General features: G+C 59.5%; 2 protein-coding genes across 3 annotated transcripts in view; both read left to right on the forward strand.

The window, feature by feature from the left end:
* The first annotated feature begins 8,347 nt into the window (after window positions 1–8,347).
* Window positions 8,348–43,799, forward strand: LOC138808765 (neurogenic locus notch homolog protein 3). Its single transcript, XM_069994949.1, has 33 exons — window positions 8,348–8,522; window positions 11,417–11,495; window positions 14,576–14,718; window positions 14,811–15,149; window positions 15,237–15,359; window positions 15,465–15,698; window positions 18,175–18,330; window positions 18,427–18,612; window positions 20,263–20,376; window positions 20,828–20,941; window positions 21,460–21,693; window positions 22,124–22,234; window positions 23,150–23,342; window positions 23,427–23,578; window positions 24,403–24,516; window positions 25,256–25,411; window positions 26,539–26,764; window positions 27,024–27,225; window positions 27,727–27,874; window positions 28,269–28,453; window positions 29,194–29,326; window positions 29,417–29,674; window positions 29,763–29,881; window positions 30,332–30,927; window positions 31,591–31,923; window positions 33,804–33,958; window positions 34,469–34,691; window positions 35,647–35,731; window positions 36,320–36,482; window positions 37,093–37,397; window positions 38,788–38,935; window positions 40,330–40,427; window positions 41,068–43,799. The coding sequence occupies exons 1-33, from the start codon at window positions 8,435–8,437 to the stop codon at window positions 42,094–42,096; spliced, it is 6,942 nt and encodes a 2,313-aa protein (XP_069851050.1). The 5' UTR covers window positions 8,348–8,434; the 3' UTR covers window positions 42,097–43,799.
* Window positions 43,800–55,827: 12,028 nt separating this feature from the next.
* Window positions 55,828–67,466, forward strand: part of LOC138808767 (2-hydroxyacyl-CoA lyase 2-like) — an 11,963-nt gene continuing 324 nt past the window's right edge. Inside the window, exons 1-16 of one of the 2 annotated variants that reach the window (XM_069994952.1) lie at window positions 55,828–55,846; window positions 56,233–56,396; window positions 58,637–58,838; window positions 58,944–59,071; window positions 59,151–59,289; window positions 59,865–59,976; window positions 62,362–62,461; window positions 62,750–62,847; window positions 62,948–63,084; window positions 65,184–65,318; window positions 66,241–66,355; window positions 66,463–66,632; window positions 66,748–66,818; window positions 66,903–66,974; window positions 67,104–67,209; window positions 67,342–67,466. The exon at window positions 67,342–67,466 is cut by the window's right edge and continues 324 nt beyond it. In XM_069994952.1, coding sequence (XP_069851053.1) covers window positions 56,262–56,396; window positions 58,637–58,838; window positions 58,944–59,071; window positions 59,151–59,289; window positions 59,865–59,976; window positions 62,362–62,461; window positions 62,750–62,847; window positions 62,948–63,084; window positions 65,184–65,318; window positions 66,241–66,355; window positions 66,463–66,632; window positions 66,748–66,818; window positions 66,903–66,974; window positions 67,104–67,209; window positions 67,342–67,466 — 1,845 coding nt within the window. In that variant the 5' untranslated portion in view covers window positions 55,828–55,846; window positions 56,233–56,261. Of the gene's footprint in view, window positions 55,920–56,232; window positions 56,397–58,636; window positions 58,839–58,943; window positions 59,072–59,150; window positions 59,290–59,864; window positions 59,977–62,361; window positions 62,462–62,749; window positions 62,848–62,947; window positions 63,085–65,183; window positions 65,319–66,240; window positions 66,356–66,462; window positions 66,633–66,747; window positions 66,819–66,902; window positions 66,975–67,103; window positions 67,210–67,341 lie in introns of both variants that reach the window. The other variant, XM_069994951.1, reaches the window with a different exon arrangement.

Below are 67,466 nucleotides of genomic sequence, written 5' to 3' on the forward strand. Positions count from 1 at the left end.
GGCGGTAAAGCCTCGCGGGTCGGTCCTTCCTGCCCGGGGCTGGCTTCGAACCCTGCTCCTCCGACCCAGCCTGCGCGGTGGCTGGGAGGCGGGGCTGCGCCGCCGGCCCGAGCCCGCCCGGCCCGCGCCCGGCCTCCCTTCCCGGCGCCCCTGGGGGGGGGGGGGGTCCCGGGCTGCGGCGGGCGGCGCCCCGCCGGAAGCGGGGGTGGGGGGAGCGGCGATGGCGGGAACGCCGGGCCAGGCCGCCCGGCCCCGGCGCGCAGCGCGGACGCGGCCCGCATGCTGACGAGCCCCCGCGGCGGGAAGGCCAGCGCCGGCCGGCCGAGGCCGGGCCCGGGCGGGGGAGGGGTGCCGGCTTGGCGCGAGGACCCGTCTAGGGGGGCGGTGGCTCGGGCCGCGGTTGCCGGGGTGACGGAGAAGGGTTGATGTTCACCGGAACGGGGCGCGGTTGTCAGGGTGACCGCGGGCCCGGCGCAGGCTGACGGGAGGCCTCCGGCCGTTGCCGTGGCGACGCCGAGCCGCTGACGGTTGCCAGGGTAACTGGAGGGCGCCTTCAGGGGGAGGGGCGAGAGGGGAGGCGTCGGGGCGGGGGGGGGCGGCTCCTGAAGCGAGCCAACGCGTGGATTGGGCAGAGCTCAGGGATTGAACCAATAGAAACTTGTCACTAAGTATAGGCCCACCCTCCCTCCAAATGGAGCCAATCCGGATACGCCTTTCTTCTGCTCCACTTGACCATCTCCTTGGGCCAGCGTGGGGGTCGTAGTCTCAGGTTCGGTTCATTCATGGCCTCCCTGCCTCACCCACTCATTCATTCGCTCATTCCCCCTCGGTCACTCCGATCCTGCTCCCAGCTGGCCTCGCCGTCCGGGGACGGGACAGGCCCTGCCCGCAGAGTGGTCAGAGCCCCCCGGGAACGAGCACCTGCGGGCCCCGAGGCTGCCTGGAGGAGGCAGCGGGACCCAGACAGAAAGAAGCAAACTGGGTTGGGGTGTGCGTAGCAAGTACAGAGGTCCTGGGTTCCATCCCCCGTACCGGAAAGGAAGAGACCAAAAAAATACCGGTACACAGCAACAACAACTGTGCTCCACCCCAAGGAAGCAACAGGAAGAAACGCGCCAGCCGGGCTCCGTGGCCACATCTGCCATCCTAGCCACTCAGGAGGCTGAGGTCCGAGCCAGCCCAGGACTAAAAAGAGTCTCTGTGAGTCTCCAGTTAACAGCAAACGGGATGGAAGTGGAGCTGTGGCTCAAGTGGTAGAGTGCCAGCTTTGATGGAAAAAGCCAAAGCCAGAGCACCAGGCCCTGCGTCCGAGCCTCGATCCCGAAAATAAACAAATACATAAATGCACACACACACACACACACACACACGCACACACACACACACAAGGTCCCAGAGCTCCTGGAGGAGGCCGTGGGAGCCTCAAGGGGGCCATGTGAACTCTTTGGGGATGTGGCTCCCGGGAGACAAGAAGACAGGACTTTTATTCCAAGGGAAGGCTGACAAACTAATCCAGTCGGGTCCCCTGCTAGAATCCTCCCAGGACTTCCACTGACCTTGGTTTAGAATCCCAGACCCTTTGGCCCTGTGGGACTCAGCCTGACCTCTCCCTCCTCCCCCACCCCATCCAGGCCACACCCCTCCCACAACCTCCTTGGTTTCCTTTTATCCATCTTCCCCTCTGGGTGTCCTCCATTGCTGTTCTCTGCCTGGACCTCCCTTCCACTGCCTCCCTGTCTTCCTGCTTCCTCTCCCAGTTTTAAGTCTCCGCTGTAATGCTCCTCACAGAGACAGGTTCGGGAAACTGCATCCTGAGGTTCCTCCCTCCTGCCCTGTCCTGTCTTGTCATTTCAACCCAGTACTGGGAACTGAAAGCCAGGGTTCAATTGCATTAAAAAGCGCTGTTTTTTTGGTATGTGTGTGCCAGTTCTGGGGCTTGAACTCAGGGCCTGGGCACTGTCTCTGAGGTTTGTTTGTTTGTTTGTTTGTCTGCTCAAGGCTGCTGCTCTACCACTTCAGCCACAGCTCCACTTCTGGCCTTTTTGCTGGTTAACTGGAGACAAGAGTCTCAATGACTTTCCTGACGGGGCTGTCTTTGCACAGTGATCCTCAGATCTCAGCCTCCTAAGTTGCTAAGATTATAGGCATGAGCCACCAGCACCTTGTCTTACTTCTTGTCTATCTCCCTTCAGAGGAAATGGCTTTGTCACCTCTATCTGCAAGTTAGGGTGCCAAGATAAGGGTTTTTTTGCTTGTTTTTATTTTCCTTGTCAATTGTGGTGCTTGAACTCAGGGCCTGGGCACTGTCCCTAAGATTCTTTGTGCTCAAGGCTAGCACTCTATCACTGGAGCCACAGTGCCACTGCCAATGTTTGAGTGGTTTATTGGAGATGAGAGTCTCACAGGAGCTTTTCTGCCCGAGCTGGCTTTGAACCGAAATCCTCAGCTCTCAGCCTCCTGAGTAGCTAGGATGACAGGCGTGAGCCACCAGCACCTTGCCTGCTTTGTTTGTTATTGTTGTTTTGTTCTGATGCCCACACTAAAGCTGTCTCCCGACCAGGCACTCACAGGAGAACTGCTCTACCAGTTGAGCTCTGACCCCATTTCCTAGCTACCAAGGTTGTTCAAAACATGCTTGCCAAATGGCTGAATGAAGGTGGGAAGAGCAGAGGAGTTTGAATGAGCCGCCAGGCAAATATAGCCCTTCCAGATGGGTGCCTGTGGCACATGTCTGTAATTCTAGCCCCTCAGGAGGCTGAGAGCTGAGCATCTCTGTTAGAAGCCAGCTGGGACAAGAAAGTCCATGAGACCTTTCTCTGTCTCTCTGTCTCTGTCTCTGTCTCTGTCTCTGTCTCTGTCTCTGTCTCCCTCTCTCTCTCTCTCTCTCTCTCTCTCTCTCTCTCTCTCTCTCTGTGGGGCCTGAACTCTGGGCCTGGGCGCTGTCCCTCAGCTCTTCAGCTCAAGGCTAGCGCTCTACCACTTGAGCCACAGCGCCACTTCTGGCTTTTATCTTTTTGCTTATGTGGTGCTGAGGAATGGAACCCAGGGCCTCATGCATGCAAGGCAAGCGCTCTACCACTGAGCCACCTTCCCAGCCCCCATGAGCTTCCTTTGCACAAGCTGAGCACTACCACATGAGCCACAGCTCCACTTTTGGCTTTTTCCGAGTAGTTTCTTGGAAATAAGAGTCTCAGACTTTCCTGCCTGGGCTGGCTTTGAACTGTGATCCTCAGATCTCAGCCTCCTGAGTAGCTAGGATGACAGGCGTGAGCCACCAGCGCCCGGCTTCAGGAGATGAGACTCATCTCCATTTAGCACCAAAAAGCTGGAGCTGGAGCTGTGGTTCAAGTGATAGAGTGCTAGCCTTGAGCAGAAATCTAAGGGAACAATGCTTAGGCCTGGACTTCAAGCCCCAGTATCACACACACACACACACACACACACACACACACACACACACACACACCCCTCTGGGTGTAGAAGCTGGATACTGACAATCAAAGAGGAGGAGCTGCACAAGTGGGCAGCAGACAGTGCCACTCTTCGTGGCAAAGAGCCACGGAGCCCACGGGGGGGTGGCCTTCACGCATCAGACACAGCAGCAGGCCTGGGGGTTCCCAGACCCCACGCCCCTCACTGGATCCCACGGAGCTCCTCAGCCCCTGCCTGGATGTGAGGATCTCATCCCAACTTCCGCTCCCCGCTGTCTGCCCGGGGCAGGGGCTCAGGTTCCCTGTCAGCACGCAGGCAGCTGCATCTTGGCCTGGCCCCAGGCCCCGCGTCCCCGGGGGACTGAGCTCATGGAAGAGAAATGTAGGCCTGGGCCAAGTGTGGAGCCGGAGCAGGGGAAGGGGCGCACGTCCAAACCCATCACGTCGGAGATGCGAAACCGTGGGAACCGCTACCCGGATGGTTCCGCCCTGGGGCCGGGAGGGAGAGGGGGGCATCGGGGTCCTTTGGGCCGGTCCCTCCTTGGAAGCTGGAGGTCGGGGAGGACAGCAGAGGCTTGGAGCAGGAGGAGCCCCGCCTTCCGCTGAGCACCAAGCTCTGTAGCTGTGTCCTATAGTTTCTACCACTCATGCCACCCACAGTCTGCTTTTTGAGCTTGAACCAAACTACTGTGTTTGTGTGTGTGTGTGTGTGTGTGTGTGTGTGTGTGTGCGTGCACGTGCACACACGCCAGTCCTGGGCTTGAACTCTGAGTTTTTTTATTTACTTTTGCTCAAGGCTAGCGCTCTGCCACTTGGGCCACGGCTCCATTGCTGGCTTTTGGGGTGGTTCACTGCAGGTGAGGGTCTCACAAACTCTTCTGCCCGGGCTGGGCTTACCTCTGGAATCCCCAGATCTCAGCCTTCTGAGGAGCTGGGATTACAGGCATGAGCTACAGTCCCCTTCCCCACCCCTCCCCCTGCCTGCCACTGGGCCCCTTTGCTCTTCTTAATTTCAACAGGTTCCAGGACTCACCACTGGGCACGCACAGAAAGTCCTCTCCCCGCATTCACCGCCATTCAACTTCTCCACCCTCCCATATCCCACAGCCCAGGGATGACTGGCTGTGGACGCAGGCACAGACCCCATTTGGACTGGTGCCTAGGAAAACGGATGTCCAAGTTCCTTGGTCGCTTATCCTTGAGGAGGAGCTCAGCGCCCCTTCAGCAGCCTCTCAGGGAGAACTCTGGAAAAATCTGGTCTTCCCCAGTGGGTTCCAGCCACAGATTCTTCTCAGGATGCCGCGGCCCCAGGGGCTGGCACTGAAGAAGGTGGCTTAGGCCAATGCCAGTGGCTCGTTCCTGGCCTCCTAGCTACTCAGGAGGCGGAGGTCTGAGGAGTGTGGTTCAAAGCCAGCCCGGGCAGGAAAGTCCGGGAGACTCTTCTCGCCAATTAATCACCAACAAGCAAAAAAAAAAAAAAAAAAGTGGCGCTGTGGCTCGAGTGGTAGCAGTGCTAGCCTTGAACAAAAGAAGTTCAGGGACAGCGCCAGGCCTTGAGTTCAAGCCCAGGACTCTCTCTCTCTCTCCTCTCTCTCTTTCTCTCTCTCTCTTCTCTCTCTCTCTCTCTCTCTCTCTCTCTCTCACACACACACACACACACACTGGTTTGGTTCATGTCTCTCCCAGCATTTCTTATTTATTTTCTAGTGCTCTACCACTAAACCACAGTGCCACTTCCTCCTTGCATTCTTCTCCCCGCCCCCCTCCTTCTTCTTTGGTCAGTTGTAGGGCTTGAACTTGGGGCCTGGGCGCTGTCCCTGAGCTTTTCTGCTCAAAGCTAGCACTCTGCCACTTTGAGCCACAGTGCCATTTCTGGCTTTTTAGTGGGTAATTGGAGATAAGAGTCTCACGGGGACTTTTCTACCTGAGCTGGCCTCAAACTAAAGTCCTCATGTCTCAGCCTCCTGAGTAGCTTGGATTACAGGGGCCCAGAATAGCATTTCTGCCGGGTGCGGGTGGCTCACGCCTGTAATCCTAGCTACTCAGGAGACTGAGATCTGAAGATCGTGGTTCAAAGCCAGCCCAGGAAGGAACATCTGTGAGACTCTTATCTCCAATAAACCACTAGAAAACCGGAAGTGGTGCTGTGGCTCAAGCAGTAGAGCACTCGCCTTGAGCTGAAGAGCACAGGGACAGCGCCCAAGCCCAGAGTTCAAGCCCCATGACTGACAAAAAAATAAAAACAATAGCATTTCTTCTTAGCCTGGCCTCACATTCTAGTTACTCTCTGCGTTACCAAGCCCCATTGCATTCTGGGGATGCAGGGCCCCTCTGTCCCGAACCCTCTAGCTTCCTGGGGTGGGTGGAGGGGAACAGAAGGATGCAGATTCTGGGCACTGTCAGCTTTTCCGCTCAAGGCCAGTGCTCTACCGCTCGAAGGAACAGCTCCACTTCTGGCTTTGGTGGTGATTCCTTGGAGATGAGTCTGACAGCCCTTCCTCCCTGGACGGTCTTCAATCCAGGATCCTCACATCTCAGGCTCCTGAGTAGCTAGGACTACGGGTTCCGACCTGGTTCCGACCATGTATCTTTGAAAGTAACCTTTCTTTTCAGTTCCTGCTCCAGGAGGAAGCCAAAGGGCCCTTTTGTTCCAGGCAGAGAGAGGAGCTTGGGCCAAGGCTTGGGAATCACAGGGGTTTGACCGAGGGGGATGGCGGGGTGAGGAGGGGGCTGGAGGGGGGAGGCCTGGAAGCCCGGGGCCTGGGGTTCCTTTCAGCCTGATAGCACGGGCTGCGCCCCGCGCCTCGCCCTCCTCACGGCCCATTGTCCCAGCAGCACACTCAGAGTGAGTAAGTGTGTGTGCAGCTTCTTACGCAACCTTTTTGCCTCTGCTGGAACTTCACACTCCTTCCGTCCCACTCCCTGCACTCCCTGAGGTGGGTTGGAGTCATGCAAATCCAGGTTGAATCCTCAGTTCTGGGCTGGGGGTGTGGCTTATGGTAGGGGCGTGGCCCCACGCTAGGGGCGTGGCTTGTGCTGAGGGCGGAGCTCAGTGAAGGACGGGGCTCAGCAGCAGGAGTTAATTGCTTAGTGGTGTGGCTGGCCCCTGCCTCAGAGGCAGGGGGCGTGGCTCAGAGTGGAGGGAGGGGCTTAGCAATGGAAGGCGTGGTTTAGCGGTGGCAGGCGTGGCTTAGTGATGGGGCGCGGCGGCTCTGGGTTGTGGGCATGTCTGGGGGTGTGTGTGACAGTCGTGGGGCGTGGCTTAGCTGTTGGGCGTGGCTAGGTGGGCGTGGCTCTGTGATTGAGTACTTGCCTAGGATGCCCAAGGCCCTGGGTTCCATCTCCGCACTGTCAAAACTAAGAAGCCAGAGGCTCACCCCTGTAATCCTAACTGCTCAGGAGGTGGAGATCTGAGGATCTTGGTTCGAAGGTAGACTGGGCAGAAAAATCTGTGAGTCCCTTGTCAGCCACCAAAAAGCTGGAAGTGGAGATGTGGTTCAAGTGGTAGAGTGCTAGCCTTGAGCGAAAAAAGCCAAGTGAGGGCTTAAGACGATCCCTGATAGGAGCACCAGGAAAAAAAAGTGAAAGCTGGTCGTCTTGCTCAAGCTGTAGCAGGTATGTCCTAATACCCTGGAGAGAGACCACTAGTGATTCTGCCAGGAATAAATAGCCTGAGATTAACCACAGGAACCAGCAGGCCCTGAGCTGAGGGGATGGATAGCTTTTGAAATAATTGGCCTCACCTCTCAAAAAAAAATAGTCAAAATTATGAAAGACAAAGTTGTTGAACTGAGATTGAATGAGATCAGGAGATCTGACAATTTAATTGCAACACATGATCCGAGATCAGACCCTGGATCCGTGAAGAAGCATACTATATACGATTATATTGCTGGAACCAAGGGGGTGAACTTTGCATATGAACGGAGAGAGAGAAGCTGTAGGATATTTCTGCACATAAGTACCATGATGTGGGGTGTTCTTACGAAACGCAGTGATGTGCCTGGAAGGAAAGAAATATTACTACTGGGGCTGGGAAGGTGGCTGGCTCAGTTACCACTTGCCTAGCATGAGGTCCTGGGTTTGATTCCTCAGCACCACAGACACAGAAAAGGCTGGAAGTGGTGGTGTGGCTCAAGAGTGCTAGCCCTGAGCAAAAGAAGCTCAGGGGCAGTGCCTAGGCCCTGAGTTCAAACCCCAGGACTTGGCGGGCCCTGTTGGCTTTGAACCGCTATCCTCAGATCTCAGCCTCCTGAGTAGCTAGGAGCACAGGCCTGAGCCACGGGTGCAGGGGCTTTCTTCCTGGTTTTGCATCTGGGAGGCCGGGGGGAGTCTCTTGGACGCGCCCGATGCCTTCTTAGCTAGACAGCTCTCTGTGCAGGTACGACCGAGTGCTCGGAAAAGCACTGGGCAGCTGGAGTGTGGCTGGGGCCTGGCCGAGTCTGTGAGGTCCTCAGGGTAGAGAGGAGCGGGCTGCTCGGGGGAGCACGGTGCACGCGGGCTTCCTGCAACCCCGGCCTCAGTGCCAGGACTGGGAGCCGCTTTATTTAGTTATTTCTTATGTTCTTTATTTTAGATTTTTCCCTGGGTTTTCTCGGGTGACTTGGTGGCTGCAGTTGTGCTGTTGTTGTGGTTGTTTTGGGGGGTGGGGTGAGGGCGGCGACCCGGCCCTGGGGCTGCAGGGTGGGGTGCGCGGGCCGGGCCCCGCGGCTCCCCGCACCGGGCTGGCCCGGCTTTCCCAGGGTCCCCCGCAGGGTCCCGGGCCGGGCGGGCGGAGGGTGGGCCGGGACCCCGGGAGGCCGGGCGAGGGCGGGGCGCGCGGGGCCGCCGGCCCCGGGGCGGGGCGAGCGGCCGGGGCGGGGGCGGGGCGGCCCGGGCCGGCTCACTCGGGCGAAGTTGGCGGCACGGAGGCTGGCCCGGGACTCGCCCGGAGCCCGCAGCCCGAGGGAGCGGGAGGAGGGAGGGTCGCGGGCGGCCGCCGTGGGCCGGGGGCCCGGGGCCCGATGTCCCCGCCGCCGCCGCCCGTGCGGGCGCTGCCGCCGCCGCTGCTGCTGCTGCCGCTGCTGCTGCTGGCGGGGCCGGGGGCTGCAGGTGAGGGGCCGGGGTCCCCGGGGGCGGGGGGCGCGGGGTCGCCACGTCCGGGGCTGGCGGGGGGCCTGGAAACCACCGATCCGAGCGGAGGGGGCGCGCAGGTCCCGGGGTGCAGAGCGGGGCCCCTGAGGTTGCAGAGCGGGGTGCCGGGGCCCGCGATCCCGGGGCTGGGGCGGCGCGGGGGGCGCGAACTTTCTCTTCTTTTTTGGGGGGAGCAGCGTGTGCCCCAAGATCCCGGAGACCGGCGTCCGCGCGCCCGGGCCGCAGCCGGGAAGGGCGGTGGTCGGGGTCCCGGCGGCGCCGCGCCCCCCCCCGGCCCCGGCACAAAGCCCCCTCCCCCGCGGCGGGCGGGGCGCGGGGCGTGGGGGGCGCGGGGGGGCGCGGGGGGCGCGAACCGCTCCCAGCGCCGGACTGGGGAAAACTTCCCAGGCCCGGGAGCCGCAAGACCCGGGGCGGAGCGGAGCGGAGCGGAGGGGAGGGGAGCGGAGGGGAGCGGAGGGGAGGGGAGCGGAGGGGAGGGGAGCGGAGGGGAGGGGAGCGGAGGGGAGCGGAGGGGAGGGGAGGGGAGGGGCGGGGAGGGGAGCGGAGGGGAGGGGAGCGGAGCGGAGGGGAGGAGCGGGGAGGGGAGGGGAGCGGAGGGGAGCGGAGGGGAGGGGAGGGGCGGGGAGGGGAGCGGAGGGGAGGGGAGCGGAGGGGAGGGGGCGGGGCGGGAAGGGGGCGGGGAGGGGGAGCTGCGCCGGCCCCCGCCCCGCGCCCCCGCCCCGCGCCCCCTCCCCGCGCCCCCGCCCGCGCCCCCTCCCGGCCGCTGCCCCGGACCCCGCCACCCCTGTGCGGGGACCGGAAGGGGCGAGGGCCGCGCGCCCTCCCCCGCCCCCTCCCCGCCCCCCTCCCCCGCCCGGGACAATGGCCGCCGTCTAGACGCCCCCTCCCCCCGCCGCCCGCCTCGCGCTTTTCTTCGCCAGACAAAGCGGACCCGCGCGGCCGGCCGGGCCCGAGTGGGGGCCGCAGGGGCGCCGCGACCCCCGACCCCGGACCGCGCGGGGCGGGGCGGCGGCCCGGGCCGGGGTGCGGGGGGGGGGGGCGCGCACTGTCACACCCGCGTGCGCACACCACACACGTGCGCCACGCCAAGGCCGTGCACGCGCAGCCTGCACACGCACACGTGGAGCTAGACTCCAGGACTGCCCGACACACACGTGTGCATGCACACAGCTAGACTCCAGGACTGCCCGACACACACGTGTGCATGCACACAGCTAGACTCCAGGACTGCCCGACACACACGTGTGCATGCACACGCAGCTACACTCCAGGACATGCTTGACACTCACATGTGCATGCACACAGCTGGACTTCAGGATGTGCCTGACATACATGTGTGCATGCACACAGCTGGACTTCAGGATGTGCCTGACACACATGTGTGCATGCACACACAGCTAGACTCCAGGACACGCCTGACACAAATGTGCACACAGCCCTATTTTCAGGTAACACTGTTGCAGAGGACATGACAGACACACGCGGATGCACACATGTGTGGGTCCCATGGCCCACGGTTGATGGGGCTCACTCCTCATCCTCAGTGTGTTCACAAACACCCAGGTTGTAGTGTCCACACTTGCCTCAAGAGGAAGGGACACAAGCTATGCTGGATCTCTCTGTCTCCGTCTCTCTCTGTCTCTGTCGAGTCTTTTATGTCGTTCTGCCTCTTCTCTCTGTCTCGTGTCTGCTTGTCTGTCTCTGACAGACGGCAGCCTCACACCCACCCACAGCCCTTCACCGGCTCAGCCGTGGCCGCACCCCTCCCGCCTGGCAGGACAGTTAGACTGCACTAGCCCTCCCCCCGGGGGGGATGGGCAAGCTCAGGGCTCGGCGGGCTGCCCCTCCCTCCCAGCGCTGCACCCCAAGATGGAGCTCCTAGCTGCTCTCCCTCCCCTGGGGGCACGGCTCTCCCAGAAGTTGGCACTGAGGCTAGCCTGGATGGGGCATCTGCCCAGCACCCCAGCATTCCCCGTCCCAAGATGACCTCTCTTTATTTATATTTATTTATTTGTTTGTTTTTGTGCCCGCTCATCGCTCCTGAAGCTTGAATTCAGGGTCCAGGGAGCTGCCTCTCAGCCCCCCCCCCCCCAGTCCTGGGGCTTGACCTCATGGCCTGGCGCTGTCCCTGTCCCTGGGCTTCAAGGCTAGCGCTCTACCATGTGAGCCACAGCGCCACTTCTGACTTTTTCTGCGATTGTGGTACTGAGGAATCGAACCCAGGCCTTCGCTTTACCACGGAGCTCCTTCCCAGCCCCCCAGCTTTCATTTTAATTCCAGGCTAGCTCTCTACCTCTTGAGCCAAAGCTTCACTTCCAGCCTTTTTTTTTTTTTTCTTTTTTTTTGGCTGGTGAATTGGAGATAAGAGTTAGTTGGATGCAGTTTACTGCTCCTGCCTTCCCGGCCTCGATCTGCGATCCTCAAGATCGCAGCCTCCTGAGTGGCTGGGATGACAGGCGGGAGCCGCCAGGGATACCCACTGTGATGGCCCTCAGGTCCCCATCTCCTCCCTACCCTGTACTTCCTGGAGCCCCCACATCTGGGCCCAGCCGGCCCCTCCCTCTTCCCACCCCTGCCTTGTAGTTCCCAGGGCTCAGGCTGGCAGGGCCAGGGACAGCTGCAGCCCAGCAGCTGGAGCCGGGGTGGAGGAGCCGTGGGAACTGGAGATGGGGGGGTGGCCTCTGTGCACCCACAGAGACCCCCCTCCGCCCCCAGATCCGTGCAGCTGTCGCCTGGCAGAGAAGAGAGACAGACAGACAGAAGGAGGAAGGGCGGGCGGTCGCTTTGGTTTGGGGTGCCTCCGTGCTTTGGCTAACTCAGCTCCCCTTACCTTTCTCCACTCCCCCCCATAGCGCCCCCTTGCCTGGATGGAAGCCCGTGTGCCAATGGAGGTCGCTGCACCCAGCTGCCCTCGGGCGGAGCCGCCTGCCTGTGAGTGCCGGCCGCCTCCGTGGCTGTGCGTGGGGTGGGCATGTGTCTTCCTGTGTCTTCACCCACCGTGCAGGGTTTGCTTTTTCGCAGCCGCTTCCATGTGTGCGGCTTGGGTGGCTTGTCATGGTTCCCCACCAGGAATGAATTAGGGTGAAGAATGGGGGCGAGGGGGTGGGGGTGGTGTGCGTGTGTGTGTGTGTGTGTGTGTGTGTGTTCTGGAGTTGGTCTGGCCCCAGGTTCAAATCCCACACGGTGGCTAACCAGCTAGGAATAAGCCCTCTAAGTCGCAGTGTCCGCCTCGGGAAATGAAGACCACTTTTTGTTTTCTTTTCTTTTTTTTTCTTTTTCTTTTTTTGCCAGTCCTGCGGCTTGAATTCAGGGCCTGGGCGCTGTCCCCGAGCCTCTCTGTGTTCAAGGCCAGCGCTCTACCACTTGAGCCACAGCACCACTTCCACTTTTTCTGAGTGGTTCATTGGAGATCAGAGTCTCACAGACTTTCCTGCCCGGGCTGGCTTTGAACCGCGATCGTCAGATCTCAGCCTCCAGAGTAGCTAGGATGACAGGCATCTGCAGCCAGGCCTGCATCCGGTCCCGGTAACTGATGCAGTAACTGACTCAGTAAAGCCTTGGGGGGCGGGGGGTGCAGTCAGCCATGCCTCAGATCTCAGGATTTAGTGCTAGAGGCCTTTACATCAGCTCAGCCTACCACTTTCTGTCTGTGTGACCCTGGGCTAGTTACTTGACCTCTCCGAACTTCACGGCATCTGGGAAGTGGGAGAGTTTCTTCCTGCAGGATTCCCAACAATAATACCAGGAAAGGGAGAAGGTTGGGGTTTCCAGGCAGGTTCCAGGAGAAAGTCAAAAGGAGGCAGAGGGAGCTGAGTTTTCATTCTGGGCTCCTGGCCTCCTTGGGCAAGTGCATGGAGCTTTCTGGTGGTGGTGGTGGTGGTGGTGTGTGTGTACTTGTACTGGGACTTGAACTCAAGGCCTAGCTACTGTCCCTGAGCTTTTTGGCTCAAGGCTGGTGTTTTACCACTTGGGCCACAGCCCCACTTCCAGCTTTTTGGGGATTAATTGGTGAGGAGTCTTCATGGATTTTCCTGCCCTGGGTTGGCTTCCAAATCAGGATCCTCAGATCTAAGCCTCCTGAGTAGCTGGGGTTCCAGGGGCGAGTGCCAGGTGCCAGGTTTGGCCTAGCCATACGAAAACGAGAGGGGAACAGGACATGGTCGGGGAGAGGGGAACCCTCTGGAGAGTGTATTGTTCTTGGGGGTGGTGGGGGGCTCGCTTGGCTTCGGCCAGCCGTGGCCATGGCCCCAGTACCCACGTCACTATTTCATTCACGTGTTCCCTTTCTCAACACTATGTTTACCAGACACAAGACACTGGGGGGCTGGGTGGATTTGGGGGTGACTTTAGACCCAGAGAATGGGGTGCACGTGTGCCCTTTGGCCTAGGCCTGAGCCCCCTTGGGTTCACCTGTTGGGAGCTGAGGCTCAGGCCGCACCCTCGATGCGGGGGGGGGGGGGGGGGTCTGGGCCCAGCGCCCGCGCCTGCGCAGTGCGGCTCCGCGCCTGGACCGAGGCCCCGACAGGTGAATGCGCCCCGCCCCGCGGACAGGTGAATCACCGGCGCCGGCGGACGCCCGGATCCCGGATCGGCCCCGCGGCGGAGCGGACTGCGGGGTTCCGGGGGCTCCCCGAGCTCCCACGCACCCCGCACCCCCCAAAAAGGCTTCCTTGAAACTTGCGCTGCGCGGGCTCCTCCCCGCCGCCCCCTCCCGGCGCCCCCGGGGGCTCCCGCACCCCGCACCCCGCACCCCCACCGACCCGGGCCGCGGGGCGCGGCGGGGCGGGCGCGGCCGGCGCTGGAACCGGCCCGACCGGTCGGCGGGGCGCGGGGCGGCGCCGGCGTGGGAACCGGCCCGGGGCGCCGGGAGGGGGCGGCGGGGACCCGCGGGCCCGGCCCCGCCTCGACTTGTCTCCCGGGGTGAGGGGGGGCTGGGGGTGATGCGGGGAAACTGAGTCACCTGCTGGAGTTTCTGGGACAGGCGGGGGGGGGGGAGGACCTAGACGCCAGGGGGAGGGGGGCGGGGAGGGGGGGCAGGAGAGGGGCGGGAGGGGGGACCCCTGGATCTCTGCATGTCCCCCATCTCCCTCCACCACGCCCAGGGTTGTCAGCTCAACTCTTACTTTCTTTTTGACGGGGCCTGGGGCTTGAACTCGGGGCCGGGGCGCGGCCCCTGGGCTTGCTTTTTGTTTTTTAAGCAAAAATTGGAGATAAAGAGTAGAGGGCTGGGCAGGTGGCTCCGTGGTAGAGGCCCTGGGTTCGATTCCTCAGCACCACAGAAGCAGAAGGAGCCGGAAGTGGCGCTGTGGCTCTGGGGTAGAGCGCTGGCCTTGAGCACAGAGGGGCTCAGGGACGGCGCCCAGGCCCTGAGTTCAAGCCCCAGACGCGCAATAAAAAAAGTCTTGCCCTGTCTGGCTTCAACCCTGCAGCCCCAGAACTCAGCCCCCCCAGTAGTTGAGATTACAGGCGTGAGCCGCTGGTGCTGGCACGTTTTCTTTTCTTTTTTTCTCAATGTGCTTGTAGCTATAGGTTCTGGGATGAAGAAATACCTTTTGGGGGGATGCCACGCTAGGCTGGTGGTACCCACCGCTGGTGTGTTGTGTATTAATCCCTGGCTTGTTTATTCTCTTTGCCTGGCCTGTCTGTGAGGACCGAGTTGGTAAGAACCACGTTCGTTGTGTTAGCATGTAGTAGATGCACAGTACATATTTGTTGTGAGAATGTGTGCGTGTGTGTGCGCGCACGTGTGTGTGTGCATGGTGTGTGTGTGTGTGTGTGTGTGCTGACCCATTTGGCCAGTCTTGGGGCTTGAACTCAGGGAACTCTCTGACTTTCCTGTCCAGGCTGTCTGGGAACCAAGATCCTCAGGTCTCAGCCTCCCTGAGTAGCTAAGATTACAGGCGTGCCCACCAGTGCCCGGCCTGGCTGTGTCTTGTGTGTGTGTGTGTCTCTCTCTGTGGCAGGGGCCACTTTGCCTCGTGCTGCCCCTCCCATGCCGCCTCTGCCCGCAGGTGCCCCCCCGGCTGGGTGGGTGAGCAGTGTGAGCTGGAAAACCCCTGTCACTCGGGCCCCTGTGCCGGCCGTAGCGTTTGCCAGAGCTCCGTGGTGGCGGGCGCCGCCCGGTTCTCCTGCCGATGTCCCCGTGGTTTCCGAGGTGAGGGGCAGGGGGCCGGCTGGCCTGCGGGGGACCCCAGGGCCGGCCGGGGTGTGGATGTCACCCGCTCACGGTCGTGCTGGGCCCTGCAGGTCCCGATTGCTCCCTGCCCGACCCCTGTCTCAGCGGCCCGTGCGCCCACGGCGGCCGCTGCTCGGTGGGCTCCGACGGCCGCTTCGTCTGCTCCTGCCCGCCTGGCTACCAGGGCCGGAGCTGCCGGAGCGACGTGGACGAGTGCCGGGCGGGGGGGCCCTGCCGGAACGGGGGCACCTGCCTCAACACCCCGGGCTCCTTCCGCTGCCAGTGTCCGGCCGGCCACACGGGGCCGCTGTGCGAGAGCCCCGCGCTGCCCTGCGCCCCGTCGCCCTGCCGGAATGGGGGCACCTGCCGCCAGGGCGGGGACCTCACCTACGACTGTGCCTGCCTTCCTGGTGAGCGGGCCGTGTGCCCGGGGCAGGGGCAGCGGGGGGGGCAGGCCGGCCTCCGAGTGACCACCTCCCCCCGCCCCCCCATGCCAGGCTTCGAGGGCCAGCACTGCGAGGCGAACGTCGATGACTGTCCGGGACATCGGTGCCTGAATGGGGGGACGTGCGTGGACGGCGTCAACACCTACAACTGCCAGTGTCCTCCGGAGTGGACAGGTGGGCAGCAGGGGCTGGCAAGGAGCTGGGGGGGCGCACGTGTGAGCGCACACACACACACACACACACACATGCCAAACGCGTCCGTCCGTGCGCCCGCCGCAGGTCAGTTTTGCACGGAGGACGTGGACGAGTGCCAGCTCCAGCCCAACGCGTGCCACCACGGGGGCACGTGCTTCAACACGCTGGGGGGGCACAGCTGCGTGTGCGTCAACGGCTGGACGGGCGAGAGCTGCAGCCAGAACATCGACGACTGTGCCACGGCCGTGTGCTTCCACGGGGCCACCTGCCACGACCGCGTGGCCTCCTTCTACTGCGCCTGCCCCATGGGCAAAACCGGTGAGTCATTGCTTTCGGTGTTGGTTGGTCGGTGGTGGGGCCTGAACTCTGGGCCGGGGCGCTGTCCCTCAGCTCTTCAGCTCAAGGCGAGCGCTCTACCCCTTGAGCCACAGCGCCACTTCCGGTTTTCTGGTGGTTTATTGGAGATCAGAGTCTCACGGGCTTTCCTGCCTGGGCTGGCTTTGAACCGCAACCCTAGATCTCAGCCTCCTGAGTAGCTAGGATGACAGGCGTGAGCCACGGAGCCCAGCTAGTCACTGTTCTTTTGAGTCGATGAAAGAACAGGACCCTGATTTAGAAAGATTATATTGGTGTGGGGGGGTTGGGGGGGCAGGGTGCAACTTAGTAGCAAATGTGTGCCTAGCATGCTTCAGGCCCTGGGTTCAATCTCCAGAACCAGGGAAAGAAGGGCTGGGTGTGGTGGCTGATGCCTGTAATTCCAGCTAGTGGGAAGCTAGATCAGGAGGCTAACGGTTTCATTCGAGGCCAGTTCACTGCAACAAAGTGAGCAAGGCAGGGCTGGGAAGGTGGCTCAGTGGTAGCATGCTTGCCTAGCATGCATGAAGCCCTGGGTTCGATTCCTCAGCACCACATGAATAGAAAAAAGCCAGAAGTGGACTGGGAAGGTGGCTCAGTGGTAGAGTGCTTGCCTTGTATGCATGAGGCCTTGGGTTCGATTCCCCAGCACCACATAAGCAGAAAAAAGCCAGAAGTGGCGCTGTGGCTCAAGTGGTAGAGCGCTAGCCTTGAGCTGAAGAGCTGAGGGACAGCACCCAGGCCCAGAGTTCAGGTCCCACGACCGGACCCCCCCCCCAAAAAAAAAAGAAACAAAAAGCCAGAAGTGGCGCTGTGGCTCAAGTGGTAGAGTGCTAGCCTTGAGCAAAAGTTGCTCGGGGACAGTGTCCAGGCCCTGAGTTCAAGCTCCAGGACTGGCGAAAAATAAAAAATCAAAAAAAAGTGAGGAAGGCCTTCATCTCAACAAATAAACTGGGCGTGGTTTGTGCTTGTAGACTCAGCTAAATTGGAGGTACAAGACTTGTGATCGGAGGCTGCCCCCGTGCCAAAGAAAATAATCCATGAGAGCCAGGCACTGGTGGCTCACACGTGACATCCCAGCTACTCAGGAGGCTGAGACCTAAGTAAGGATCGTGGTTTGAAGCCAGCCCAGGCAGAAAAGTCCCATAATCACTGAAAAACTAGGTTTGAGAGAAAGAGCTCAAGGACAGCCCAGACCCTGACTTCAAGCCCACGACCAAAAAAATAAACATTAAATTAAAAAAATCCATGAGACTCTGTCCCAAACAAAAACCACTACTATAAGAAGGCAAAAGAGGGCTCAGGAAGGGGGCTCATGGCTCAAGTGGTAGAGTACTTACCTAGCAAGGGTCTCGGTTCAAACCCCATTAATGCCTATTGAAAAAAATAAAAAAAGGAGAGAGGGAGGGAGGCTGTGCCGGAGGCTGGATTTGGGGTGAAAGGTGAGCCTAGGAGAGTCTGAGAGGAGGCTGGGGCACACTGTCCAAGGCAGAGATGTTTGGAATGAGGAACTAAGGGTTGGTGTGAGCAGAGACAGAGAACTCTAGGAAACAGCCAAGGCCAGAGAAGGCACTTCGGGGAGCCCAGCATGCCTGGCCCAGGGTAGGGCAGAAGCAGAGGCTTGGAGTAGGACTCTTATATAATTGGAAGAGTCCGCAAATTTCAAAACGGTGTACGTTTCCTACTTACTTTCAAATGGCTTAGGAAAAAGAAAGAAGATTAGCAGATTAACAATAGTTGCCCTTAAATAGCGGCTATAGCAAGGATCAGTTTTCCTATAGGTTTGAAGTTATATATAAAATAAATAGAAAGAACGCCCCACCTGCTAAATATACTGAAAAAACAACAACAGAACAAAGGGTTATTCTCTTTCTTTCTTTTTTGGTTAGTCATGGGGCTTCAACTCTGGGCCTGGGCTCTGTGCCTCAGCTCTTCAGCCCAAATGGAGTGCTCTCCCGCTTGAGCCACAGCGCCACTTCTGGTTGTCTGGTGATTCATTGGAGATGAGAGTCTCAAGGACTTTCCTGCCTCAACCGGCTTTGAAAAGTGATCCTCAGATCTCAGTCTTCTGAGTAGTTAGGGTAGCTAGGGAGTAGTTAGGGTAGTTAGGATGTGGGGCTATTTCTTTTTGTGCTGGAACTGGGCCTTGAATCAGGGCCTTGTGCTTTCACTTGTATTTTTTTCTTTTTGGCTCGAGGCTAGCACTCCACCCTTAAGCCATCTCTCGACACTTCCAGCTTCTTGATGGTTAATGGAGATCAGGGTTTTCACTCTGCCTGGCGGGCTTCAGACCTCAACCCTTAGATCAGCCTCCTAAGAGGTTACGATTCCTGGCTTGAGCGACCAGCGCCCTGCCGGAAGTGTAGCTAGCTGGTAGAGCTCATCCCTAGCCGGGCCTGGGACCTGGCGGCCTTTGACCTCTCCCCCTTCCTTTTCCCAGGCCTCCTCTGCCACCTGGACGACGCCTGCGTCAGCAACCCCTGTCACGACGACGCCATCTGCGACACCAACCCCGTGAACGGCCGGGCCATCTGCACCTGTCCGCCGGGCTTCACGGGTGGGGCGTGCGACCAGGACGTGGACGAGTGCTCCATTGGTGAGAGTGGCACCGCACAGGACGGGGGGGGGGGGGCAGGGGCGGGGCGGCCCGCCGGCCACGCCCGTCCATGCTGGCTTGTGCCCTCCTGCGCAGGTGCCAACCCGTGTGAACATCTCGGGCGGTGCGTGAACACCCAGGGTTCGTTCCTGTGCCAGTGCGGCCGGGGCTACACCGGGCCTCGCTGCGAGACCGACGTCAACGAGTGCCTGTCCGGGCCCTGCCGAAACCAGGCCACCTGCCTGGATCGCATCGGACAGTTCACCTGCATCTGCATGGCAGGTGCGTGGTGGGCGTGGCCAGGGGCGGAGCCAGAAGTTAGGGCGGGGCCAGGGGCGGGGCCAGATATTAGGGCGGGGCCTAGACAGCCATAGGGTAAACCAGGCCACCTGCCTGGATCGCATTGGACAGTTCGCCTGCATCTGCATGACAGGCGTGTGGTGGGTGTGACTAGGGTGGAGCCATAGCATGGGGGCATGGCCAGAGGGCATGGGAGGAGCCAGAGGTTAGGGCGGGGCCTAGACAGCCGTATGTGTCTAGATTGTATTGGCCAGTTCACCTGCACCTGGATTGCATCACCTGCATTTGTGTGGCTGGTGCATTGTGGGCGTGGCTAGGGCGGGGCCAGAGGCTGGGGCGGGCCCTAAACAGCCGTAGGGGCCAGTTCAACTGCATGCCTGGGGCGTGTTATGGGCGTGGTCAGAGGTTGGGCCGTAGCCTTCATTGCCAAGGGGATGGGGTTTAGTATAGAGACCCTTGATTGGGTGGGATTTTGCTCAGTGATTGAGCATGCGCATTTACCTCGGAGGAAGGCTTGGATTGACTACTCAGTACGGATTACCCCCTCCCCGCTCAAAAAGAAGAGACTCGAACCTTTGGTGAGGTGGTGACAGGGTCAAAGCACAGTCTTTGCAGCGGGCCGCCAGTGACCCACAGCTGTGATCACAGCTACTCAGGATGCTGGGATTTGAGGATGACTGTTCAAAGCTGGCTCAGGCATCGAAGTCCCAGAAAATCTTATTTCCAATTAACCACCAAAAATAGTTGGAAGTAGAGCTATGGTTCAAGGGATGGAGCGCCAGCCTTGAGTGCAAAAACGAATGGACAGCATCCGGCTGGAGGGTTTGCACCGTCAAATGAAATGAATCTGTAAAAGCTCAGATTATCTGGCAGTGACTTGAGGCCTCATTCTGGGGCAGGGAAAGGGGGATGGACCTAGGAAGATGGAGAGTGGGGCTATAATAGGAGTCTGCAGACAGGGTTGCACTTAAATTGGGGTTGTGTACTGGGCTTTAGTGGGCCCTGGGATTTGGTAGGGCGTAGCTTGAGGACTGCAAAGAAGTACTAGAGATGAAAGCAAAGCCCATATGGTGCTTGGTCCAGTCAAGGTATTACCATGCAGTAGATCTGAGGCTCGTGGTTCAAAGCCACCTGTGCAGGAAAATCCGTGAGACTCTTATTTCCAACTACCCACTAGAAAACCGGAAGTGGCACTGTGGTAGAGCACTCGCCTTGAGTGGAAAAAGCTCAGAGACAGTGCCCAAGACTCTGAACCAAAGAAAACAAACCAAACCAAAATACAACCGAACCAGGGGCTGGGAAGGTGGCTCAGTGGTAGAGCACTTGCCTTGCATGCATGAGGCCCTGGGTTCGGTTCCTCAACACCACATAAGCAGAAAAAGCTGGAAGTGGCGCTGTGGCTCAAGTGGTAGAGTGCTAGCCTTGAGCTGAAGAGCTGAGGGACAGCGCCCAGGACCAGAGTTTAAGCCCCATCATCGATAAAAATAAAAATAAAAATAAATTAAAAAAAAGCAAACCTCCTCAATCTGAGGTTGATCTGCAGAAGGGCCCCAAAAGCTCATGAGATCTATGTGCAGAGAGAGCCAGAGTACCCCCAGGTAGCCCTAATTCCCTCCCTCCCCCTCTCCCCAGGCTTCACAGGAACCTATTGTGAAGTGGACATCGACGAGTGTCAGAGCAGCCCATGTGTCAACGGGGGCGTCTGCAAAGATCGAGTCAACGGCTTCAGCTGCACCTGCCCCTCAGGTGAGGAGCCTGGGACGGGAGCTGACACAGACAGGCTTGACTCACACCATCATCCTCGCTACTCAGGAGGCTGAGATCTGAGGACCAGGGTGGTCCAAAGTCGGCCTGGGGTAGGGAAGCCAGTGAATTCTTCTCTCCAATGAACCACCAGAAAAGCCAGAAGTGTGGCTCAAATGGTAGTGCACTAGCCTTGAGCAAAAAAAGCTCAGGGGCAGTGCCCAGATGCTGAGTTCAAGTTCTTGGACCAGGACACGCGCATGGGCGCGTGCTTGTGTAAACACACACACACACACTCACCCCACAGAGCTGGTTCTGTGCAGTCAAAAGCTCCAGGACCCAAACCTTATAATAGAAACCACGTGTTCTGAGGCGTTAAAGGTGTGCACCCAACCAGGCAGGGCTCTGTGAGGGGTGACAGCCCTGCGAGCGGCTCTCCCACTCCACACCCCAGGTTTCAGTGGGTCTATGTGTCAGCTGGACGTGGATGAGTGTGCAAGCACGCCCTGCCGGAATGGCGCCAAGTGCGTGGACCAACCCGATGGCTACGAGTGTCGCTGTGCCGAGGGTGAGGAAGGGCCAATGACAGCCTAGCAGGAATCTGGGGGCGGGCCTAGCAACGGAGAGAGCCAATGATAGGCTTGGGGAGAAACTGGGGAGGTGGGGTTTCTGCAAGGCGAGACCAAGGGGCGGAGCCAATGACAATTGCTGTGGGGGAGGGTGGAGCTCAAGATGGAAACAGGCTGAGGTTGAGACTAAAGGCAGAGCCAAAAGGTCTGGCAGGGCATAGGGCGCATGAACATGGCCACATGGGCCTGCTTTCCCGTCAGCTTCCCTCTCCAGGAGTGGGTGGGCCTTAAGGCTGTGGGCGTGGCCATCAATGGGAGTGGCCTGTTCCAGGGGTGGAGCTTGGAGCTAGATGGAAGGGGAAGGAGGAGGCTGCAAGTGTGTGGGCGGGACCTTGAACAGAGCCCGCCCAATAACGGGTCCCTGTGCGTGCGTAGGCCAGGATTGGTGGAGGCCACCGTGGTGGGTGGGAACCTTAGCAAGGGGGCGGAGCCTGAGCCTCCCCCGCCCCGCCCCCAGGCTTCGAGGGGACCCTGTGTGAGCGCAATGTGGACGACTGCTCCCCTGACCCGTGCCACCATGGGCGCTGCGTGGATGGCATCGCCAGCTTCTCGTGTGCCTGTGCCCCCGGCTACACGGGCACACGCTGCGAGAGCCAGGTGGACGAGTGCCGCAGCCAGCCCTGCCGCCACGGGGGCAAATGCCTGGACCTGGTGGATAAATACCTCTGCCGCTGTCCTCCTGGCACCACAGGTGAGGCGGGGTCGGGGCCGGGGTCAGGGCCGGGGTCGGGGCCGGGGCAGGGGTCGGGGTCGGGGCCGGGGCAGGGGTCGGGGTCGGGGTCGGGGCAGGGGTCGGGTCGGGGTCGGGGCCGGGGTCGGGGCCGGGGTCGGGGCCGGGGCAGGGGTCGGGGTCGGGGTCGGGGCCGGGGTCGGGGCCGGGGTCAGGGCCGGGGTCGGGGCCGGGGCAGGGGTCGGGGTCGGGGTCGGGGCCGGGGTCGGGGCCGGGGTCAGGGCCGGGGCAGGGTCCGGGGTCGGGGTCGGGGTCGGGGTCCGGGTTGGGGCCAGGCCGGGCCTGGGCTGGGGCTGCTTCACCTGGAAGGGAGGGAAGGGGACACGGGGTTTGGAAATGCCGGCTGCACCACAGTGGCGGCCACGCCTGGCCCCTTGGTCCCCTCCGGCAGGTGTGAACTGCGAGGTGAACATCGACGATTGTGCCAGTAACCCCTGCACCTTCGGGGTCTGCCGGGATGGGATCAACGGCTACGACTGTGTCTGCCGGCCGGGCTTCACGGGTGGGTCCGGGATGGAGGGGTGAGGGCCATCTCCCCGGGTTCCTCCTCATGCGTTTCCCCCGGTTTATTTTTTATTTGTTCGTTTGTTTACGTATTTGTTTATTTATTTTTGTGCCATAGTGGGGGTTGAACTCAGGGGCTGTTTTCCTTTAGCTTTTTTTTCCCCACTACCACTTGAGCCACACCTCAAGGTACTGCTTTTTGCTAGGTGATTGGAGAAAAGAGTGAGTGTCATTGGCTGGGTGCTGGTGGCTTATGCCTGTGGTAATCCTAGCTATTCAGAAGGCTGAGATCAGAGGATTGCAGTTCAAAGCCAGCCTGGGCCAGCAAAGTCGCTGAGACTCCATCTCAGTGAACCACCAGAAAGCGGGAAGTGGAGCTGTGACTCAGGTGGTAGAGTGCTCACCTTGAGTAGAAAAGCTCAGGGACAGCGCCCAGGTCCTGAGTTCAAACCCCACAACTGACAAAAAAAAAAGAGGGGGGAAGGGGAAAGGGGGGAGGGCCGCACAGACTTTCCTGCCCTGGCTGCCTTCAAACTTTGATCCTTGGATCTCAGCCTTCTGAGTAGCTGGGCTTACACCTGTGCTTAGATACATCTCTTTTGTTGTTGTTGTTGTTGTTGGTCATGGGGCTTGAACTCTGGGCCTGAGCGCTGTCCCTCAGCTCTTCAGCTTGGGCCACAGCACCACTTCCAGATTTCTAGTGGTTCATTGGAGATAAGAGTTTCACGGACTTTCCTGCCGGGGCCGGCTTTGAACCGCGATCCTCAGATCTGAGCCTCCTGAGTGGCTAGGACGACAGGCGTGAGCCACCAGCGCCCGGCTCATCTCTATCTTTACAAACACGGTTCCCCCACTCCTATTTGGCTTGACCATCCTTGTCCCGGGATGAGGTTGCCTACCACGTGTTTCCCAGGGCCCCTCTGTAACGTGGAGATCAACGAATGCACATCCAACCCGTGTGGCGAGGGAGGCTCCTGCGTGGATGGAGAAAACGGCTTCCACTGCCTGTGTCCCCCTGGCTCCTTGCCCCCACTTTGCCTCCCTCCCAGCCACCACTGTGCCCAGGAGCCCTGCAAACATGGCGTCTGCCATGATGTACCTGATGGGTGAGCCTCCACCCCCAACTCCCAACCCTGTTGCTGATCAGTTCCCTGGCTGCTGGCAGCCTCTGACCGCCGCTCCCCTTCCAGGTTCCGCTGTGTGTGCGAGGCTGGCTGGACCGGCCCCCGCTGCGGCCAGAGCCTGGCTCCAGATGCCTGTGAGTCCCAGCCCTGCCGGGCTGGGGGTACGTGCACCAGTGAAGGACGCGGATTCCGGTGCACCTGCCCTCCCGGAGTGCAGGGTGAGTATCCTTGTCCCGTTCTTCTGCATTCGCCTTTTCTTTTTGTGTGTGGACATGCTGGTACTGGCTTCAAACTCGAGGCCTCAGCCGAGCACAGATGGCTCACGCCTGTCATCCTAGCTACTCAGGAGGCTGAGATCTGAGGATCACAGTTCAAAGCCAGCCTGGGCAGGAAAGTCCATGAGACTTATCTCCAAGGAACCACCAGAAGACCGGAAGTGGTGCTGTGGCTCACCTTGAGCTGAAGAGCTGAGGGGCAGCGCCCAGGCCCAGAGTTCAAGCACCTTCACTCTTGCTTGTTAGTCTTTATTTTTTAAAACTCAAGGCTGGCACTCTACTACTTGAGCCACAGCCTCACTTCCAGTTTTTGGTAGTTCATAAGAATCTCACAGACTTTCCTGTCCAGGCTGGCTTTGAACTTCAGTCTTCAGATCTCAGCCTCCTGAGTAGCTAGGATGACAGGCGTGAGCCACTGGTGACCAGTGCATGCTCTCTCTCTCTCTCTTCATTTCCCTTTGTCCCCTAAGGAGTTCCCCAGGGAAGGACGTAGGGAGGAAGAGAGGAAGGAAGAAGGAAGGAAGGAAGGAAGGAAGGAAGGAAGGGAGGGAGGGAGGGAGGGAGGATGGGAGGAAGGAAGAAGGAAGGAAGGGAGGGAGGGAGGGAGGATGGGAGGACGGGAGGAAGGGAGGGAGGGAAGAAGGAAGGAAGGGAGGAAGAGAGGGAGGGAGGGAGAGAGGAAGGAAGGTAGGAAGGAAGGAAGTGGGGGACATGGGAATAAGGAATCCTCCCAGACTGTCTCACTCGGTCTGTGTTCTCTCCCACAGGCCGTCAGTGTGAGGTGCTGTCCCCGTGCACCCCGAACCCCTGTGAGCATGGGGGCCGCTGTGAGATGGGTCCTGGCCAGCTGATTGTGTGCTCCTGCCCCTCAGGCTGGCAAGGTGTGCCAGTTCCTCCTCCTCCTCCTCTCCTCTCACTGCTTTTCATCTTCCTTTTGCTCTGTGGTCCGGGCTGGCCTTGGAGACCTTCCTGCCTCAGCTTCCCAAGTGCTGGGATTACAGATTCTAGGCACACAATGGTGCCACAGCTCTATTTAGGACTTATTTTGGAAGTTTATAGAAGAGTCTCAAGGACTTTCCAACCCGGGCTGGCTTTGAACCTCCATCCTCAGGATGACCGGCATGAGCCACCAGTGTGCGGCTTCATGAGACTTTTATTTCCGGCTAACCAGCAAAAAACTGGAAGTGGTAGAGCATCAACCAAACATAGTGCTCAAAGCCCTGAGTTCAAGTCCCAGGCAAAGCCAGCACAAAAACTAAATCACAGCTGGGCGCTGGGGGCTCACACCTGTCATCCAGCTATCAGGAGGCTATCTGAGGATCACCATTCAAAGCCAGCCCGGGAAGGAAAGGCTGTGAGACTCTTATCTCCAATAAACCACTCAGAAAACTGGAAGTGGCGCTGTGGCTCAAGTGGTAGAGTGCTCGCCTTGAGCTGAATTGCTGAGGGACAGAGTTCAAGCCCCGCCACTGACAAACAAACAAAAAAACTAAATCACAAAGAAAGAAAAGCCGGCAGAGGGAGATATTCTGGAATGGTCTTCTCTGAGCCTCAGGCCTCAGATTCCCAACACCAGCACCCCCCCCCCCATCCTCATGCTATCTTGCTATCTACCCTCAGGTGTCCGATGCCAGCAAGACGTGGATGAGTGTGCCGGCCCCGCGCCCTGCGGACCCCGGGGCATCTGTACCAATCTGGCGGGCAGTTTCAGCTGTACTTGCCTTGGGGGCTACACGGGTCCTTCCTGTGACCAGGACATCGATGACTGTGACCCCAGTGAGTCAGTCTGGGGAGCGTAGTGTGGGAGCACACACCTGTCAGGCCCATCGGGGCGCCTACTGCATGAGCTTTCCTTTCTCTTTGAAATTCTTTGCCTTCCCTCCTTTTCCTCCTATGGAAACTGAGGCCCAGGGCAGTTAAGGGGCCAGCCCAAGGTCAGATCTGAAGGGGTTGAGCCACACTTGAAGCACAGGGCTCTGGGTGACACCTGTGAGCTGATTTAGGCAGTGAATTAGGACTGTAGGAAGTGTGAGATATAAGGCCTGAGTACTGAGATCCCTTCCCTTCCCTTCTTCTTCCTTCCTTCCTCTCTCCCTCCCTCCCTCTCTCCCTCCCTCCCTCTCTTCCTCCCTTCCTCCCTCCCTTCCTTCCTCCCTCCCTCCTTCCTTCCTTCTTTCTTCCCTCCCTCCCTCCCTCCTTCCTTCCTTCCTTCCTTCCTTCCTTCCTTCCTTCCTTCCTTCCTTTTTCTTTCCTTCCAACTGGAGCTTGACCTCAGGGGCTTAAGCTCTCACTTGGCTTTTTCACTCAAGGCTGGTGCTCTACCACCTTAGCCACAGCTCCGCTTCCACCTTTGTGCTGGCTAATAGGGACCAAATATCTCTGGGACTTGTCTTCCCATGCCTCCTAAGAAGCTAGGATGATAGGCATGCGCCACCTGTGCCCAGCTCCAGTTGCATTTTTCAGTATTTTCCAGCCATTGATACTGAACCTGAGGATCCACGCAGAGGTTTGGTTATCTTCACTGGGCAGCTCAAGGGAGCCCCCCCACCCCTTCCACATAGGCGGAATTTCCTGATAAGGGAAGCAAGGACCACCAAAAGCCACAACATTATGGCTGGGAAGGTGGCTCAGTGGTAGAGCGCTTGCCTTGCCTGCATGAGGCCCTGGGTTCGATTCCTCAGCACCACATAAGCAAAAAGAGAAAAGCCGGAAGTGGCGCTGTGGCTCAAGGGGTAGAGTGCTCGCCCTGAAGGAAAAGGCCGTAGGCCCCAGTACTGGCACCAAAAATAAAAATCCCTCTGATCAAAGGACACCCCCCCTTCGTTGAGCTTGGCTTCGCCCCCTGTGGCTGGTCAGGGCGGGCCGGCCACGTGAGTGACCACGCCCTCTCCCTCTCCCCTCAGACCCGTGCCTCAATGGCGGCTCCTGTCAGGACGGCGTGGGCTCCTTCTCCTGCTCTTGCCTTCCGGGCTTCGCCGGCTCGCGCTGTGCCCGCGACGTGGATGAGTGCCTGAGCAACCCCTGCGGCCCGGGCACCTGCACGGACCACGTGGCCTCCTTCGCCTGCACCTGCCCACCGGGCTTCGGAGGCTTCCACTGCGAGAGGGACCTGCCCGACTGCAGCCCCAGGTGGGCGGGGCCTCTGGCTGGGGGAGGGCGGCCAGGGGAGAGGAAAGGGGTGGCCTGAGGTAGGCGTGGATGTCTGTGTTGGGGTGACTGGAGACCTGGGCAGTGCTGAAGCACTTGGTAAACTGAGGTCAAAGGCCAGAGGTGGGACCTCGGCCGGGCCTTGCAGTCTCTGGTAGTGGGTAAGGGTGAGAGGCTGGGATGGGGGCCGGAGGGCGTGGCCTCCAAGGGGGTGGAGCCTGACCTGACCGTCCTCTCTCAGCTCCTGCTTCAACGGAGGGACCTGTGTGGACGGCGTGAACTCGTTCAGCTGCCTGTGCCGCCCTGGCTACACGGGCGCCCACTGCCAGTTCGAGGCCGACCCCTGTCTCTCACGGCCCTGTCTGCACCCCGGCCTCTGCAGAGCCAGCCACCCCGGCTTTCACTGCACCTGCCGGGAGGGCTTCACCGGCAGCCAGTGCCAGGTGGGCGTGGCCGGTGGCCAAGGGGAGGGCTCGGGGGCGGGGCCTGTCCTGCCGATGGAGTGGCATTAGCGTCTGTGGGGCGTGGCTCGCATAAGAGGGAGGAGTCTGGGGCGGGGCCTGCCCTGCCTGCTAAATAGTATCCATGTCAGAGGGGCGTGGCCAGTGTTCTGTGGGGAGGAGTCTGAAGGCGGGGCCTGGGGGGGCTGTCCTGCCTCCTGAGAGGCAGCATCCAATGGGCGTGGTTAACGTCCTGGGGGAGGAGTCTGTGGGCGGGGCCTGTCCTGCCTCCTGAGCGGCAGTGTCCGATGGGTGTGGCCAAGGTCCTGGGGGCGGAGTCTGGGGGTGGAGTCTGGGGCTGAGCCCTGTCCCCCTCATTTAGGGTTAGTGTTGGGTAGGTGTGATCACACATTCTGGGGGAGGCGTGTCGTGGGGGCAGGGTCTGCCTGGCTTAGTGGTTTCCAGGGTCTCCTTTAGTACTGACCCTCGGGCCTTCCTTTGCAGACTCCAATAGACTGGTGCGGCCAGGCGCCCTGTCAGAACGGAGGCCGCTGCGTCCAGGCCGGGGCCTACTGCCTGTGTCCCCCGGGATGGAGCGGCCACCTCTGTGACATCCGAAGTCTGCCTTGCAGGGAGGCCGCAGCCCAGATGGGTGCGTGGGGGGTGTGCGGGGTGGGGGGTTCAGGGAGGGTGCTCGTTGCCTGGTGTCTCCTGCTAGCGTGAGCTGAGTGACGGGTACCCCAGAATATGATGGGTGTGAAGAGATCTGTGGGGCTGAGCTCATGTGACTGTACAGCCAGCATGATGTCTGTCTCTGTGAAGTAGCTGGGGGGGGGGTGGCGGTGCGTGTACGGGAGCTGCTATGAACACCAAGAGCTGGGTGTGGGTTGATGATAGAGAAGATGTCACCCTGATGAGATGTGTGCCCGCCTGTGGAATGTGGGTGGCACCCTGGGAACTGCATCCTGCAGGGGTGTCGTTCTGAGAAGAGGAAGGAAGGCTTCCTCTGCGTGTGTGTGTGAATGAGGTCACTTTGCTCTTCTCAGGGGTGCGGCCGGAGCAGCTGTGTGCCGCGGGAGGGCAGTGCGTGGACCAGGACAGCTCCCACTACTGCGTGTGTCCAGAGGGTCGCACGGGCAGCCACTGTGAGCAAGAGCTGGACCCCTGCTTGGCCCAGCCCTGCCAAAATGGAGGCACCTGCCGGGCCTACATGGGAGGCTATGTGTGCGAGGTAAGGGTGGGCCCTGGGGAGAAGAAAGCGGGGCTGGCCGGTCTTGTGGCTGTGTGTGGACACGTTCTGTGAGGTATTAGGAACGGTACTCAGCCCCAAGGTGTAAGGGCTCAACCAAGAAGCCACGCCCCTGGGCACGAAGCCACGCCCACAAGCCACACCCCGACGGGGCCACACCCGCAGCCCATGTGCCTGGATTTTTTATTTTGCTTTTTGGGCCTTGAGCTCTCTCTTAGCTTATAAGCAGAAGCCTTACCTGGCTTGCTGGCTTTTTGCTGACTATTTGGAAATAAGAATCTGCTGGGGCTGGCTTCGAGTTGAGAGCCTCAGATGTTAGCCTCCGAAGTGGCTAGGGTTACAGGTGTGGGCCATCAAAGCCCAGCTAGCTGTGTCTGGATTCCCTCCCACATTTCCAGACATATCCCTGTGTGCGCCCAGTGTCTCCTAGGGTCTGAATATATGCGTGTGGCAAAGTCTCAGGGGTGCCTGTCTCATTGTGTGTGTCTGGGGAGGTGTAGGTGACTGTTTTCCTTCTGTGCTTGTACAAGTGTGCCCCTTGGCACTGGGTGTGTTGGTGGCTTTGTGGGTATGTTTCCTGGATGTGTCTGTACGTGTGTGTCCTAAGGAGAGCTTGTCTCTGTGTGCTGATGTCTGTGTGTGTCCTTTGGTGCTGGGAGTGTGTGTGTGTGTGTGTCCGTGCTGCCCAGGGCTACATGCGACCCTCTCTTGTCTCAACCCAGTGTCCAGCTGGCTATATGGGTGACAGCTGTGAGACCAACGTGGATGAGTGTGCCTCTAGGCCCTGCCAGCATGGGGGCTCCTGCATCGACCTCGTGGCCCGATACCTCTGCTCCTGTCCCCCTGGGACTCTGGGTATGCCAAGGCAGTGCCCAGGGGACAGGATTGGGGGGGGCTGAGTCACTTCCCCGGGCTGACTGGTCTCTCCCTGCTCCCCTTCCCCAGGGGTGCTCTGTGAGATTAATGAGGATGACTGCGGTCCGGGAGCACCCCTGGATTCTGGCACGCGCTGTCTACACAATGGCACCTGTGTGGACCTGGTGGGGGGCTTCCGCTGTAACTGCCCCCCGGGATACACGGGTCTGCACTGCGAGGCGGACATCAATGAGTGTCGGCCGGGGGTCTGCCACGCGGCTCACACCCGGGATTGCCTGCAAGACCCAGGAGGGCACTTCCGCTGCCTCTGCCATCCGGGCTTCACGGGTGAGCGTGGGGGGCGGGGCCGTCTTGGGATGGCTGCTTGTCCTTCTTCCGTCATGGCTGACCCTCCCACCTGTCCTTGCTGGTCCAGGTCCTCGCTGTCAGACTGTCCTCTCCCCCTGTGAGGCCCAGCCCTGCCAGCATGGAGGCCAGTGTCGAGCCAGCCCAGCCCCTGGCGGTGGGCTGACCTTCACCTGCCACTGTGTCCAGGTAGGTGTGAGTGGCCTGGGTGGAGACCCCTGGGGCACTGGGGCGTGGCCTCAGGGAAGGGTGTGGCTTTAGGGGAGAAGTGAACAGGGAGGGGGTTTGCAGAGTAGGGTTGCGCTCGGAGGGTGTGTTCCGAGGGGCGTGGCCCAGATGGAGGCGTGGCCCGGCTGAGGGGGCGTGGCTTGACGCGAAAATGCTCTGCGGGGAGGCGTGGTCTGATGAGGCGTGATCCGGTTGGCTGGTCAGCTGGGGGCGTGGTCTGACGATGGGGCGTGGTTTATCAGAGAGGCGTGGTCTCGAGGAGGCGTGGCTTGTTGGCAAAGTAGAGCCTCTGGAGGGACAGGAGAGGTTGGAGGTCTCCTGACCCCGCTCTTCTCCACCCTCCCGTCTCTCCCTTCCTTCCCTCCCGCTCCCCCCACTTTCCCTCTCTTCCGGGCACCCCGCCCCCCTCAGCCGTTCTGGGGTCCGCGATGCGAGCGGGTGGCGCGCTCCTGCCGGGAGCTGCAGTGTCCGACGGGCGTCCCGTGCCAGCTGACCGCGCGCGGGCCGCGCTGCGCCTGTCCCCCGGGGCTGCCGGGGTCCTCCTGCCGGGGCTCCCGGGCGGCGGCCTCACCCCCGGGAGCCGCCAACGCCACCTGCTCGGGCGCCGCGCCGTGTCTGCACGGGGGCTCGTGCCGCCCCGCGCACACGGCCCCCTTCTTCCGCTGCGCGTGCGCCCCGGGCTGGGCGGGGCCGCGTTGCGAGACGCCGACGGCGGTGGTGGTGGCGGCGGCGGCGTCGCCGGAGGCGCCCGAGGAGCCGCGGTGCCCGCGGGCCGCCTGCCAGGCCAAGCGCGGGGACGGGCGCTGCGACCGCGAGTGCAACAGCCCGGGCTGCGGCTGGGACGGCGGCGACTGCTCGCTGAGCGTGGGCGACCCCTGGCGGCAGTGCGAGGCGCTGCAGTGCTGGCGCCTCTTCAACAACAGCCGCTGCGACCCGGCCTGCAGCTCGCCCGCCTGCCTCTACGACAACTTCGACTGCCGCGGGGCCGGCCGCGAGCGCGCCTGCAAGTGAGCCCCGCCCCGGCCCCGCCCGCCCCGCCCCGGCCCCGCCCCGGCCCCGCCCCGGCCCCGCCCCAGCCCGCCCTGGCCCCGCCCCACCCCGGCCCCGGCCAGCCCCGCCCCGCCCCGGCCCCGGCCCGGCCCCCGCCCCAGCCCGCCCTGGCCCCGCCCCACCCCGGCCCCAGCCCTGCCCCAGCCCCGCCCCGGCCCCGCCCCCGGCCACGCCCCGGCCCCGCCCCACCCCGGCCCCGCCCCGGCCCCGCCCCACCCCACCCGGCCCCCGCCCCCGGCCCCGCCCCGGCCCCTGCCCCCGGCCCCGGCCCCGCCCCGGCCCGGCCCCGCCCCGCCCCACCCCACCCCGGCCCCGCCCCGGCCCGCCCCACCCCGGCCCCGCCCCAGCCACGCCCCGGCCACGCCCCACCTGGCCCTGCCCCCGCCCCGCCCCGGCCCCGCCCCGCCCCGCCCCGGCCCCACCCCCCCAGGCCCCGGCCCGCCCCGCCCCCGCCCCCGGCCCCGCCCCGCCCCGGCCCCGGCCTCGCCCCGGCCCCGCCCCGCCCCGCCCCGCCCCGGCCTCGCCCCCCCTGCCCCTGTGCAGGCGCTGTGTGGTCTATGCGCATTTGGGGGTGATCAGAGGCCCCCTGACGCTGCTCTCTCTGTCCCCCTCCCCCCCAGCCCCGTGTATGAAAAATACTGTGCGGACCACTTCGCGGACGGCCGCTGCGACCAGGGCTGCAACACGGAGGAGTGCGGCTGGGACGGGCTGGACTGCGCCAGTGAGGTCCCCGCCCTGCTGGCCCGCGGGGTGCTGGTGCTCACCGTCCTGCTGCCCCCCGAAGAGCTGCTGCGCTCCGGCGCCGATTTCCTGCAGCGGCTCAGCGCCATCCTGAGGACCTCGCTGCGCTTCCGCCTGGACGCCCGCGGCCAGGCCATGGTGTTCCCTTACCACCGGCCCGGCCCTGGCTTCGAACCCCGAGCCCGGCGGGAGCTGGTCCCCGAGGTGATCGGGTGAGTGACTCCACCAGGACCTTCCTGAAGGAGGCTCTGGGTGAGGAGGTCAGGCCCAGGCACCTGTGACTTCGATCTTGTGATATAGATAGATGGATAGACAGACAGATAGATAGATGATAGTGTGTGTGTGTTGGTTCTAGGGCTTGAACTTGGGGCCTGGGCATTGCCCTTTAGCTTTTCCCCTCAAAGTTAGTGCTCCACCACTTTGAGCCACAGCTCCATTTCAGCTTTGGTGGTTATTTCGAGATAAGAGTCTCATCATGCTTGCCTACTATACGTAAAGACCTAGGTTCGATTCCTCAGTACGACATACACAGAAAAAGCCAGAAGTGGCGCTGTGGCTAAAGTGGTAGAGCGCTAGCCTTGAGCAAAAGAAGCACAGGGACAGTGCCCAGGCCCTCAGTTCAAGCTCCAGAAGGACTGGCAAATAAATAAAATACTGAGTCTCACTTTCCTGCCCGGGCTGCCTTGAACTGCAATCCTCAGATCTCATTCTCCAGAGTGGCCAGGCTGACAGGTGTGGACCATGGGCACCCCGACTTGGATCTTATTCCATTTTTTTTTCTTAACATCTCGGAGAACTGCCTTTGGCAATGCATCTCCTACAGGCTTCTCAACCCATCAGCTTTTGGGAAAGAGACCATTTATTGCTGTGAGACAAAACTTTTGTCTCCCTGAACACGGGCAGCTTAGCAGCATTACCCATTAGAAGCTGGTGGCACCGCCCCCTCGTGGTGACTATGAAAAATGCCTCCAGAGAGAAACAAGTATCTCTTGGGTGGGTGGGTGGGTGTGGAGGGGCACCCCAAATCGAACCTGTCTGCTTTTGGGGAGGGGGACAATTTAGCAGAGTGGGTAAGGGCACTTAAGGGCAGGGTTTTTGTTGTTGTTTAATGAGTCTGGGTGCCTGTGGCCTATGACTGTGACCCTAGCTACTCAGGAGGCTGAGAGCTGAAGATTGTATGGTTCAAAGCCAGCCCTGGCAGGAAAGTAAGTCTAAGCCAAGTATTGCCACAACTCTCATGTGGCTCCAGTGGTAGAGCGCTAGGCTTGGGTGAGAAAACCCTGTAAGAGGACAAGAACCTAGGTTCAAGCCCCAGTATGGGCACCAAAGAAACAAATAAAAGAACTGTCTGTCTGGTGGGTGGGTAGATGCGTTGGAAGGCAGTGGGGGATGGTATTTGTGAAAGATGCAGCAGAGGCCTGAGGAGGACGGAGCCCTGACACAGCAAGCGGGGAGGGGCGGGATGTGGGCTGGGGCACAGGCTCTGGCTGGCAGCATCCAGGAATGGAAGGCCGGGAGGATGGTTTGCTTCAAGCCACAGTGATGATGACGGAGGGTGGGTTCCCGTCCCCAGCAAGAAAACAAAAGCACATGGGTACAATTAACAATGAATGACGTGAGAGTAAAAACAGACTGTGGGGGGAAATAGGATCAAAGTACTTTGTATGCATGTCTGAAAGCAGAAAGATGAAACCTGTTAGTTGTGTTAGAAGGGGGGCGGCGGAGGAGGAGGAGGGTAGGGGAGAGGGACGGAGGGGTGTGCATTGTATGGAAACTGTACGCATGGAAATGTCGTATGGAATCCCTCTCTCCTTGGACCACCAATGTGTGCTAATACAAAAAAATCTTAATGGGGAACCAGAGGGCCCACCCACAGAGCAAGGCAGCCGGGATTGGGAGTTTCAGCCCGGTGAAGGACCGTCCCAGGTCTCCACTGGGGTGGCCCCAGCGAGACCCGTCTGGGGGGCATGGTGGGTGGGTCGGGTGCCAGCCCGGAGCAGGCGGGCCGCGGAGGGACCCGGCGGTGGGGACCTGGGGCGCGTGAGGCTGGGCCCCCGCGGAGCCCTGGGGTCCTCCCCTTCTGTTCCCGCAGCTCCGTCGTGATGCTGGAGATTGACAACCGGCTCTGCCTGCAGTCTCCCGAGAACGACCACTGCTTCCCCGATGCCCAGAGTGCCGCCGACTACCTGGGGGCCTTGTCAGCCGTGGAGCGCCTCGACTTCCCCTACCCGCTGCGGGATGTGCGAGGTGAGGCCCCGCCTCCGCTGCCTCGGGGCTGCGCAGGCCACTCAGTCCAGGCCACACCCCATGGTTAAGGCGACACCCCATTGTCGGGACCCCACCCACCGAGGAAGCCACGCCCCATAGCCAAAGCCGCGCCCAGCAGCCCAGGATACCCTCCCCACCCCCGTAAGTCCCACTTGCATCTGAAGCTCCACCTGCTGCTGAGGCCCCACCCACGACGGAAGCTCCGCCCCCTAGTGGAAGCCCCACCCACAGAGGAAACCCCGCCCATGGTTGAGACTTGCTTCACCGTGGAAGCCCCGCCCCACAGAGAAATCCCTGCCCATGGCCGAGGCCCCGCCCCACTGTGGAAGCTCCGCCCCATGGCGGGAGCCCCACCCACAGCGGAAACCCTGCCCATGGCCGAGGCCCCGCCCCACCATGGAAGCCCTGCCCCATTCCAGAGGCCCGCCCCAAGGCCCCGCCCCCGTGGAGGCCCCGCCCCCGGCTGAAGCCCCGCCCGCCCGCCCACAGGGGAGCCGCTGGAGCCGCCCGCGCAGGGCGTGCCCACCATGCCCCTGCTGGCGGCCAGCGCCGTCTTCCTGCTCATCATCTTCGTCCTGGGCGTCATGGTGGCCCGGCGCAAGCGAGAGCACAGCACCCTGTGGTTCCCCGAGGGATTCGCGCTGCACAAGGACGTGGCAGCCGGCCACAAGGGCCGGCGGGAGCCCGTGGGACAAGATGCGCTGGGCATGAAGTGAGGACCTTTGACCCACCCTGGCCTTCACTGGGGTTGGCCTTTGACCTTAACTTGACCTTCACTTCAGACCATCCTGGACCCCAGAGTCCAGCCTCCTGCCCAGACCCTGTGCTCGCTGGGGGGCATCCCCACTTTCTGGCTTCTGACTATTCCCTGGGTCCCCATTTCCATACTTCATCCTCACCCGTGACCCATGACCCTCCGTGACCTCCACCACCCCCTCTGCCTCTAACCCAGTCTTACCTTGGACCTCTCACCTCTGAGGAACTTCCCACTCGAATCAGGATTCGGGTCTTAGATTTACTTATGGTTATATTTATTTGTTTATGCCAGTCCTGGAACTGGAACTCCGGGCTTGGGCCCTGAGCTTTTTCACTCAGGACTGGCGCTCTACCATTTGAGCCAGAGCTCCACTTCCGGTTTTTGAGTGGTTCATTGGAGATAAGAGTTTCAGAGGCTGGCTTTGAACTGCGACCCTTAGATCTCAGCCTCCTGAGTAGCTGGGAAACCGGCTTGAGCCAGACAACTTGTTCATGTCTTTCACCAGAATTGAGAGACATGTCAGCTTTCCCACCCTGCTGAAAGTCATGTTGTTTTCTTATTGGTGGGATTTGAACTCAGGGCCTGGGCGCTGTCCCAGAGCTCTTTGTGCTGAAGGCTAGGGTTCTTGTCACTTTGAGCCACAGCTCCACTTCCAGTTTTTGAGTGGGTAGTTGGAGATAAGAGTCTTCACTGCCTGGGCTGTCTTTGAACCCTAATCCTCAAATCTCAGCCCCTTGAATGCTAGGATAACAGGCGTGAGCCACCTGTTGACTGAAGATCCCCCCCCATTTCCACTGTAGCCCCCTGACTTGCCTCTGTGACCTCTGCTCTGACTCCACCCCAAGTCCTCTCCGAAGGCGGGATACCCCCCAGTGCCCTTTGTCACCCCCTTTTCTTCCTGTGCCCCTAGGAACATGGGCAAGGGCGAGAGTCTGATGGGGGAGGTGGCCACAGACTGGATGGACACAGAGTGCCCGGAGGCCAAGCGACTGAAGGTGCCGCGCAGCCCTCCCCTCCCCTTCCCTCCCCTCCCCTCCCCTCCCTCCCCTCCCTCCCTCCCTCACCTCCTTCCCCTCCCCTCCTCGGCTCTTTTCCTTTCAGGGTACTGGGACACCCCCTCCTTCCCCCCTCTCCCGCCCGAGGAGCTTGGCTCTCCTTGCCTCCCAAGCTCCAGGGGACCATAGAGGGGGCTTTGTGACCCCGTGTGTTCTCAGGTGGTTCTGTGGCCGGGGAGGAGGCGAGGAGATGGGCTGGGCGAGCCCGCTGGGCTTGGTGGCTTGGGTGCACGTTCCTCTGGCCAGTCCTTCCTGGGTCTTCCCAGTGGGGACCCACCCCCCTGCCCAGACAATTCTAGTTCATTTGCTGCTGCTGCTGTAACAAAGAACCTGCGGCTGGGTAGTGTAAGGAGGGAAGAGGTTCTTTTGGCTTCAAGGGTGTGTATGTGTGTGTGTGCGCGCGCGTGTTTGTGGTGCCCCTGCCAGGCCCTGGCAGCCCCGTGTGCATGTGTGCGTATGTGTCCTGCCCCTGGCAGCCCCTTCTCCCTCGGCCTGCGGTGTTGAGTCCATCCCTCCCTGTGCTTGCAGGTGGAGGAGGCTGGCGCAGGGGCCGAGGAGCCCGTGGACTGTCGCCAGTGGACGCAGCACCACCTGGTGGCCGCCGACATCCGTGTGGCCCCAGCCATGGCACTGACACCGCCGCAGGGTGACGCGGAGGCCGACGCCATGGACGTGAACGTGCGGGGCCCAGGTCAGCGCCCAGAGCCCGCGGGGACCCCGGCGGGGGACCTACACTAGAAATTCCGCTCTCCGCCTCTTCCTCTTCTCCCTCCTCCTCCTCCTCCTCCTCTTTCTCCTGGGGTTTGAACTCAGGACTTGGTGCTGTTTTTGAGCTTTTTCACTCTATTTTTCACTCTATTTTCACTCTATTTTTCACTCTATCATTCTATTACTTGAGCCACAGCTCCACTTCCACTGTGTAGTCACTCCTGGTATTGCTGTGTGTCCTATTTGCTCGTGTGTGTGTGCACACGCACGTGCGTGCTCTGGTCCTGGAGCTTGAATTCAGGGCCTAGGTGGTGCTGTCCCCAAGCTTTTCCCCGCTCAGAGGCTGGTGCTCTACCACGTGAGCCACAGTTCATGTCTGGCTTTTTGGCCCATTGGTGATAAGTAGCCCGTAGACTTTTCTGCCTGGGCTGGCCTTGAATCACGATCCTCCTCAGACCTCAGCCTCCCGAGTAGCTGGGGTGACAGGCGTAGGCCACCGGTGCCCGGCAGCCCATTGGTCCTCAATGGCGTGCCCCTGGCCTCGGGCCCCCGGGAAGCCGCAATGGCTCAGTGACGGCCTCCTGTCCCCACAGACGGCTTCACCCCCCTCATGCTGGCCTCCTTCTGTGGAGGGGCCCTGGAGCAGATCCCAGCCGAGGAGGAGGACGTGGATGACTCCTCCGCCAGCATCCTCTCAGACCTCATCTGCCAAGGGGCCCAGCTTGGGGCTCGGACTGACCGCACGGGCGAGACCGCCCTGCACCTGGCCGCACGCTACGCCCGGGCCGACGCCGCCAAGCGGCTGCTGGACGCCGGAGCGGACACCAACGCCCAGGACCACTCGGGCCGCACCCCGCTGCACACGGCTGTGACCGCCGACGCGCAGGGCGTCTTCCAGGTGAGCCTGGATCGCTGCTGGACACGGGGCTACGGTGGACATCAGACACCCCGGATTCAGATCCCTCTTTTTTTTTTTGTCAGTCATGGAGCTTGAACTCCGGGCCTGGGTGCTGTCCCTCAGCTCTTCAGTTCAAGGGAGCGCTCTACCACTTGAGCCACAGAGCCACTTCCGGGTTTCTGGTGGTTTATTGGAGATAAGAGTTTCACGGACTTTGCTGCCCAGGCTGGCTTTGAACCGCGATCCTCAGATCTCAGCCTCCTGAGTAGCTAGGATGACAGGCGTGAGCCACCGGCACCTGGCTTCTGGCTTTTTTTGAGTGGTTCATTGGAGATAAGAGTCTCACAGACATTCCTGTCCAGGCTGGCTTTGAACTTCAATCCTCAGATCTCACTCTCCTGAGCAGCTAGGTGATTACAGGTGTGAGCCACCTACAACCCTCCAGGCTCTCTCTTTTGTGTGTGTGTGTGGTCCTGGGGCTTGAACTCTGCGTCTGGGCGCTGTCCCTGAGCTTTTTTTGCTTAAGGCTGGTGCTCTACCACTTGAGCCACAGCTCCGTTTCTGGCTTTTTAGGGGCTCATTGGAGATAAGCATCTCGCAGACTTTCTTGCCTGGGCTAGCTTTCAGCTGTGACCTTCAGACCTCGGTCTCATGAGGAGTTAGGATGACAGGCGTGAGCCACCGGCGCCCAGCTTCCAAAATGGATTTTTTTTGGCCAGGTGCTGGTGGCTCACACCTGCCATCCTAGCTACTCAGGAGGCTGAGATCTGAGGATCATGGTTCAAGGCCAGCCTGAGCAGGGAAGTCCGTGAGACTCTTTTTTTTTTTTTTTTTGGTCGGCCGTGGGGCTCAAACTCTGGGCCTGGGCGCTGTCCCTCAGCTCTTCAGCTCAAGGCGAGCGCTCTACCACTTGAGCTACAGCGCCACTTCCGGTTTTCTGGTGGTTTTTGGAGATAGGAGTCTCACAGTCTCTCCTGCCCGGGTTGGCTTTGAACCGCGATCCTCAGATCTCAGCCTCCTGAGTAGCTAGGATGACAGGCATGAGCCACCAGCGCCCGGCGTCCGTGAGACTCTTATTTCCAATAAACCACCAGAAAACCGGAAGTGGCGCTGTGGCTCAAGTGGTAGAGTGCTCACCTTGAGCTGAAGAGCTGAGGGACAGCACCTAGGCCCAGCGTTCAAGCCCCAGGACCATCTCCCCTGGCCCCCCATCCATTTTGATTTGGGGTGTTTTTAGCTTGAGATGGAATTAGCAGTACGCTACCCCATTGTAAGTCACGGGAAGCTGTGGCTCATGAATCGGTCAGAGTCCCAGGAGGTGTCAGGGGTCTGCTGATCCCTCTGTTCTGGTGTGACTTTCCCTGTTGCCCCCCCTCCCCTTTCTCTCTAGATCCTCATCCGGAATCGCTCCACAGACCTGGACGCCCGCATGGCGGACGGCTCCACCAGCCTGATCCTGGCAGCCCGCCTGGCGGTGGAGGGTATGGTAGAGGAGCTGATCGCCTGCCACGCCGACGTGAACGCGGTGGACGAGCTGGGTAGGCTGACCGGAAGCCGTGGGTAGGGGCTGGGAGCCGGGAGGGGTCTCCTGGACACCCACAGTAGAGCTGGGCACCCATGCCAGCCTCAGGAGGCTGAGGCCTGAGGATCCTCATTTGAGGGCAGCCCTAGGCAGGGAAGCCTGTGGGAGACTTCCTTCCAATTGACCACGGAAAAGTGGAGCTGTGGCTCAAGTGGGTAGAGCGCTAGCCTTGATTGAACAAGCTGAGGGACAGCACCGGGGCCCTGAGTTCAAGCCACACACACACACACACACACACACACACACACACACACACATACACACACACACACACACACACACACACACACACACAGAGTGGCTTCCTTCTGACAGCTCATTTCCAGCTGCTTGGGACAAGGCTCAAGGCCTGGTTGGCGGTGGGTTTCTACCCCTGTCCCCTGACTGCAGGCTTTACTGGAAGAAATCCACTCTACTGCCACCTGCTGGGCAGCTGTAATAAATATCTGCAACTGGATCCAATCTGTAATCTGTAAGGTTTTACAAGAGCCTGGCTTCACACAAGACACACCACAGTCTTTGGCCATTTAAAAAAAATTAATCAGTTCATTAAAACAATAACTGGTCAGGCCGGGCGCCGGTGGCTCACGCCTGTAATCCTAGCTACTCAGGAGGCTGAGATCTGAGAATCATGGTTCAAAGCCAGCCCCGGCAGGAAAGACCGTGAGACTCCTATCTCCAATAAACCACTAGAAAACCGGAAGTGGCGCTGTAGCTCAACTGGTAGAGTGCTCACCTTGAGCTGAAGAGCTGAGGGACAGCGCCCAGGCCCAGAGTTCAAGCCCCATGACTGACAAAACCCCCCCCAAAAAACCAAAAAACCAATAACTGGTCAGTTATTTATTATTTTATAACTAGCCTTATTTTATAAGTAATCATTAACACTCGGTTATTGTTGTTACTACCATTATATATATATATATTATTTTTATTTATTTATTTTGTCAGTTGTGGGTCTTGCACTTTGGACCTGGGCGCTGTCCCTCAGCTCTTCAGCTCATGGCAAACGCTCTACCCCTTGAGCCACAGCGCCACTTCCGGTTTTCTGGTGGTTCATTGGAGATAAGAGTGTCATGGACTTTCCTGCCCAGGCTGGCTTTGACCCTCCATCCTCAGATCTCAGCCTCCTGAGGAGCTGGGAAAGCAGGCGTGCACCATGGGTGCCCGGTGAAGTTAGTAAGCGGGAATAGGAATACTGATTCACGCACCAAGCACAGGGGCTCAGCTGTGCTCAGCTGGCCGGCCTCCCAAGCTGTTTTGCAGACACTAACTGCCCCCCCCCAATACTGGGGTGCTGGGGGTGTGAGCTGGGCTCTGGCCTGGACCCTGACTCTTCCCCCCTCTCTCCAGGGAAGTCAGCCCTGCACTGGGCTGCAGCTGTGAACAACGTGGAGGCCGCCTTGGCTCTGCTCAAGAACGGCGCTAATAAGGACATGCAGGACGGCAAGGTGAGCCCTCAGCCCCTCCCCTCCTGTGCGGGTATGGCGGGGGGGGGGGCACAGGTGACAGAACAGGGTGGGGGAAAGCTAGTGGGGCATTCACTCTGCCCACACCCAGCTTTTAGGGCTGGGATTTGGGGCCAGGAGGCTCTAAGAATTGGTCAGATGAAGAAGTGTGTAGCAGCTGCTGTGTGAGCTTGGGGAAACTGTTTAACTTCTCTGAACCTCTGTTCTTATCTCCAAAGTAGGGAAGTAAGGATACGCCCCCTCCACCATCTTCATTTCATTTCATTTTTTGGGGGGGGGGCTGAACTCTGGGCCTGGGCGCTGTCCCTCAGCTCTTCAGTTCAAGGCTAGCGCTCCACCACTTGAACCACAGTGCCACTTCCAGTTTCCTAAGTGGGTTTATTGGAGATCAGAGATTCACAGACTTCTGTGCCTGAGCTGGCTTTGATTCTCAATCCTCAGATCTCAGCCTCCTGAATAGCTAGGATGACAGGCCAGAGCCACTGGCACCTGGCCCTGTTGGATCTTTCTAAAGGAAAGAGCGTGTCCGTCAGGTCCTGCAGCAGAGCGGGGATGTGACCTCTCTGACCTTGGCCAGGGTGGCATTGACATGTGTGGGTGTGCTCCCCTCCCCCGTCCCCAGGAGGAGACCCCGCTGTTCCTGGCGGCCAGGGAGGGCAGCTATGAGGTGGTCAAGCTGTTGCTGGATCATTTTGCCAACCGGGAGATCACAGACCACATGGACAGGCTGCCCAGGGACGTGGCCCACGAGCGACTGCACCAGGACATCGTGCGCCTCCTGGACCAGCCCAGCGGGCCCCGCAGCCCCCCGGGGCCCCATGGCCTGGGACCCCTGCTCTGTCCCCCCGGGGCCTTCCTCCCCGGCCTGAAAGCCACACCGTCGGGGGCCAAGAAGAGCCGCAGGCCTCTGGGGAAGGCCGGGCTGGGCCCTCAGGGCGCTCGCGGACGGGGCAAGAAGCTGAGCCTGGCCTGCCCGGGCCCCCTGGCCGACAGCTCGGTCACGCTGTCCCCCGTGGACTCTCTGGACTCCCCTCGGCCCTTCGGGGGGACCCCTGCCTCCCCTGGAGGCTTCTCCCTGGAGGCTCCCTACGGGGCGGCTGCGGCCACCGCCGTGTCCTTGACGCAGCTTGGGGGTGCGGGCAGGGCGGCGGCTCTGGGGCGCCAGCCCCCCGGGAGCTGCGTGCTCAGCCTGGGCCTGTTGAACCCCGTGGCTGTCCCCCTCGACTGGGCCCGGCTGCCCCCACCTGCACCCCCGGGGTCCTCCTTCCTGCTGCCCCTGGCTCCGGGACCCCAGCTGCTCAACCCGGGGACCCCCGTCTCGCCCCAAGAGCGGCCCCCTCCCTACCTGGCCCCTCCCGGGCACGGAGAGGAATACCCGGCCGCGGGGACCGGCAGTAGCCCTGCCAAGGGTCGCTTTCTCCGGGTCCCCAATGAGCATCCTTACCTGACTCCGTCCCCCGAGTCTCCCGAGCACTGGGCCAGCCCGTCGCCCCCCTCCCTGTCCGACTGGTCCGAGTCCACGCCCAGCCCCGCCACCGCAGCCCCCCCTGCCCAGCCGCACCCCCTGTCTGTCCCTGCCCCCCTGACTCAGGCCCAGACCCAGCTGGGACCCCAGCCTGAAGTCACCCCCAAGAGGCAGGTGCTGGCCTGAAGGAAGAGCTCCTTGCTTTAGATCTCGGATCTGGAGACGACCCCACCCCCGCCCCCCTGTCTGTCACCTCGCTCTGCATCTCTGTCTCTGTCTGTCTGTCTGTCTCCCTCTCTCTCCCTGAAGTGTTCTTCAATCCTTGGACCTTGGATCTGAAGGATATCCCATCCTGACATTCTCTCTCTCTCTCTGTCTCCCTCTTCCCTCTCCCTCTCTCTCTCTTCACCAGCCTTTTGCACCAGCCCAGACTCATAGTCTTCCTTTATTTATAATGTGGGGGCTGACACCCACCTTCTGAATCTTGTAACCAGTCTGGGACCTTCTCTTCCCTCCCGTATCCCTTGCCAGCCTTCTCTTTTCTCTCTCTCACTCTGACACCTGTGAATTATTATTCTTTATTCTTTCCTTTTCTTCTTCTTCCTCCTCTCTTCTTTTTACATTTTTTGTATAGAAACGAAATTCATTTAAACAAACATTATTATTATTTTTTACTATATATATATATGGAGACGCTTCCCCCCCACCCCCCCGTGCCCCGTGGGGCTGAGTCTGTGGACCTATTTGGGCCCAGCTGGATTCTGTGTACTGAGTACACGGCCCTGGCATGGACTAAGCGCCCAGCCCGCCCTCGGGCGCACCCTCTGGGGCTTGGGTGGGGGGAGACGCGGGAGCCCCCTCCCCACCCCTCCCTCCCTCCCTGATTCCAGATGAAGCCCGTCCTGTGGCCCGCCCCGTGGCGCCCGTGGCGGGCCACCCCCTCCTGGCGCCGGGCGGGGATCGGGTCGGTTCACTTCTTGTCTGCGACCCAGGCTTCCTGGGGTGCCCGTCGTGGGCTGCTGTGGAATGGCTTCCCACCCACCCCGCTAGCCCGGCTCCGGCCGGCGCTGTACAGCCCGCGCCCTGCGCCTAATAAAGGAACAGTCGCCCGCGCTCAGCCCGCGCCACCTCGGAGATAAACCCGCGCGCGGCCCTGGGATTGGTCCGCAGGGTGGTCACCTGACACAAGAGGAGCCAATCGGGTGCCTGTGGTTTGGGAAGGTTGATTGGCGAAGAGGGGTGGTCACGTGCCACAACAGGAGCCAATTGGATTCATGGGCTTTGATGGGCGGGGCTTTGAGAAGTTCGATTGGGTCAGAGCAGCGGTCACCTGACAGAAGAGGAGCCAATCACAGTCCCTTTTTGGGCGCTAGGCCTGGAGTTTGAACTCAGGCTGAGGCTCTGCCCTGAAGACAGGTGCTCCACTGCTTGAGCCACAGCGTCACCTCCACTTCCACATTTTGCTGGTTTATCAGAGATGAGAGGCTTATAGATGTTTCTGCCCAGGACTGGCTTTGAACCTGGATCCTCAGATCTCAGCCAGGATTACAGTGTGAGCCACCGATGCTCAGCTCAGTATTTCCTTCCTTCCTTCCTTCCTTCCTTCCTTCCTTCCTTCCTTCCTTCCTTCCTTCCTTCCTTCCCTCCCTTCCTCCCTTCCTATTTTGCCAGTTCTGGAGCTTGAACTCAGGACCTGGGCATTGTCCCTGAGCTTTTGCTCAAGGTTACCACTCTACCATTTGAACCACAACACCACTTCTGGCCTTTTCTGTGTATGTGGTGCTGAGGAATCGAGCCCAGGTCTTCTTGCATGCTAGGCAAGCACTCTGCTACTAATTCACATTCTCAGCCTCTCAATATTTATTTTAAATAAAGATGAGTTATCTAAAGGAGTTTCAATTCAACATTTCCGCTTGTGAGTATAATGCATCTTGATCAATGTCACCCACCCTCTATCATTCTTTCCCATCATGCCTCAAGTTACCTGTTTCCATTCTCACACTGACATAACGGCTATATTTACCCTTCCTTTCTTCGTTTGTCTAGATCTTATTTTTTAATCCAATTAGCCAGTTTGTGTCTTTCAATTACAGAGTTAAGTATATTTACATTTAAGGTAATTGTTGAGAAGTATTTTACTAAGTCCTATTTTCCCCCCTGGGTAGTTCCAGTCCTGTTTTCTCTTATTTATCTTGAGAGTTTGCTAGATTCCTGAGCCAAAGAAGTTTTCTTTTTTCCTCCTATATTTCCCTCTATTTCTTTTAAGTTTTTTTTTTTCATTTTTGAAGCTCCTGTGTGTGTGACTGTCTTTCCTTACTCTTTTCTCTGTAAGATTCCTCTAAGTATTGTCTATAACGCTAGTTTCCTGAATAGCTTTACTTTGTGCTTTTCATGGAAAGTCCTTATCTTTCCACCAACTTGAAAGGATAATTTTGCTGGGTATAATAATTTTGGTTGGCAGCTGTTTACTCTCAGGGCTTAAAAACATATCATTTTAAGGCTGGGTGCTGGCGGTTCACACCTGTAATCCTAGCTATTCAGAAGGCTGAGATCTGAGGATCATGGTTCTAAGCCAGGCTGAGCAGGAGAGTCCATAAAACTCATCTCCACTTTACCAAAAAGGCCAGAAGTGGAGCTGTGGATCAGGGATAGAGCACTAAACCCAAACAAAAGAAGCCCACAAACAATGCCCAAGCCTCATAACCCCCATATATAATTATAATTATATATATGATTAAATATAATAATTTTTTTTGTCAGTCATGGGGTTTAAACTCTGGGCCTGAACACTGCCCTCAGATCTTCAGCTCAAGGTGAGTGCTCTACCACCTGATCCACATAACCATTTCCAGTTTTCTGGTGGTTTGTTGGAGATAAGCGTCTCACGGACTTTCCTTTTTGGGCTGGCTTTGAACCATGATCCTCAGATCTCAACCTCCTGAATAGCTGGGATTACAGGCACCCAGCCTGATTAAACATTATATATATATTATGTATGTCCTGGATTTTAGGGTTTCTGCTGAGATACTGATGTAATTTGATGGTTTGCCTTTGTAAATAAGTGAGCAGAACTTTATATTGATAATGGACAAAGGAACATACAGGCATTGTGATAAGTAGTGAAAAAAAATTATTTGATAAAGCCCAAAACACATCTGTGGTGAAGAACTTAACAGAATAGAGGAACAAATAATGACTCTCTCTTTGGGTTGGTTGTGTGGCTTGAATTCAGGGCCTGGGTGCTGTCCCTGAGCTTTTTTGCTCAAGGTTAGTGCTCTACCACTTTGAATTGTAGCCCCACTTCCAGTTTTTAGGTAGCTAAATGGATATAAGAGTTTCAGGGATTTTCCTGCCCCAGCTGGCTTCAGATCTCAGCCTCCTGAGTAGCTGGGATGACAGGTGTGAGCCACCAATGTCTGGTGACTTTTTTTTTTAATTGCAGGGACTGGGGCTTGAGCTCACATTGTTGCTTGGCTTTTTTTTTTTTTTTGTTGTTGTTGTTAAACATGGGGCTTGAACTCTGGGCCTGGATGCTGTCCCTCAGCTCTTTAGCTCAAGGTGAGTGCTCTACCATCTGAGCCACAGTGCTGCTTCCAGTTTTCTGCTAGTTCATTGGAGAAAGGAGTCTCATGGACTTTTCTGCCTGAGCTGGCTTTGAACTGTGATCCTCAGATCTCAGCCTCCTCCTGAGTAGTTAGGATGACCTACATGAGCCACCTGTGCCGAGCTTGTTGCTTGGCTTTTTTACTCCAGCCTGGTGCTCTGCCAGTTGCTAGTTAATTGGAACTGAGAGGCTGGCCCTGAACTTGGATCCTCAGATCTCAGCCTCCTGAGTAGCTGGGATTTAATGCGTGAGCCATCAGTGCACAACTTTCCCCCTCCTTCTCTCTTTTGTTCTTTCTCCTCCCTCCCTTCTTTTCTTCCTCCTTTCCTTCCTTTCCCCTGGAGGCAGGGAGTTTCTAGGTCTCCCAGACTCTCCTGGAACTCATGAGCCTTTTACCTCAGCCTCCCAAGTGCTGAGATTACAGGCATGGGTCACCATACCTAGTTCTTTCCCTTTCTTTTCTCCACTTCCCTAGTGGTGTTTGCTGAGATCACCTTGCAAATACACTTCCTTCCCCGTGACCCCTGACCTCTTTCAGCTTCTTGGAACGCAAACCGTGATGGCTGTTTGCATAGTGTCAGCATTCAATACTGCACGATATGGGCCTGGGAGAGAAGAAAGTCTCATAGTGAGCCCTGGAGGACTCCAAGGCAAGGTTGAGAGAGGAGGAGGCCAACAAAGGCAGCCAGAAAGCACCAGGGACAGGCGTTGCAAAGAGGAAATTTCCCATCAGGGTTGTGTTTCACAGGGAAGGAAATGAGGAGAGGTCGGTGCTGGCAGCTCACGCCTGTCATCGCAGCTACTCAAGAGGCTGAGATTTGAGGATGATGGTTCACAACCGGCCTGGGCAAGAAAGATTGTGAGACTCTTTATCTCCAATTGGAAAAAAAAGCTGGAAGTGGGGCTGTGGCTCAAGTGGTAGAGCGCTAGCCTTGAGCAAAAATAAAAAAAGACAAATGGAAGGAAGTCTTTGGCCTAGGAAAGTGCACAGGTCAAATGGGGTGATTTGGACTGGCGGGACCAGCGCCTCAGTCTCCCTCCTTAGTGTTCAAGAGAGAACATGGGCTTCAGTGGACCAAGGGATGGATTTGGAATGACAGAAGGTGGTAGGGCTCAGATCAAATCCCAGGTGGGACCTTAACCGTGTGTGTGTGTGTGTGTGTGTGTGTGTGTGTGTGTGTGTGCGCGCACGCGCACATGCGTGCGTGCTCGCGTGCATGGGCACATGCGCATGCCAGTCCTGGGGCTTGAACTCAGGGCCAGGGCGCTGTCTCTGAGCCTTTGTGCTTAAGACTAGCTTGAGCCACAGCACCACTAACAGCATCTGGTGGTTCATTGGAGATGAGAGTCTCATGGACTTTCCTGCCCGGGCTGGCTTTGAACCATGATCCTCAGATCTCAGCCTCCTGAGGACCTGGGATGACAGGCGTGAGCCACCAGTGCTCGCCTCGGACCTCGTGCAAGCTGTGCTCAGCAGGCCATGGCTGGAATCCTGAGGACAGACGCCCTGTGTGCGTTGTCACTGTGAGTTAGAATGTGGGTCGGTGGTTGTCTCCTGGAGTTGGGGTGGTGGTGACGAAGTTGAGGAGACAGCTGGAGGCAGGCACAGCTGGAGACTGGGGAATCGGACCTGGGAACTGTGGGTGTGAGCAGGCCCGGGAGCCCTCTCCCTTCCCTCTCGGGGAGGACGGGCCTTGCAGCACCTGTCATTAGTGTGGTTCAGTGCTGGGGGGTGCATCCTGGGGGGACCAGCAGCATGAGGGGGTGAGGGGTGTGTCTGTGACTGTCACTCCCACAGAACAGTCCCAATTAGTCCCTCAGCGCCACCTCCCTGGGGCTGAGGGTGGCAGACATACCCCCACCTCCCCAAGGGCTCCATTTTCCAAGAGGGAGAACCCCCCATGCCAGCATCCTGAGCCCCGAGGGGCTGGTTAGAGGCTGGGGACCCCTGGGGCAACAGCACCAGAGAACCCTGGGATATCAGGACCCGCACGCATCCCCCGCGCTGCCTGAGAAAGGCAGTGAGCCATGTCAGGAGAGATGCTGGGCTCGGCCCCCACCGATGGTGAGTGGGGCTCAGGGTGGAGAGGCCGCCATGGCCCAGGGCTGACTTGGACACAAGCAAGAGACCCCGGGGTGGACGCCTGCCCTGCCCAGACGATCATAAAATGATGATGATGATGATGATGATGATGATGATGGTGATGATGGTGATGATGATGATGATGGTGATGATGATGATGATGATGGTGATGGTGATGATGATGATGATGATGATGGTGATGTGATGATGATGATGATGATGATGATGATGATGATGATGATGGTGATGTGATGATGATGATGATGATGATGATGGTGATGATGGTGATGATGATGATGGTGATGATGGTGATGATGGTGATAGTGATGGTGATGATGATGATGGTGATGATGATGGTGATGTGGTGATGATGATGATGGTGATGATGATGATGATGATAGTGATTATGGTGATGATGGTGATGGTGATGATGACGGTGATAGTGATGGTGATGATGGTGATGATGACGGTGATAATGATGGTGATGTGATGATGGTGATGATGATGATGATGATGATGATGGTGATGATGGTGATGATGATGATGATGGTGATGATGGTGATGATGATGATGATGATGATGGTGATGATGATGATGATGATGATGGTGATGATGATGATGATGGTGATGATGATGATGATGATGATGGTGATGATGGTGATGATGATGATGATGGTGATGATGGTGATGATGATGATGATGATGATGGTGATGATGGTGATGATGGTGATGATGATGATGATGGTGATGGTGATGATGACGGTGATGATGATGATGATGGTGATGATGATGATGATGATGATGATGGTGATGGTGATGATGATGGTGATGATGGTGATGGTGATGATGGTGATAGTGATGGTGATGATGATGATGGTGATGAAGGCCAGAGAGAGAACTTTCAGATTGATTGTTCACCTGAAAACATCCAGGCAGTACTAGGATTGTCCGTGGATAGAATGTGCCAGAAAGGTATTCAATGTGTGTGTGTGTGTGTTGTTTAAAATTTTCATTTTGTTTTATATGTTGTGCCAGTCCCAGGACTTGAACTCAGGGCCTGGCTGTCTGGCTGGACTTTTTCATTCAAGGCTGGTTGTTCTACCCACTTGAGCCGCACAGCTCTACTCCCGGGTTCCTGCCTGATTCGTTGGATTTTTCTTTTTTGTTTTTGTTTTTTGTTGGTCATGGGGCTTGAACTCTGGGCCTGGGCGCTGTCCCTCAGCTCTTCAGTTCAAGGCAAGCGCTCTACCACTTGAGCCACAGCACCACTTCTGGTTTTCTGGTGGTTCATTGGAGCCTTTCCTGCCCAGGCTGGCTTTGAACTGCGATCCTCAGACCTCAGCCTCCTGAGCAGCTGGGATGACAGGCGTGACCACCAGTGCCTGGCCCAGCTGCCCTGTAAGAGGTGAGGGATCGGTCTGGGTGTGTCATTTCAGGCTGTGGTTATTTGGCGTGTTGTTTCTGGACAGAAAGCCACGGCCAGGAATGCGCGGTGGCGTGAAGGGAGTCACCTCAATGGAGAGGAAGAAAGGGGCGGGGAACAGAGGAAAGAGAGAGAGACAGGGAGCCTGGCGCTGGTGGCTCCCGCCTGTCATCCAGCGACTCAGGAGGCTGAGATCTGAGGATCGCAGTTTGAAGCCAGCCTGGGCAGGAAAGTCTATGAGATTCTTATCTCCCCAAAACGTTGGAAATGACGCTGTGGTGCAAGTGGTAGAGTACCAGCCTTGAGCAAAAGAAGCTCAGGGACAGTGCCCAGGCCCTGAGCTCAAGCCCTAACACTGGCACAATAAAAGAAATAGAGAGCCGGGAAGTATTGGGATTGGGGGGAAGGGGGGAGGCTGGGAAGGGATGTGAAGGGTAAACAAAGGAGGAGGCTGCAATGCTTGGTAAGAAATGTACGCATTATCCTGCCCATGTAATTGTAACTCCTCTGTACAGTATGTTCACAAATAAAATAAAATAAAATGAAAAAAAAAAAAGAAAAATAGAGAGCCGGTGCCGGTGGCTCACATCTGTCATCCTAGCTACTCAGGAGGCTGAGATATGAGGTTCATGGTTCAAAGCCAGCCTGGGCAGGAAAGTCTGTGAGACTCTTATCTCCAATAAACCACTTGAAAACCGGAAGTGGTGCTGTAGCTCAAGTGGTAGAGCGCTCGCCTTGAGCTGAAGAGCTGAGGGACAGCGCCCAGGCCCAGAGTTCAAGGCCACAACTGACCAAAAAAAAAAAAAAAAAGAGAGAGAGGAAATACACAAAAGAAGGAGGAGGTGGAGGAGGAGGCGGAGGAGGAGGAGAGAGAGAGAAAGAGCGAGAGAGAGCGAGCAGGAGCTGCAGCCCCGGCCTCTTGCTTTCCTTACCCCAGTCACTCCTCAGCCTTTCTGTTGACCTCAAGTATCTGGAACCCCCAAACATCAAACGATGACCCCTTCAGTGCATCCGCCATGAGAGTGTGGGGCCGGGTCCATCGCTCACCGCCAGCTCCCACTGGCCTTCACAGAGAAGAAGAAACCAAACCCCAACCACCCATTTCTCACCCTCAGCCACACACCATCACACACACACACCATCACACACACACCATCACACACACACACCATCACACACACACACCATCACACACACACACACCCCACACACACCATCACACACACACACCATCACACACACACCATCACACACACCATCACACACACACACCATCACACACACACACCATCACACACACACCATCACACACACACCATCACACACACACCATCACACACACCATCACACACACACACCATCACACACACACCATCACACACACACACACACACACACACACACACACACACACCATCACACACACACACACACACACACACCCTGGGCTGCTTTTGCTCGCAGCTGGCGCTCTGCCCCTGGAGCCGCAGCTCCGCTCCGGCTTTGTGCGGGACGATGGCGAGCAGCCTCTGGTGGCCTCTTCCCGCTCAGGTCTCCGCCCTCCAGCAGCTGCGGCTCCGGGCGCCGCCGTGCCCCCGCCAGGCCCTGGCTTTTCACCCTTTCCTCTCTGGGGACGGGACGGGGCTGGGGACGGGCTCGTGGGCCTCTCCCACCCCGGGACGCTCCGGCCCGCGCTCTCCGCCTTGACCCTCGTCGTCCACCTGGTGACCCTCGGCGGCCATCATCTCCATCCCCGATGCGGCCGGACCCCGCGCCCCCAGCCCGCCTCCTGCCCCCCCTCCGGCCCTGTCCGAGGCCTGTGACACGCGGGTCACCATCCCCGACGTGCCGGTCCGCTTGCTGGCGGCGGCCAGGCCATCTCCACCGCCGCCCGCCGGGCTCAGACGCTCTTCCTGGGCCTGGGCGCGGCCAGTGCTTCCTGCGGACCCTCCTGGGCCACGACGGCTCCGTGGCCCTCCGCCAGCCGCTGCGGCCCTCGGGCCTCGCGAGCGCGGCGTGGGCCTGGGCCTGGGGCCGCGGCCTAATGCTGCGGCTCCTCCGCGGCCCTGACCGAGGCCTCCACCGTCTCCTCCTCGCGCCCTTCCGCCGTGGGGCGCGGGGCGAGGCGCGCGGGGCGCGGGGCTGAGGCTCCGGGGGGCGCGGGGCGCGGGGCGAGGCGTGCGGGGCGCGGGGATGAGGCTCCGGGGTGCGCGGGGCGCGGTGTGAGGCGCGCGGGGCGCGGGGATGAGGCTCCGGGGTGCGCGGGGGCGAGGCGCGCGGGGCGCGGGGCGGGGCTCGCGGGCCCACTTCTCGCTGAGCGTGCTGGTGGCGCTGGCGTCCTTCCTGCTGTCCTCCTGTCCCGGGCGCCATCGCGGCCGCCGTGGTGCGCATCCCCTCCGCCCCGCGGCGCAAGGCCTGCTCCGCCTGCCGCGCACCTCGCCGTGGGGGCCGTCATCGACCTGCGGCCGGACGGCGGGGCCCGGCCGAGCAGGCCCGCCTGGGGGCCGTGCGCTACGCGGTGGTCACCCCGCTGCGGAACGAGGAGGCGCGCGTGGCCCTGGGCCGCCGGCGGCCGGGGACCGAGCCCCCGAGGGCCCGCTGGGGCCGGGCGGCCGGCGCGCAGCTCCCGTCCTCTCCGAGGCGCAGCCGGATCGGAACAACAATAATTTAAACGTCTCCCATTCCTTGCACTTGGAGGTGCAGGGAGGGGGGTCTGCAGTGACCGGCTCCTGCCAGGAGATGGCGCTGCGGAGACTGTGCGGCCTGCAGTGACCTGCGCGCGCCAGAAGAGGGCGCCGCGGAGACCTGCACCGTGGGAGCCAGGGGCCTGGAAGCCTCGAGTGACCCGCTCACGCCAGAGGGTGGCGCTGTGGAGACCTGTGCCGTGGGAACCCCGGGCTGGGCGGTCTGCAGTGACTGGCGAGCGCCAGGAGATGGCGCTGTGGTGATCTGCGCCCTGGGAACCAGGGGCCTGGCGGCCTGCAGTGACCGGTGCATGCTGGGGGATGGCGCTGCAGAGACCTGTGCCATGGGAACCCGGGGCTGGCAGTCTGCAGTGACCGGTGAGTGCCAGGAGACGGCGCTGCGATTTGCACCTTGGAACTAGGGGCCTGGAGGCCTGCAGTGACCGGCGAGTGCCAGGAGATGGCGCTGCGGAGATTTGCACCTTGGAACCAGGGGCCTGGAGGCCTGCAGTGACCAGTGCATGCTGGGGGATGGCGCTGTGGAGACCTGTGCCGTGGGAACCCCGGGCTGGGCGGTCTGCAGTGACTGGCGAGCGCCAGGAGATGGCGCTGTGGTGATCTGCGCCCTGGGAACCAGGGGCCTGGCGGCCTGCAGTGACCGGCGAGTGCCAGGAGATGGCGCTGCGGAGATTTGCACCTTGGAACCAGGGGCCTGGAGGCCTGCAGTGACCAGTGCATGCTGGGGGATGGCGCTGTGGAGACCTGTGCCGTGGGAACCCCTTGGCCAGGCGGTCTGCAGTGACCGGTGCATGCTGGGAGGTGGCGCTGCGGAGACCTATGCCGTGGGAACCCGGGGCTGGCAGTCTGCAGTGACCGGTGAGTGCCAGGAGATGGCGCTGTGGTGATCTGCGCCCTGGGAACCAGGGGCCTGGCGGCTTGCAGTGACCGGCGCATGCCGGGGGTGGCGCTGCGGGATCTGCACCCTGGGAACCAGGGGCCTGGCGGCCTGCAGTGACCGGCGCATGCCGGGGGTGGCGCTGCGGACACCTGTGCCGTGGGAACCCCGGCCTGGAGGTTGGTGGCCAGAGACGAGGCCCAGCTTGGCTTTCTCCTTTATTATTTTATTATTTTAGGTCATCCTATCTTACTGTTTTTATTTTATCCCTGAGTTCCTCAGCTCAAGGCGGGCGCTCTACCACTTGAGCCACAGCGCCACTTTGGTTTTCTGGTGGCTCATTGGAGATCAGAGTCTCATGGACTTTCCTGCCCGGGCTGGCTTTGAACCTAGATCCTCAGATCTCAGCTTCCTGAGTAGCTAGGATGACAGGCGGGAGCCACTGGCGCCCAGTTTGTCTCAAAATTTTATGCCCAGACTAGGCTCGAATCTCTGCTACCCAAGTAGCTAGAAGGACAGGCTTGGGCCGCCATGCCAGTCTGTGTCACTTTTATGGTTCACACTGAGCAGATGCAAGTTTTTGTTTTCGTTTTAATAGGAAGCCTTTATATTCCTTTCAAATTTGGAATCTGTGCGTTTATCGGTTACTAGAGAGTCTTCTGGCCTTGGTTCTGTGTTTCCCAAGAACACCTGGGGAAGACGGGTGTTTGTTTTTGCTGACTCCAGTGGAAATACCTGTTCAGCCCCTTCAGCCAGGCTGGGGCGGGTGCAGGTGGCTGGTGACTCAGTCTACCTGAGGGGGGGGGGCAGGCCCAGGTGATGTTGTGTTTGACTCATGGGTGGAAGGAACAGTTGGTGAACCCAGAAAGAGATCAAGGAGCTTTTGCTCCCAAAAAAAATCTGCATGTGGAGGCTGTGAAGGTGGCTCAGTGGTAGAGCGCTTGCCTTGCATGCATGAGACCCTGGGTTCGATTCCTCAGTACCACATAAGCAAAAGGAAAAAAGCCGGAAGTGGTGCTGTGGCTCAAAGTGGTAGAGCACTAGCCTTGCGCTGAAGAGCTCAGGGACAGCGCCCAGGCCCAGAGTTCAGGCCCCAAGCTGGGCTTGAACTGTAGAGATTCTCAGATCTCAGCCCTCTTGGTAGCTGGGATTACAGGCATGAGCCACTGCGCTCACTTGGCCTGTGTTTGGTCTTTGAGAATTGGCTTGTTATGTCCACGGTGCCTGCGATCCGAAGAGTGTAGTGTAGTGTAAGGTTTCTTGTTTCCATCTTCTTCAACGTTTGTTTTTTTCTTTCTCTGTGTGTGTGTGTGTGTGTGTGTGTGTGTTTCTTGTTAACAGCCCTTCTGATGGAATCTCTGTGTTTTGAATTGCATTTCCTGTATGACTAAAAATGTGCTATATGTATTTATAGATTTATTCTTAATCTGAAATGTTAGCTAAAGCCAGGCACTGGGGTGGCCTTGAATTTCAACCTCAGTCAAACAAAAAGTCTACATCTTTCAGACATTAGCACTTTTCTAATATGTCCAAGGTCCTGGGGTTGATCTTTGCCACCCTCATGCCCCCAGAAAAGAAAAAGAAAAATCTCTTTGAGAAATCCCTTTGAGGGTGGACTGGGTGTTGTGCGATCAGCTTGTGACCCGGCTGGAGAGGCACAGAAGTGAGTTCTGAAATGACTTTCATGTAACTCTGAAGCTGGGAGACTCCAGAGATGAAGGGCAAAGGTCATCAGCCCTTGAATTGGATCAAAGAAATTTGGCTGGGAACAGCCCAGTCGCCGATGCTTGGGGGGGGGGGGGCACAGGCTTGGCATCCACATCTTGTGCCAAACTCAGGGGGAATCTGCTACTATTTTCGTGGGTGGGGGGAGTTGGGCAATTTCCTCTCCATTCATGGGCCTTTATGAACTGCTCTTTGTAAAAGCTCTGCGGCTCAGACTGAGTCTTGTAAACACACTGAGTAAGTGGCTTGTTGGACATGTTTGACAGATCATCAAAGGAATTCTTTTATACCCTTTATTTATTTACTTTGTTTATTTGGTTTCTTTGTCGGTCATGGGGCCTGGGCGCTGTCCCTGAGCTCTGTGCTCAAGGAGAGTCACAGCTCCACTTCTGTTTTGTTTGTGCTGTCGGTCCTGGGGCCTGAACTCTGGGCCTGGGCGCTGTCCCTCAGCTCTTCAGCTCAAGGCGAGTGCTCTACCACTTGAGCCACAGCGCCACTTCCGGTTTTCTCTGCTCATGTGGGACTGAGGAATCGAACCCGGGGCGGGAGGCAGGTGCTCTCCCGCTGAGCCACCTTCCCAGCCCCCACTTCCGTTCTTCTTTTGAGTGGTTCATTGGAGATAAGAGTCTCAAGCAGTTTCCGGCCCAGGCTGGCTTTGAACCGCGATCCTCAGCTCTCAGCCTCCTGAGTGGCTGGGATGACAGCCGCCCGGCTAGGACTAAGTGTTTTTGTCGTCGTTGTGGCCGTGGTGTTGGTCCTGGGGCTCGAACTCGTGGCCTCGTGCTGTCGTTGGGCCTTTCCACCCACGGCTGACGCCCGACGAATGGAGCCACAGCTCCGCTTCTGGCTTTCTGCTGGGTCACCGAGGACAGTGTCGGGTGCTCTCCTGCCTGGGCTGGCTTCGAACCGCCACGCCCCGGGCCTCAGGCTCCGGGCGGCCTGGGTGGCAGGAGTGCGGGGCAGCCGGGCCCGCTCCCGGGGCGGAGCCACCAGGGGCGGGGCCTGGACAAGCCACGCCCACGGCGGGGTCTGGACAAGCCACGCCCACGGGCGGGCTGGCCTGGGGGCTGCGTTCCCGGGTGGCGGGAACTCACCCAGCGTGCTCACGGTGGACTCAGGCGGCGGCGGGCGGCGGGCTGTGGCCGGCGTGCACAGTGCAGGACACAGGGCGGGCTCAGATCCCGCGGCCCTGCCAGGCTGGCAAGGGAAAGGCCGAGGAAGCCGGCCTAGGCGGGGAGTCCTGACTACTGGAAGACGCCGCGAGGCCACGCCTTCCGGCTAAAAGAGAAAAGGGGCGAGGCTTGCAGCAGCAGCCAATGAGAAGTGAGGAGAAGGGCGGGGCTTGCATGACAAGCAGCCAGTCAACACAGGCGGGCGAGCCGGGCGTGGCTCCCGCTCTGCGCAAGCGTAGAACGACTACGGGGGCGCGTTTGCGCCAACCAGGTCCAGTGTAGAGGCGCGTGCCGGGTCACGTGACGCCAAGGGCGCGCGCAGAAGTCCGCGGCGTTCGGGGCCGTTTCCTGTAGGTGATGGCTGGAGGGCCGTGGGGGCCCGAGCTTGCGAAAGCATCTTGACGCTCTGGGGTTCAGAGTCAGGTTCGGGGAGCGGGGTTCACCCCAGGGCAGCCGGCCCGGGGCGGGGCTGGGCCTCGCACCTCCTGATGACGACACGCGGAGGGGGGGCTCCCTGTTTGGATGCCTGTGTGATTGCGTGCGCCCGCGGGTGACGTCAGGGGGCGGGGCCGGCGGGGCTCTCGGCAGAGCCTGGAAGCCCGGCGAGAGGGCGTGGCTCGTCACAGTGGGGGCGTGGCTTGTCCGCGGAGGGGGCGGGGCGGGGGCGGGGCGGGGCCGAGGGGCCGTGCCCTCTTCCGGTTGAGATAATTGCTCTCGGGTGCGGGCCGGGGCGCAGGGCGCGCTCCTTCCCTCAGGTCCGGCCTCATGGAGAACCCCGCGGCCGCGGCCCCCGCCGCGGACCCCTCCCCGGTGTTCCTGCTCCTGTCGTTCGGGACGCTGGTGGCCGCCCTGCTGGGCGCCGCTCACCGCCTGGGGCTCCTCTACCGGCTGATGCACAAGGTGCCAGGGCCGGGGAGAGGGGGGGGAGGCGGGCTGCGGGGAGGGAGGAGCCAAGACCCACAAAACTCCAAAACACCGCACACCGCGCACCGCACACCGCGCCTCCGAGAGAGCCCGGGGCGGGCTGCCAGCCCGGCCCGGCCCGAGGGCGTCCCCACGCCGCTGGACTTCAACCCCGCTCAGCGATCCCGGAAGCCGCGGGCGCTGCCCTCGCCCCCGCCCCCGGCCGGGGTCACAGAGTTTGGGGTCACTCTCCTTCCCCCTCCCCAACCCCCCCTCCCGCTGCCAAGGGTCCTGCGGCCCATCCACTCAGGATCGGGGCGGATCGTCTCACCCAACCCCCGTGCCAGGTCACGTTAGGTACCGGTTATTTCCCCGTTCTTATTTCCACAAGGGGGAAACCAAGCCCCAGAAAGGTCAAGGATGGGTCTGACCCCCAGGTGATCTGCTTGGGGAAGAGCTTTTGATCCGAGATGAAAAGTCAATGAGTAAAAATCAAGCCCAGGCGCGCCTGTCATCCTCGCTCCCCAGGAGGCTGAGATCCTGAAGCCCAGCCCCGGGGCAGAAAAGTCCCATGTGAGACTCTTATCTCCAATAAACCAGAAGTGGCACTCTGGCGCCAAGTGGTACAGCGCCAGCCTTGGGGGAAGGAGCTCAGGGACCAGGGCCCAGGCCCAGAGTTCAAGCCCCACAATCCATGAAACAAGAGAAATTTACCTCCAGTGCTTGCTCTCTAGTCGGGGTCAAAACCAGAGCTCAGGCATTCGTTCTTGCTGAGGGTGACAACGAGGGCTGGATGCTCATGGCTGTCTCTGCCAAGCAGATGCCTTCCTGCCAGGCACGCGGCTGGCAGCCTGACAGCAGGGCATGCCCAGCAGAGCCAGAGACAGGCAGGTAAGTAAGGCTTGAGTGAGCAGTCGGGTAGTCAGGCCCTGCGGGGACAGGAGTTAGCAACATTGCCCTCTGAGCTCTGGCCCAGCCCCCTGGGCCGGTGAGGATTCACCTTCTCTTTCTTCTTCCTGGTCTCCCCAACATCTCTGGGGAGGAGGCAGGTATGAGGCCCTTGAGAATGTGGGTTCTATCGGACTGTCCATCTTGCTTAGGGAAGTCAAGTCTTATCCTTAGCCACGGGAGGGAATAAAATGCCCAAAGATTGATACCATCTCGTCCTCTGATCTGGAACCTAGAATATTGTGGGGGTATGTCTCTAGCCAACACCCACATTCTCCAGGCCCCCCCTTCTCTTGGAGGGGTGGTACCGGGGATTGAACTCAGGGTCTTGAGCTGGAACTTGAACCTCCCCACCACCCCCTTTTTGGCTGTCAACATTTTTCAGGTAGTTATTGTTCAGGTAGGGTCTCATGATTGTGTCCAGGGCCAGAGCCACACCGCGATCCTCCTCTCTACCCACCCATGTCACCGGGGTTGCAGGTGTTCCTCACCAAGCCCAGCTTATTGGTGTGAGGTGTGGTCTTGCTCAGGTTTAGTCTAGGCTAGCCTTGAAATGTGAACTCGTCTCTGGGATTACAGGTGTGTGAGCTGCCAAGCCTGGCTTTGATTTTTCTTTCTCTCTCCCTGCCCCTACTCTTTTGGCCGAATGGGTTTGAACCCAGGACCTGTGGGGTGCTCATATTCTTCTAATGCTTTTTGCTTTGGTTATATTTTGAGATAAGGCCTGACTTTGCTCTGGCTGGCCTCAAACCATGTTCCTCCCAATTTTAGCCTCCTCTGTAATTTAGAGTAACACGCGTGCTGTGGGGCTCCGCTGTCATCTGAGAACAGGCCTTGTGAACTTACTTTTGCCTGAGCTGGCTTTGAGCAGTGATCCTCTTAATCTCAGCCTCTTGAGTAGCTGGAATCACAGGCGTGAGCCTGCATGTCAGATAGGCTTCACTTTTATTTATTTACTTTTGGTTCTCCTATTGGGGCATGAACTCAGGGCCTTGTACTTGAAGCTGGTGTTCTACCACTTGAGCCACAGTTCCACTTTGGCTTTTTGCCGGCCCACCGGAGAAAAGAGTGTCACAGGCCTTCCTGCCCAGGCTGGCTTCCAACAGTTGATCCTAGATTTCAGCCTCCTGTGTAGCTGGAATTAGAGGTATGAGCTGGTGGCTCATACCTGTCAGTTCTGCGTTTGGTGGAGCTGGGCTTTCCACACTGCCTTCTGCTTACCAGGCAGGCGCTCAACCCCTTGAACCAGGCCCCCTGACCATGGGCCCCACTCCCACCCCTTCGTGCAGGTGGACAAGGCGAGCATCCGGCATGGTGGAGAGAGTGTGGCGGCCGTGCTCCGGGCCCACGGCGTGCGCTTTGTCTTCACGCTGGTCGGGGGCCACATCTCCCCACTGCTCGTGGCCAGCGAGAAGCTGGGCATCCGTGTGGTGGACACACGACACGAGGTGACCGCCGTCTTTGCCGCGGACGCAGTGGCCCGCCTGACAGGTGAGGGCGTTGCTGTGGCGTGGGGACCCCCGGGGGGCTGGGAGGAAAGGGGGGGAGGGCAGTCGGCGGGCCGGGAGCAGACGGTGACCCGAGTCTGTGGTCCAGGGACGGTGGGCGTGGCCGCGGTGACCGCGGGCCCGGGCCTCACCAACACGGTGACGGCGGTGAAGAACGCGCAGGTGGCTCAGTCTCCCGTCCTGCTCCTGGGAGGGGCGGCCAGCACGCTGCTGCAGGTGCGTGGTCCCCTGGGGCTTGGGAGGGGGCTCCTGGGGCTCAGGTGGTAAGTGTGGGGGACTCTCCCTTCTCCACCAGAAACGGGGTGCCCTCCAGGCTATCGACCAGATGTCCCTGTTCCAGCCACTCTGCAAGTTCTGTGCATCTGTCCGGAGGGTGCGGGATATCGTGCCCACCCTGCGGGCTGCCATAGCTGCCGCCCAGTCGGGCACCCCAGGTGAGGGTGGCTGGGCAGTGGGCAGGCCGGGGGGCCCGGGAGGGGGTCTGCCGGAAGTGAGGGGGGCCGGGCAGTGGGCAGGCCGGCGGGCCCGGGGGAGCTGCCGGAGGTGAGAGGGGCTGGGCAGTGGGCAGGCCGGGGGCCCGGGCGGGCTGCCGGAGGTGAGGGGTCCGGGGGGCTGCCAGAGGTGAGGGGGGCTGGGCAGTGGGCAGGCCGGGGGCCCGGGTGGGCTGCTGGAGGTGAGGGGTCCGGGGGGGGCTGCCGGAGGTGAGGGGGCCCGGGGGGGATGCTGCTGGAGGTGAGGAGGCTGGGCAGTGCGCAGGCCGGGGGCTCGGGGGGGCTGCCGAAGGTGAGGGGTCTGGGGGGGCTGCCAGAGGTGAGGGGTCTGGGGGGGCTGCCGGAGGTGAGGGGGCCCGGGGGGGAGGCTGCTGGAGGTGAGGGGTCCAGGCAGTGTGCAGGCCGGGGGCTCGGGGGGGCTGCCGGAGGTGAGGGGTCCGGGGGGGGGCTGCCGGGGGTGAGGGGTCCGGGGGGGCTGCCGGAGGTGACGCAGGCACGGCCCCTCCCTGTCCCTGCAGGCCCCGTGTTTGTGGAGCTGCCCCTCGACGTGTTGTACCCTTACTACATGGTCCAGAAAGAGACGATTCCTGCACAGGTGCCCAAAGGCCTCATGGGTCGTGTGGTCCTCTGGTGAGTGGAGCCATCCCCCCACACCCTTCTCCCTCCCCGCAGCCAACCGGGGTGAAAAGTGGTCCAGGTAGAGAAGGAACAGCATGTGCAAAAGTCCGGAGGTTGGAGTGAACCTTGGTGGATTGAAAAACCAATAAGGTTATGGCAGCAGATGAGTGGAGTCAGTGACTGAGCTCAGAACAGCACTCCTTCCCTTCCTTCTCCTCTACCTTCCTCCTTCTCTTCCTATTCTTTCTTTCCTCCCCCTGACCCCAACCTGGGGGCTTGAACTCAGGCCCTGGGTGCTGTTGCTGAGCTCTTCTTTTGCTCAAGGTTAGTATTCGACCACTTTGAGCCACAGCTCCACTTCTGATTTTTTGGTGGTTAATTGGAGGTAAGAGTCTCATGGATTTTCCTCCTGGGCTGGCCTTGAACTGTGATCCTCAGATCTCAGCTTTCTGACTAGCTGGGAATAGAGGTATGAGCCACCAGCTTCTTTCTTTCTTTTTTTTTTGGGGGGGGGGGACGGGGGAGCATATCTTATTGGAGCTTGAACTCAGGGCCTAGCTTGTTACCCTTTAGATTTTTTTTGCACAAGGCTAGCACTCTGCTACTCGAGCCACAGCTCTACTTCTGCCCCTTTGGGTGGTTACTGAGAGATAAGAATCTCATGGGCTTTCCCTGCCCATGCTGACTTGGAACTGGCATCCTCAGATCACAGCTTTCTGAGAAGCTAGGATTGCAGGTGTGCACCACAGGCTCCTGGCTCTCTCTCTTCTTTTTGCTCTCCCTCGGCCTCTTCCCTTTGTCCATCCTCCTTTCTCTTTCTATATATGTAGTAAGCACCAGCTGTGCCCCAGATTCCAGGCCGGCCATAGGGTGACACTGGTGAGGAAGACATTTGGGTCCCCGTGTCCGGGGGTGTGGGCCGTGCTCCGGCTGAAGGCTGACGTTAGCAGGAGCCACTTGCTGTCCATGCCCTCAGCCTCTCCTCACCCTGTCCCCGCCCCTCCTGCCCCTCCCTGGCCCTCAGGAGGCCTCATTTCCCTGTAGTCTGGGCTCCTCTCCATCTGCCCTTGGCCTCCTTGGCCTTTCTCTATGCAACTGTAGGCGTTTGCCTCTGGGTCAACTCTTCTGCCAGTGCCCACGTGCCTACCTTCCCAGGTTAAACGTGCCTTGAAGGCCAGCCTGGGCTGGATTCGTGTGTGCATCCAGGGCATCCACACAGGGCCTTTGGGAAACTCAGGATTCTGTAACACGAACTCTGGCCTTGCACTTGCTAGGGCCGTGAACCAGTGCCCTGCCCGCCCAGCCCTGGCTGAGCCACGCCCCTCGGCAGAGCCACGCCCATGCCCCAGCTGGGCGGAACCATGCCCTTGACGAGCCACGCCCCTCTACAAAGACCACACCCCCACAGATAAGCCACACCTCTACTGTTGAGCCACGGCCCCACCTCTGGGCCAGGCCCACTGGAGCCCAGTCCCACACCTTCCCCATCCAGGAAGCCACGCCCATATCACCAAGGCCACACTCCCAAGTTAGGCCACACCCCCGTCTGAAGTCCAGCCCTCCCAGCTGAGCCACGCCCCAGTCCTCCCTCAAGGAGCTTTTTACATTTATTTTTATTATTTTTTATTTTTCATCAGTCCTGGGCTTGAACTCTGGGCCTGGGCTCTGTCCCTGAGCTTTTTCGCTCAAGACGAGTAGCTCTACCACTTTGAGCCACAGTTCCACTTCCAGTTTTCTGGTGGTTCATTGGAGATAAGAGTCTCATGGACTTCCCTGGCCTTGCTGGCTTCGAACTATGATCCTCAAATCTCAGCCTCCTGAGTAGCTAGGATGACTGGTGTGAGCCACCAGTTGGCAAGGAGCCTTTTAAAAAACTTCACGTGCTAGGGATGGAGTCGCGCTCTGTCTGTAGGCCTCGACCACTGCTCACAGTGAACCTTAAGATCTAAATGGGCTGAGAGTAGACCTTTGGGGGGCATTCTACAGCGGGAGAAGCTCAGAGGGGCGCTGTCACCTGCCTACTGCCCCACAGCTGGGATGGGGCCCAGACGGCCGGAGCCCGTCTGTCTGACCCTCCTCTCCACCCTCAGCTCCTGGATTCCCCTGTTAACACTGGCAGAGTGCTTCCTCCCTGCTCTGTGCCAGCGGCTCCCGCCTGTCATTCCAGATACTTAGGAGGCTGAGATCTGAGGATCAGTAGTCCAAAGCCAGCCGGGCCAGGGAAGTCCCTGAGACTCTTGATCTCCAATGAACCACCAGCAAACTGGAAGTGGCGCCATGGCTCAAGTGGTAGAGCGCTCACCTTGGACTGAAGAGTTCAGGGACAGCGCCCAGTCCCAGAGTTCGAGCCCCACGACTGACAAAAAAAAAAGTGCTTCCTTCCTGTCTCACGCCCAGGTACTTAGAGAACTGCCTGGCCAACCTGTTTGCGGGTGCCTGGGAGCCTCAGCCTGAGGGGCCTCTGCCCCTGCACATCCCCCTGGCGCCCTCCCAGCAGGTGAGCGACCTGTGGTCCTGCCCACCCTCTCCCTCAGTCGGGCCTGGGTGTGAGCTGGTCCTGGGGAGTGAACTCGGTGTGGATGCCGTCCCTTCCTTACTCACTCACGGCTTGCTCTCTACCGCTTGAGCCACAAGTCTCACTTTTCCACGTTTTGGTGGCTGATGGGAGATAGGAAACTCACGAACTTCCAGATCGCATCCTCCAGAGTTGCTCGGGTTACAGGCTTGGCCCGGGAGTAGGGGGGTGGGGGGAGGGCTGTGCTCGATCTCGAACCTCTCGTCCCAGGTTCAGCGCTGTGTGGAAATCGTGAGCCGGGCCAAGAAGCCCCTGCTGGTGATGGGCAGCCAGGCCCTGCTGCCCCCGACGCCCGCTGCCCGGCTGCGGTGAGAGCCTCGGCTCTGTCCCTCCCATGCCCTGCCTGGTCCCTGGGGTTCTCGCACCCCAGGGCCACACGCTGATCTTTGCCCTGCCTGGACTCCATAGGGCTGCCGTGGAGACCCTAGGTGTCCCCTGCTTCCTGGGAGGGATGGCGCGGGGGCTGCTGGGTAAGAACCACCCCCTTCACATCCGGCAGAACCGTGGTGCTGCCCTGAAGAAAGCCGATGTGGTCATCCTGGCAGGTGAGCGTCCGTCTCCTCCCGCCTCCCCCCTGCCACCCTGCCCCTCCTCCTCGCTGGGGCCCACCCTCCCTCTCTTCCCCAAGGGGGACACGTGTGTGGTGACACACGTGACATGATGTGCTTTGAGAGCCGCCACATGCCCCGAGAGCTGTGTCTGAGCTCTGACTGTGTCCACACCCGCTCCCACGAACCCTCATGTATCCCTACGGACAGGACCCTGGGATAGACACATGGCTGGGCGCTGGGTGATCTCGCTGTCGTGAACTGATATCACAGCATCCGTTTCAGAAGCCAGCGGGCCACCACCCCACTCGCTGGCTTCGCCCGAGCGGCCAGGCAAATATCTGTGTGTTCCATCCTCCCCCAAAGTGTCTCGAAATGGCTGGGTGCTAGTGGCTCACGCCTGTCATCCTAGCTACTCAGGAGGCTGAGATCTGAGGATCGTGGTTCAAAGCCAGCCCGGGCAGGAAAGTCCCTGTGAGACACTTATCTCCAATGAACCACCAGAAAACCAGAAGTGGCGCTGTGGCTCAAAGTTGGTAGAGTGCTTGTCTTGAACAAAAAAAGGCTTAGGGACAGTGCCCAGGCCCTGAGTTCAAGCCCCAGGACTGATCCAAAAAAAAAAAAAAAAGTAAGTCATTTTATGGAGTGGGACTATAATTAGCTTTTCCAAACTCAGTGGCTTACAAAACATTTATTATTACTATGTTTTTAGACTTTTTTCCCCTCTCTTTTTGGTGTTTCTAGAGTTTGAACTCAGGGCCTTTTTTGATTGGTAAGACAGGAACTTAATCACTTTTGGGGGGGGTGGAAGGGGGGGGCTTGAACTCCAGGCCTGGGCACTGTCCCTCAGCTCTTCAGCTCAAGGCAAGCGCGCTCTACCGCTTGAGCCACAGCGCCACTTCGGTTTTCTGAGTGGTTTATTGGAGATAAGAGTCTCATGGACTTTCCTGCCCGGGCTGGCTTTGAACCATGATCCTCAGATCTCAGCCCCCTGAGTAGCTAGGATGACAGGCATGAGCTACCGATGCCCATCGAACTTAATCACTTGAAGTGCTACTCTGGTACTCAGGACACGTGTATGATTACTTAAGACCTACCAACATGGTCAGGCATAGTGTCTCATGCATGTAATCCCAGCTATGTGGGAGGTGGAAATGGAGAGGCTTGTCATTCATTCGAGGTCAGCCTGGGCTAACAGAGAGCCAAGATCCCCTGTCAACAGAGAACCCAGGCATGTTGGTCCATACATGGGATTCCAGTTACATGGGAGGCTGTAGGCAGGAGGATTGTGAACGTCGGTTGCCCTGTTCACAGGATGAGACCCCATTTGGAATATTAAAGAAAAAAAAAAGGGGGGGAGGGTTAGGGTTTGTGGCTCAAGAGGTAGAACTGTGTGCCAGCCAAGCACTTAGACCCTGAGTTCAAATCCCTCCTTTCCTTCCCTCCCTCCTCTCCTTCCTTCCCTCTCTCCCTCCCTCCTTCCTTCTTTCCTTCCTTCCTTCCCTCCCTCCTTCCCTCCTTCCCTCCCTCCCTCCTTCCTTCCCTCCCTCCTTCCTTCCTTTTTTCCTTCCCTCCTTCCCTCTCTCCCTCCCTCCTTCCTTCTCTCCCTCCCTCCCTTCCTTGGTGCCAAGGCTTTAGCAGGTGGGGACATGGTCATCTCCAGTTCTTGAAGCCTCTTGAGGTCTGGCCTCAGAAACGTCACACTGTGGTTTGTGCCACATTCTCCTTTTTTTTGGGGGGGGGAGCGGGCAGCCCCAGGGCTGGAACTCAGGGCTGGGCGCTGCCCCTAGTGTTTTCACTCCCGGCGTCTCTTCCTTGGGTGGTTCACTGGAGATGAGAGTCCCAAGGGCTTTTCCTGCCAGGGCTGCTTTGACCTCAGTCCTCGGTCCTCGGCCCTTAGCCTCCCTCGTAGCTAGGATGACAGGCGGGAGCCCCGGGCCTCCAGGTTGTGAGTCCGAGCCACTCCCGAGGCAAAGAGCCACAGAGCCGGCCGCGGGCGGCTCAGGTGCCAGGATGGGTGGGAACGGGGACTCCGTGGGCGCCCGTGGATCTGAAGGGAGGCCCTCCTCCACCACCGACGCCTGTGCTCGCCCCAGGAGCTGTGTGTGACTTCCGCCTCTCCTACGGCCGCATCCTCAGCCGCAGGAGCCGGATCATCGTGGTGAATCGGAACCGCGCTGACATGCTGCTCAACTCCGACATCTTCTGGAAACCTCAGGAGGCTGTCCAGGGTGTGTGCCAGGCCTTCGCCCCGCCCCTCGGTCATCCGGGCAGCTCACCCTCAGGGCTGGCGGTGAGGGTGGGGTGGGGTGGGGGCTCCTGGGGATGGCCCCACCCTTGCCGTCCACAGGTGCACTCAGACCCGAGCCTCCCATCCATGCTGCCTCTCCCCATTTCACGCTGAGGGCGTGGCCAGCTGTCAGACCCCGATTGCCAGTGAACCACCACAATGCCAGACGTGGCGCTGTAGCTTAAGTGGTAGAGCGCCCACCTTGCACAAAGGAGCTCAGAGACAGCGCCCAGGCCTTGTGCCCAAGCCCAGAACATTCGCGTCCCATATGCAGGGCCCTGGGTTCTAGCTCCAATAAGTTGGGGTGGTCGTTTCTCTGCTTGGATGACACGAGCCCCATCTACCGGCTTTAGTGTTGGATGTTTCCCAGGAGAGCTTTGTGTCTCCCTTGGGAACTTGCCTGGTGGTGGCGCTGTGGTTTTTGTTCCTTTGTGCCAGTCCTGAGGCTTGAACTCAAGTACTGTCCCTGGGCTCAAGGGTGGCACTCTACCACTTGATCCACACTTCCACTTCTGCTTTTCTTATCTGGTTCATTGGCCATAAGCGTCTCATGGACTTTGCTGCCTGGGCTGGCTTTGAACCTTCATCCTCAGATCCTGGCCTCCTAAGTAGCTGGGATGACAGGATGGGAGTCAGCAGCTCCCCCAGGGAACTGTTTTTATCAGCCTAACAGAGACCAACTTGACAGGACTTGGGGATCTGGACTGTACCCCGAGCCTCCCATTTCCCTTGCCTTGCCCATCAGGCTGGCCCTCCCGGGTCCTCACGGGCTCTGGGTACCTCTGGCCTCCATGGCCTCCCGAGTGCTTTTGTTTGGACTTGGCTGTTGGCCTCCTGCTGAGCTGCCCCCTTCCCTTCCCCAGGCGACATAGGCTCCTTCATGCTGAAGCTGGTGGAAGGCCTTCAGGGCCAGACGTGGGCTCCGGACTGGCTGGAGGAGCTGCGGGAAGCCGATCGGCACAAGGAGCAGACCTTCAGGTGGGTGTGGATGTGCGCGTGCATGCGTGTGTGCGTGCATGTGTGTGTGTGTGCGTGCGCGCCCAGAGCTTGCCGCCAGCCCTGCTCACCTCTGCCATCTATCCCAGGGAGAAGGCAGCCATGTCTGTGGGCCAGCACCTGAACCCCGTGCGGGTGTTGCAGGCCGTGGAGGAAGCGCTACCTGACAACGCCTTGCTTGTGGTGGACGGCGGGGACTTTGTGGCCACCGCCGCCTACCTGGTGCAGCCCCGCGGGCCTCTGCGCTGGCTTGACCCTGGTTAGGGATGGCCCATGCAGGGGTGGGGAGGGGGGAGGGCAGCTTGCCTGGCTGGACCATCCCCGTGGATGTGGATGCCCATGCCCATGTGTGTGTGTGTGTTTTGTCCCTCTAGGGGCCTTTGGGACTCTGGGAGTTGGTGCAGGGTTTGCACTTGGGGCCAAGCTGTCCCAGCCGGATACGGAGGTGAGGCACTGGATGTGGGAGCCTTGCAGCTCTCCGGTCCGGGAATCCCCCTAACCGCCCTGGTCCCCCCTCCCCCCTTACCAGGTCTGGTGCCTGTTTGGGGATGGAGCCTTTGGCTACAGCCTCATGGAGTTCGATACGTTCGTCAGACACAAGGTGACTGAGCTGCTGCCCCCCATTCTGGAAGATGTGGTGGCGCGGTGCGGGAGGGGGGGTGCCGAGGGTGGGGGAGGGCTCTTGCCCTCGGGCTGCCCACAGCCTGGCCTTTTTTTTTCTTTCTTGTAGATCCCAGTGATGGCCTTGGTAGGGAATGATGCAGGCTGGACCCAGATCTCCAGAGAGCAGGTGCCCAGACTGGGCAGCAACGTAGCCTGCGGCCTAGCCTACACGGGTGAGGGCTCTCAGTGGAGTTGTGGGAGTGGAGGGATCTGTTTCAGGCCCAGCTGGATGTCTGTTCCTCTCCTGGGCCGACTTCATGGGGGCTGGAGCTCTGCTGCCATCTGACTTTTGCCTCTTCTTTCAGATTATCACAAGGCAGTCATGGGTCTGGGGGCCCGGGGCTTGCTGCTGTCAGGGAAGAGTGAGGACCAGGTCGCCGAGGTGCTGCGTGAGGGCCAACGGCAGTGCCGGGATGGCCACCCAGTCGTG

This window comes from Dipodomys merriami, unplaced genomic scaffold, assembly GCF_024711535.1.
Source record: "Dipodomys merriami isolate MVZ:Mamm:240054 unplaced genomic scaffold, mDipMer1.0.p SCAF_477, whole genome shotgun sequence".
NCBI lineage: Eukaryota > Metazoa > Chordata > Mammalia > Rodentia > Heteromyidae > Dipodomys > Dipodomys merriami.

Excerpts from the sequence above, each read along its gene's own strand:
- LOC138808765 (XM_069994949.1), top strand. The coding sequence starts at position 8,435 with ATGTCCCCGCCGCCGCCGCCCGTGCGGGCGCTGCCGCCGCCGCTGCTG. Across the intron at positions 31,924-33,803 it reads CTGGTCCCCGAGGTGATCGG|CTCCGTCGTGATGCTGGAGA; the intron begins GTGAGTGACTCC and ends CTGTTCCCGCAG. Across the intron at positions 37,398-38,787 it reads ACGCGCAGGGCGTCTTCCAG|ATCCTCATCCGGAATCGCTC; the intron begins GTGAGCCTGGAT and ends CTTTCTCTCTAG.